At 53.4% G+C, this 67,660-nt stretch overlaps 4 protein-coding genes across 11 annotated transcripts; 2 read left to right on the forward strand and 2 right to left on the reverse strand.

Annotated features, from left to right (window-relative positions):
• Positions 1–3,389: 3,389 nt before the first annotated feature.
• On the forward strand, positions 3,390–22,967 carry TCOF1 (treacle ribosome biogenesis factor 1). Of its 6 annotated transcripts, none has more exons than XM_033073136.2 (18): positions 3,390–3,500; positions 4,026–4,081; positions 6,663–6,805; positions 7,512–7,618; positions 7,886–8,234; positions 9,060–9,145; positions 9,609–9,833; positions 10,417–10,677; positions 14,269–14,443; positions 14,590–14,732; positions 16,569–16,733; positions 17,174–17,402; positions 17,624–17,712; positions 18,423–18,651; positions 19,662–20,246; positions 21,299–21,432; positions 21,944–21,980; positions 22,432–22,967. In XM_033073136.2, the coding sequence occupies exons 1-17, from the start codon at positions 3,390–3,392 to the stop codon at positions 21,974–21,976; spliced, it is 3,120 nt and encodes a 1,039-aa protein (XP_032929027.1). In that variant the 3' UTR covers positions 21,977–21,980; positions 22,432–22,967. The 6 variants fall into 6 exon arrangements, with proteins under 6 accessions (XP_032929027.1, XP_032929031.1, XP_032929026.1 ...); XM_033073140.2 differs by having other exon boundaries at positions 21,947–21,980; XM_033073135.2 differs by having other exon boundaries at positions 21,944–22,967.
• Positions 22,968–23,243: 276 nt separating this feature from the next.
• Positions 23,244–27,303, reverse strand: CD74 (CD74 molecule). Of its 3 annotated transcripts, none has more exons than XM_033073143.1 (9): positions 27,201–27,303; positions 25,787–25,962; positions 25,573–25,673; positions 25,432–25,485; positions 25,145–25,240; positions 24,880–24,970; positions 24,350–24,538; positions 23,945–24,037; positions 23,244–23,830 (listed from the first exon to the last, which is right to left on the reverse strand). In XM_033073143.1, exons 1-9 carry the CDS (start codon positions 27,269–27,271, stop codon positions 23,826–23,828), a joined length of 876 nt encoding a protein of 291 aa, XP_032929034.1. In that variant the 5' UTR covers positions 27,272–27,303; the 3' UTR covers positions 23,244–23,825. The 3 variants fall into 3 exon arrangements, with proteins under 3 accessions (XP_032929034.1, XP_032929033.1, XP_032929035.1); XM_033073142.1 differs by having other exon boundaries at positions 23,244–23,833; XM_033073144.1 differs by lacking the exon at positions 24,350–24,538 and having other exon boundaries at positions 23,244–23,833.
• A 6,201-nt stretch (positions 27,304–33,504) lies between these two features.
• RPS14 (ribosomal protein S14) lies at positions 33,505–36,511 on the reverse strand. Its single transcript, XM_033073531.2, has 5 exons — positions 36,247–36,511; positions 34,957–35,107; positions 34,494–34,655; positions 34,244–34,320; positions 33,505–33,613 (listed from the first exon to the last, which is right to left on the reverse strand). Exons 2-5 carry the CDS (start codon positions 35,103–35,105, stop codon positions 33,546–33,548), a joined length of 456 nt encoding a protein of 151 aa, XP_032929422.1. The 5' UTR covers positions 35,106–35,107; positions 36,247–36,511; the 3' UTR covers positions 33,505–33,545.
• Positions 36,512–41,225: 4,714 nt separating this feature from the next.
• Positions 41,226–62,038, forward strand: NDST1 (N-deacetylase and N-sulfotransferase 1). Its single transcript, XM_033073208.1, has 15 exons — positions 41,226–41,280; positions 52,431–53,330; positions 53,853–54,335; positions 54,532–54,619; positions 54,842–54,996; positions 56,087–56,272; positions 56,650–56,778; positions 56,928–57,110; positions 57,435–57,531; positions 57,684–57,807; positions 57,977–58,151; positions 58,351–58,521; positions 59,365–59,474; positions 60,204–60,306; positions 60,403–62,038. The coding sequence occupies exons 2-15, from the start codon at positions 52,821–52,823 to the stop codon at positions 60,520–60,522; spliced, it is 2,634 nt and encodes an 877-aa protein (XP_032929099.1). The 5' UTR covers positions 41,226–41,280; positions 52,431–52,820; the 3' UTR covers positions 60,523–62,038.
• The last annotated feature ends 5,622 nt before the right edge of the window (positions 62,039–67,660 follow it).

Genomic DNA, 67,660 nt, shown 5'->3' on the forward strand with positions numbered 1-67,660 from the left:
TAAACATGACTTGCACTTTCAGCCAGCTTCAGCTCTGGCCCATGAGACACATCAGAGTTATCTCTTAGGGGTCACAAGGGTTCTGTCCCTGGCCACCCATCCCACCCTGCTCTGGAGCTGAGGCAGAAGGAGCATCATGCCTGCAGCTCACATTCTGGATGAAATCAGCAGCCATGAAACATGTCAGGCAAGGAGCTGTTGCTGTTGAGGAGCAACCAGAGCACCTTTCCTCTTGTCCCTGCTCCACCAGCAGCAGAAACTTCCTTGGGCAAACAGCCTGGGACCTTCCCACATCTAGACCCCACAGATGCTGTGTACCACCCTGCCCTGTGATCCCTATGGATCCTATGGATCTGCAAGCTCTCAACAGCAATCAGCAACCCCAGGTGCACCAAACAAAAGGCAACACTGGAGACGTGTCCTACACTGCCACAACACATGAATGCCAGGGTGGACAGACAGTGACCTGAAGCCTGGAGAGCAGCAGCGTGTCCCTGCGAGCCTAAGGGTCCTGCAGACGTGCCTGGGGGCTGTCGGCTCCCACCGGGAAAGGACTGTGCTCCCCAGCCTGCAGGCACAGTCCCTGACCCCAGGCTTGGCCGGGACACAAGCAGTCATTCAGAACGGAATAGGTGTGGACAAGTTTGACCCCAAGCAATAACCAGGGTGCCTGTGAAAGTGGTAGCAAGCAAAGACCTCAGCTTGACGCCTGAGGGCAGGGAAGGGCTGTGTGGTTATTAGCAGAGGGAGCTGAGCTGGCTCTTCAATTACAGCTGTTTTATCCCAGTCTGCACTTCCAACAGCTTCCTCCCATCTCTTCGTGACTCAGTGTCTTGGCATGGAGAACACATACCCGAGAGGTTGGCTTTTGAAATCCACCAGGGACATTTCACCTTCCTAAAATAAAGAGTGGGCAAAATATTTTCAACCTCCTTCCAAAAACTGTGCACGCAAAAGAAAATATCACTCCTTAATAAGTGCATGTTGTTGGGTCTCAGCTGGTTTTGGGCTGGGGTAGATTTTCCTGGTTATAATCATGCAGCTGTTTGCTGACTGAATAGCTGTATTTATTTTTTGACATGTTTACTAACCACCCCAAATACCTTCTCTACCTGTAATTGTGGTGCAGCACACATATTATTTTTTTCAGATTTCTTCATTCAAGTGGCTTGTGTTAATCCCAGGCCCCACACTGTGGTTTGTGGAGCGTATTCGTGGTTTGAGGGTATGAAGCTTTGGACTCAGGTGACCCTGAGCCATGGCAGGCCAATGAAGAGATACTAGGTGGGGACAGGGGGGAAATGGATCAATTTTTCAAGCCATTTGTGCATGGGTGCTCGGAGCTTTAACACCCTCTGTTTGGCTTTCTCAAGCAGTCTCTCCTGAAAGTGTTTCCTCCCATCTGTGCCCATCCATCTTCCTGTCTTCCATGCTTTATTGAAGTTGGTCAAAGCCAAACCGTTTATGCTTTCTAGTGCATGTGTGCCCTGAGCCATGGGAGAAGAGGGAGGCCTGAAAATGCAGCAGAGCAGGGGCTTGCTGCTTTTCCTGGCACCCAAATGCTGGGTTGCTTTCCCCAGGTACCCCATAAAGAATTGTTCCCTGGCATGGATATCACAGGGCTCTGGAAAAGCTGGGCTGGCAGAACAGCTCCAACCCCTCCCTGCAGGGCTGTGCTCCTCTCTCCTGCCCCTATCTGACCTGAGGGACTCCTTGCATTGTCCCACTCCTGAAGGTTAGCAGGATGTGCTCCCCTCCTTTATCTCTCTGCTGGCACCTTGATGACTTGCTGATCTGGTCACCTGCCATCCTCCCAGTGCTAAATACCCCATCCATCCTTCCCCCACAACCTCTCCAAACAGCACTTTTACAATTCTCTTCACCAATTGTTTCAAGATGTTTGGAGAGCTTTGCTGGCCAGGAGGGACCCTGAGCCTGGGAGAGCAGCTCCTCTAACCACCAGGCTGCTGGTGGGAGCTGGGTTAGTGTTCAGATTTTTCTTTAAATAAACAAAGCCATTCCAGACCATGTCGAAGAACGTCCAAAGCTGTTCATCCCCATCCCTGCAGCACACAGAGCTCTTTTTGGGCACCAGGGGCTCAGTCTGCACCCAACCTCAATTTGAGGCCATGAACAGCATCCTCAGGTTCCTCTATCTGCTCAGCCCCATCCACAGCCTCCCCAGGAGACACCCTTCTCTGCTCTCTGGGATGCTTCATCTGATTTTTCCTCTCCAGGTAGGAGAAACCAGGCCAGCAGCTGAGACTTCGTGCCCCAGGTCACCTCAAAGCAGCCCCAGTTGTGCTGGGACACCATTGCAGCCCAGCCACCCCATCGTGGTGTGTGCTGAGGCCACATTTACACCAGGCTGCAGTGACCACTTGAGCAGGGGGAGGTCAGTCCCAGAAAGGGCTGTCCAGGTCTGCAATTCATTTACAGGAGCTGTAAAACTGCCACCTGGACCGTGGCTTTACAGACTTGGACGATGCTGGTGTCAAAGACGTTTGGTGCAAGAGCCAGCTGGAGGCACGCCAGTTTTATATTTAATCCTGCCTATGAATACAAATAAAGGGTCTGTATTTTGAATGAGCGACAGGCGCACCATGGACATTATTAAACCTTCCAAAAATAAACCCCTGCCAAAATGATGGGAGCCAGATTTTTCCTGGAAAGCATCAGCACGGGGTGAGGGGTGGTAGTGGGGCAGCCCCTCTGTCACAGGCCCCTCTCCAACAGCTGCTCTGCATCAGGAGCAGCTTCTTCCCTCTGGCCCTTTGCTTATTTAAGCCACAAACGCCAGAGCGACACTTCCAAGTAGCTCAAAGTCCCACTAAATCAGCTCTGAGGATTTGGCTTTCGGAGCACTGTGGATGAATCTCATGGAAAACTGTTCTGAAATATATAGAGTTACATATGGTGTTGCTGCAGCAGCCCCCGCTGTGCCACCCCCGCTGGTGAGCAGCTCATCCTTCCCCCTGAGCTCTCTGCTCGCCCAGGGGGTGTGAGGGGCCCTGCTCCGGCCACGGGGTGATCCCCCTGCTTTCCCTTCTCCTCCATCCCCCGCCAGGGCGCTGGAGGGAGCCGCCATGGGGTGCGCACCCTTTCCCTGCTCACCCATCCCTGTCACTTCACCACCGTGAAGTGACCCCCACTTTTCTTTGTCCCCCATCCCCAGCCGAGGGGGTGTGAGAGAGCCTCATGGGGTGATCCCCTCCTTCTCCCTCCGCCTCTCCCCCCGGGGCGGTGTCACAGACCCACATGGGTGACAAACCCCTCCCCGCCGAGTCCCCTCACGTGCCGCCCCCACACCCCCCGGAACTACGCTTCCCATGGGGCCGCGCGGCGGAAGCGGAAGTGGCGTTTCTCCGGCGCGGCACGCGGGCCGCGCCATGGCCGCCGACGGCGGCGGCGGGCGGGAGCTGCTCGCCCTCATCCACCAGCACCTGCTCCGTGGTGGCTTCGCGCGGGCCGCCCGGGAGCTGCAGGCGCAGAGCGGGCAGGTAAAGGGCGGCCGGGACCGGGCCGCAGGGGAGGCAGCGGGGACGCGGAGGGGGGTGGGCGGTCCCGGAGCGCGGGCCTCGGCGGAGCCGCAGGGCCCGGTCCCGCTTTGCGTCCTCAGCGATCACCGGGAGCGCCATGTGGGTGCCGGGCGCGCCGCGGGGCGGTGGCTCCACGCTGGCCCGCAGGTCCGTGCTGCACCCACGTGGTGTCCCGGTACCCAGCGGGTGCTCCCGGTGCCCACGGGCCGAGCCGGCCGGGGAGAAGGCTGGCAGCCTGCCCGGTAGAGCCTCCCGTACCGGGGGGCTGGTGCTCCCCGAACACGTGCTGCTCCGGGAGAAGTCTCCAGGGGAACACGCGGCCCTGGGTGCAGCGGGGCGGGGAGTGGGAGGGATTCACCGGGAGGTGTGTGCAGGGAGACACGGCCCCGCTTTCCCGGGGAGGCTTGGATGGGTGGCTGTTTCTATCTGGTGGTCACATCCCGAAACGGGGCTGGTGCCTGACTGGTGTTCGCTCTGCTTTCACAGAAATTGCTGCCTTCGTTTTCAGCCTCTCTCGAGGACATCTTTACTCACTGGGAAAAGTAAGTCAAAGCAAGGAATGAATATCAAATAGATTCCAGACTGTGCCGACGTCTTAGCTCCATGGCATGTGTGATTTTTTTTGTTGGAATTCCATGTTGTCAAAGGATTTCCAATGATAATTGTGCTCAGCAGAGTTTTCTCCTAACCTCTGGTTTCACAGCAGTTCATTTCAGATGTTCAGGATTATGCTGGTTTAAAATCTCCTGAGCTTGGAGATAAGTTGTTACTTTAGTTTTGAACAACTTGATGCTGTTTGTGCTGGTTGCTGCTGGAGTGTTGTGGAGCTCAAAGTCATGCTTTACTGTAAGAAATCTGTTCCCCAGTTTTGTTTCACTTTCTTTTTAAAACCACGTGCTTTGCAGGATTATTGACCCAAGAACAGAGAAGTTGAGCAGATGCTGAAATGCCAAAGCTCTTACAGGGACTTAAACCTTAGCATAGATGATCTGACTCAGAGGAAATCTCTTGGTTTCAGCCTGTCCTTTCAAGTTCTTACATGTTCCAAATGCCTTCCTGCATCATTAGCCTGCAGGAGGGAGCCTTCCCATCTGTGATATTTGCACCCATCCTGTGTTTAATTTGGTTGGATGTTGGAATGCAGCACTGCAGAGAGGCCTGTGGCAGCCTCAGTGTTGGGTTATCTGAGAGTCTGTGGAGTTGAGAGCACTGGAGTGAAGATCTGCTTAGCATGGCCATGCCAGCAGCCTTGGGAACTGTTTTTTCAAAGGTGTTTTCTGCTCCATGCCTCATGCCTTGCTCTTGTCCTCCATACCTGAGTAGGAGAAAGGCTGGGTTTAGATGAAGATGTAGCAGCTTAGAAATAGGTTTGCAGTTCCTCCCTCTAACAGATTGTTCCTCTCATGGGTGCTGATGGTGACCTTCCCACCTGCTGGTTATCCTGCCTGCTGCAGCAAACTCTCCCAGACACTGCTGCTTTTAAACTTGGGGGGCAGCAGGGCATTTGCATCAGGTTTAATTCCTTTTTCTTCAGCATCACCCTTCTGTTCTGGTCCTGCCCTACCAAGACATCTGTTATTCCTGTTCTGAGTTCTGCCTGGTTGGGAGTCAAAATGAGGGATGTGTTGGCCAGTAATTATCTTTATCCTGGAGTGCTCCTGTGAGTGAGCTGTCTTTTTCACATCCTGTTGCTTCATAGGCTTTTGGCCCAAAAATGTCCTTCCTTAATGTGCCCTGTGGCTCTTACCCTTCTCACCAAGACCATCCTTGGTGCTGTTCTCCAGAAACTCTCTTAGAGTGAGCCTAAAGCTGAGACTTGCAGTTCCAGGAGTGACCTCCCTCCAGAGCTGCATTTACTCTTGGAGGATGCAGAGAGGGGGTGGAAGGGTGCCTGGAAGCTGGGGAAAGCTGGACTGCTCAGCCCTGGGAGCAGCCTGAGCCCTGCAGCCTCAGATGTTCTGGCATGCCACAAGGACACTGCTAGCAGAAGCATTTCTTCCCTTTGCAGGGTATCCCTGAGCTCCTGGTCACTCACAATGAATTGTCACATCTGTCTGTGTTGTGCTGTCAGCTTCCACTGGATCAGAGCTGCCTGTGTGGGCTGCCCTGTTGCTTTATTAAAAGGATTATTGGAGTAGTTACAGGACTTTCTAAGAGCAAATGTGCCTTTGGCTTAGCCTGTTTGCACAAAATTTGCTATTACAGCTGCACTGCCAGAACACTCCTCATCAAATTGCTAAAGTAATCTTGTTTTTAAAACAGATAAACAAATAAAATGAGGTAAACTGGCCCAGAAGTGAGGACATTCACTTCTGGTAACTGTGTGTCCCAGGGCTTAGAAGCACTGCATGTGTGAATCATACTGCATGTGCCCAGTATTATCCTTGTAATAAAACAAATGTGTTGTCTTTAATTCTCAAATGAAAACATGGGTAACTTTAGCCACATAATCTGTTCTGGTGCAGGTAGGATTTAGAGTCTGGAGAAATCTTTCTCCAGCTTAATGTTTTAGCCCAGTTGAGCAGCTCAAGTGTTTAATACTTGTGTGGCGTCTTCCTCCTCTTTTTCTAACACATCTTCTGTAGGTCCAGCTACTTCCCTTCTTAAACCTCTCTGCAACCTGACTTTCCTGTCTTTTTGACTTGGGAGCTCAAGCTAAATTGCTTTTGTAGCCTTTAGATTGGCTTCTCCTGACTCTGGAATGCCAGGACCTGGTATTTGGGGATATCTGCCCCCACCCTGAGGCTGTGCTTACTCTTAGGCTGTAGCTGCCTCCTGGAGACTTTGTTCTGTAGGATGCCTTCTATTGAGCCCCAGCCTGACTGTATGTTTTTATTTCTCTGCTAAAGTGAGAGAAAGTCTGCCTAGGACACAGAAAAATCGTTTAGGTTCAGTATTTCTCCTGAGTGTGGCAGGAATATGTTGCTCTTGGAAGTTTACTGAGGACTGGAGATGTCCCTTGGAGGTAAAGAAGTATTTCCCACCCCCTTAGGAATTCCTCTGCAGAGAAATGACACTGCCTATTCTTAGGCAGGATCCTGATCTGAGAGTGAAGGAATAATTATCTTCTCATTTGTTCAAGATATTTTTTTCCCCATTTTGACACCCATTGTCTTCCCTCAGAACTCCCTCAAATTCCAAGAGAAGAAACGTGAGTGATGAGGAGGCAGCCATCCCAGAAAAGATCAGAGTTCCTGATCCCGTGAGCAGCTCTGAGAGCTCAGAGAAAGAAGAGGATGAGAAAGAGAAGGCGAAAGCTGCATGTGGTAGGAGCCTTTATCTCCCTGGAGTTGACAGAGTAGGACTGGAGACTTGTGTAGGAGCAGCTCAGCTTGCTTGGCTGGAGAAAATGCTTGTAAAAGTGGTGGCTATTCATTTGTGCTAATAGAAAAATAGGACAACTAATTTAATACCCCCTTCTCATGTGGAGTTTCTGAGGAGCACAGATGTCTGCTGAGGCAAGAAAAAACCTGTTATGATTCATTGGGGAGGGATGGGTGGTGTTGCATAGATGAGACTTTGGGAGCCTCTTGCTGCCCACTGTGGAGCACCTTCTAGTTGGTCCCATGTGTGTGTTGGGCCAGCAAAGGCAGGCCTGTTTCGTGGGTCAGGGAGGGTCTTGTTAGTTGGTCTGGAAAGCAGTGCCCTCAGTCTGAGGAGGGGACAGATCTTTCGTGCAGCTGGTGTGGGAGGTGTTGGCTTGCAGAGTCTAACAAAAACACGTCTGATCTATTTTGGCTCAGTCTGATCTGCTGTAGATCAGCCTGTAGAAAGCTGCAGATCTTGACAGATTCCCTGTCTTGGTGGGTGAGAGAGTGATAGGATGGAGGAGCAAAGCACTTGCCTGTCACAGGGAGAGCAGTGGTGATGGTCTTGGGTCAGGTGTGGAGATGGGGCCCTCCTGCAAACCAGAGACTGTATTGGTGTGAGAAGCACACTCACACAGCTGCTCTGTGGCTCTCTCCTGTGCAGCTGCCAGCCTTTCTCTGGCCACAAACTCGGTAGTGAATGTAGAAAGCAGCGAGGAAGATGAGTCGTCGTCGGAAGAGGAGGCTCTGGCTGGGAAAGGTGCAGTGACGGTAGGTCAATGCTCCTGGCTTTGAAGGCTGGTGGTACTCTGAGGCCAGGACTGTCCCAGATTCCTCAGCATGAGGAGTAGAATTGTGTCTTGGGGTGGAAATTACCCTCCTTACGTTGCCATAAGCATTTTCTTAGATGCCTGTCCCCCAAATGCTGCCTTGAAGCTCTATGGCTTACCTTGCTGCCACATTGCTCTTGTGGGTACATTGTCTCCAGTTTAGCTCCTCATCTGTGTGTAGCCTTCTAATTTCCTTTATTTCCCATAGGTGACAGCAGCTGTGGTGGGTGGCAAAGCTGCCAACTCCCTGCATTCTCCTCCCAAGCCCACTGCCCCAGCAGGCAGAGCAGCAGGGCTCTCTGCTGCTGACAGAACTGTGCTCTCTAACAAGCAGCAGCCCAATGCCCCAGCTGCAGCTCCAGCCCCAGCCAACACCCAGAAACTGCCCAGTCCTGGGAAACCTGGACATGCCACAGCAGCTGTGGCCAAAGTAGGGCAAAACAAAGCACCAGTACCAACCAAAGCACCAGAAAGTTCCAGCAGCAGCAGCAGCTCCTCATCCGAGAGCGAGGAGGAAGAGGAGACACCAGCTGTGAAGGCCCCAGCCCCCAAAGCGGGTGAGTAGCCTGCAGGGTGGTGTAGATGTGTGTGAGCTCCAGCTCTGCTGCACACTGGATCTGAGACGTGCCTTCAGCATGTTCCTTTCAGCTCCCTTGCTGGAAAGCTCAGAGTGATGCTTGTTCCTTGGGGAGGCTGCTAGAACACTGCAGATCAGCCAGCTCCGGAGCTCCGTGGGATGAATGCAGCGTGCTTGCTCCCATTTCAAGCAGCAGATCCTGTGCTAAGATGTCTGGCAGCACCCAGCACATACCCAGGGGCTGGGGCTAACAGTGTAGTATGTTAGTCCGGAGGAGGTGCAGTACTAATGCTGATACTTTCAGCTTTATGGAAAGCACTGCAGTGTTTTCTCTTTAGTCCCAATTGCAAAGTGATTCGTTTTGGGGTTTGAAGTCTTCAGGGAAATCTTTAAGTGCTTTGAAGTGTGTCTGTGTGTGTTGGAGGAGGAGGGTGAGAAACAGATCATTGAAGTTCTGGAAATGATCCTCCTCTTGGCTCTTATCCAGGGGAACCCAGCCAGGATGGGTGCCCCTGCAGGGAGCTGTGTGTGGCTGGGCAGTATCCCATAGGGTCAGAGGGTGGCCAGGAAGCATTTCCCAACTGTTGCAGTCAACGAGATGTGTTTGTGGGCCAGCATTTGTCTGGAGAAGTTGTTCCTAGCAGGCCACTGATATTTTCAGCAAGGCTAGGTCCCATTCCCTGTAAATCCCCTTAGCCCTCTCTGTGGCTTGTTTTGCTTCCCTGACTTCAAAAGCAACATTAGCATCACGCTCTGGAGGCTCAGAGCAGGCAGCAGCTGTGACATCTCCTTGCTTGTGTTTCAGAACCAGCTGCTGGGGCTGAGAGCAGCAGTGAGGAATCAAGTGAGGACACATCCTCTGAGGAGGAGCTGGCAATTCCAGCCATCCAGGTAACCTCTCCAACATGGATTCTTTGTCTCTAGGAAATCACTTCCCTTCTTTTGAAGAAGAGAAGAAATGCTGCAGTCCTGTATTCTGACAGCACTCATTACCTTGGATGCATGAAATCCCCAAACCCAAGACCAGAGCACATGCTGTGTGGCTCAGAGCCCCACTAAACCCTGTTGACATCAACAATTCTATTCCAGTTTCTACTAGTGCCTGAAGCTGAGGGAGATGCTTGGATCTGTAGAAGGTGATTAGTATGCAATTCGATGGATATAGTCAGGCAGTCCATGGAAAAAGTGGCTTGCTTCAGATATTCCACAGCTTATGGGTCTGAAAAGCCTGTCCTGGTCAAAATTAGCAAGGTAGCTTGCTTTAAAACAGATTCCATGCAGTTAGAGCTTTCAGCCATTTTCTTCAGAGGTGTTACTTGATTCTCCTGTTCCCTTTTGTTCCCTCTCTTCCCAGGCCAAGCCAGCTGTGAAAACAGTGCGGTCTAACGCAGCACCTGTGAAAAGTGCACCTGCTGCTTCAGTGTCCCTTAAGAAGAATGCAGTGAAGCAAACAGCAGTGGCAGCAAGCCAGGCCAGACCTGCATCAATAGCAGCTCCTGGGGCTGCACAGCCTGATGACACCTCAGAGAGCAGTGGCTCATCGGACAGTGAAGATGAAGAGCATCCATTAGTAACCCAAGTGCGTGTCTCTGAGATCCTCCCTCTCCTTGCATGCCTCTCAGGGCTAGGAGCTGCCATTAAAAGAAAATTTTGTAAATGCATGTAGTGTGTAGCAAAGTCATGTTGGGGGTGGGAGGAAGGAGGCGTGAGGTGTTGTAAGGCACCTCCATGTCTTTGCTCTGAGCTTTAATCAACCCATTGTGCCTTTCTTAGAAAAATCCATCAGTACTTTTAAAAGAAAAAAACCCCCAGTGATTCTTTTCCCACCCGAAGAGTCAAATTATCATGGTGGAATTTACTTCTCAGGTATAAATTGCAATAAATAGTGTCTAATTTGTCAAACTGTAGTGCAGCTGGGCTTCCCTGCTGTGGAGAGTGCAAAGTGCTGCCTTGTAGCTCACTGGAGGGGACTGGTAGTAACAGCAGGCTGATGAAGAAAGCTAGATGAAAGAATTCCTTGTGTCCTGCCAGTCCCTAATCTTCCTTCAGGGTTTGCCTTTCCCAGGGGCCTCTGAAATGTCTTCCCTTGGTTACAGTCTGAGCAAATGAATTAATGCTGCTGTGGCATTTGCCTTATTTCATTCTGTTCGTATCTTGTCCAGACAAAGCCACCTCCAAAAGTCGTCCCATCCCCAGTGAAACCTACACCAGCAGCATCACTCTCTGTCAAAGCAGCTCCAGCAAAAACACTTCCACTGTCACAAGGGAAGACAGCACCAAAACCAACAGTGCCAAAGCAGGCTAAAACCACACTGGGAAGGACTGCTGCTGCTGTGAAATCTGCTGAAAGTATAAAGGTAGTGGAGAGCTCTGCCTCATCAGCCAGTGAAGAGGAGGATGTCCCTGTGCCCATAAGCCAGAAGGTAGGTGCTGCATTCAACCCAGTGCCAAGGGATGGGACATGCAAGAAAAGCATTTGTCCCTTAAATGTTGCCACTGATCTTGAAACAGCAAGAATACCTTGTTTCTCAGTCCCTCAGAGAGGAAGATCTTTCTCTTTGGAAGCAAGTACAGTCTCACTCTTCTCACACAGTTGTACTGGAGGAGGTGGGAGGCAAATAGTTTGATACCAGCTATTTACTCATGCCCTTCCCCTCTAGAGCTGAGGGTTTAGTCAGAGTTCTTCAATCAAATGAGGGCTGGGAGCTCACACTGGACTCAGGTGGCTAAAACTCCATGGGGTGGAAATCCCTTCCTGAGAGCATCCCTAGGCACGTTGTACTGAGACCTTCTGCCTCAAGTCTGAGCTGCAGGGCCCTTCAGAAAGAGCCCTGAAAGCAGTCTTGGAGATGCAGCCTTACTGTCTGCAAGGGAGGAAGGGAAGCTGGGGGTAGAGCCTCACGTGTCCTTGCAAGGAGGCTCTTTGTCAACGTGTCCTTTGACTATTGACAGGCAGGAGCCAGCAAGGCTCTGCATTTTTGTCTTCATAGCTTTGGTCTGCTAAGGTGGGTGGAGGGGGATGTTTCTCTCACAGTTGGTTCTGTGCTGCTGTCTTCCTGCATGATTGATGATATGTGAGGATTCAGCTCTAGGTGACAGGAACAGCTATTTGATACCTGTGCCATGAGGTCCCACTGTAAAACCGTTGGGATTTGTCTCTAAGCAGGATTTATGTGCTGGAGTGGGTTGTGTTCTCCAGTGTTGATTCTGTGAAGCTTTCAACAGCAAGTCTTACCTGCTGATTTAACCACTTCAGCATCTTCCCTCTTGCAAACTGACATTTACCCATCACCAGTCAGAGTCAGCAAGGAAGAGCTTATCAGGGGAGCTCTATTTTTGCCATACAGGCTATTCCTTCCCATGTTAGTAGCCTGCAGGCAAAGACCACAAGTGAAGCCTGAAGATAAACCACTGGGCTTAGCTGTGTCCACAGTCCTGTCCTCCCAGTCAAACTCTTCTTAGCTCATCCTTCACCATCTGCTACTTGGGCATATGCTAACCACTGACTTACTGTATCCTGCAACTTCCTCTGGCTTCTGTGCAAGATCCAAACAGATACAGAGCGTTGGAAGCTGCTTCATCTTTCCCTGTGGGGGTGGATTAGCACAATTAAAATGAACATCATGCCTAAATGGAACTGCTTAATTGGTATGTTTACCCCTGAAGACTCAGGAATATTTAGTTAAAGAAGTTAACAAGGTGTTTGCATATTTTGGGGGCAAAGGATGGTGATGGGGTACAGTCTGACCTTAAAGATGCTGTGAGCTGCTTCTCTTTTGTAACTGCTAATTTTGTTCTGCTGCTTTTTTCCTGAGTATTTTGAGCCAAAGGTGCCTTTTGAGCCCTCTATAGACAGGCTTTGGCTTTTGTTTACAAGGAGTGGGTGTGAAATACACGTGCATCCATGTGTTGGGAACCCGTGTCTTCCTTGAGCATCCTAGGAAAACCCGTGTGGGTTGTGCTGGCAGAAGTTGTGCCAGCAACTTTTAATCTTGGACTGCAAGCTGTATGAGAAGAGGCCAAATCTCCTTGGAGGGTCTCTTTTCCTCCTTGATCCCTGTTCCCCCTCCTGTGCAGGTGGCAGTTGCCCCTTGGCTGGGCCATGGCACAGCTGAGGTGCTGGTGCCAGTGCTGGTGCTCCCAACAGCACACGGGCAGTGCTGGAGTGTGATTTTACAACGTGCTCCCAGCACGTGGCTCAGTGTTGTTCCCCTCTTGTCGTGCAGAGCTGCAGGATGCAAATGGACCCAGCGAGTGGCAGATGGGTTGTGCAGGAGCTGAGTCATCACACTCACTGAGCCACAGGCAGCTCCTGCTTTGGGGGCTGGAGAGGGAGCAGGAAAAATTATTTCCTCTTGAGTTATTCTCCTCCTCTCTGAGTTACTTCAGTACCTGTGACTCTCAAGCTGTTGTTAGGAGCTCTGCCTGTGTTACCTGCTCCCTGGATGTGATTTGGCCATGCTGTTGGCTGGATCCCACCTGAGGCTGTCATCCATCTGATATGGATGGATGGACCTTGGCTGTCTCCCAGGAAGAGCTGAGGCTGTGTAAACCTTATGGTTCTTTCTGTGTTATGATGCCCCTGCATGGCAGCTCTGTTGCTAAGTTAGGAAAATCGAGCAGCCCTGTGCATCCACATAGAGGAAGAAGCCAGACCGTTGCTATGAAGGGCTTAAAACTGAGTGAGCTTAAAATGCAGCAGGCTCTGATCTTGGTAAGCTCTTCCCTTGCACAGCAGTGTTCAGAACAGCAGAGAGGAATTTAGCACGTTCAGAGCAGTCTGTGTGAATTCTTCTGACTGCTTCAAGTACTTGTCTCTTCAGCATTGCAAAGCTGGCCTCTCTCCTGGAGACTGTGACTCACTGGTATCAAAACAAAATACAGAAGTGAGGTTTGTGGTCCCCCTCCCCAAGCACTTGTGGAGGTTTCTGTTTCTCTAAGCAGAGTCAAAATGTGCTTGGCTTGTTCAGAGAGCTGTTCTGTAATGGGATAAACATGCAGATGCTGTTGTCTGTTTAGTGTTTGGCTTGGAGATGATAAACAGTGCCCCAATGGCAGCCCATGGCAGGGCTGTGCCAGAAGCGCAGTAGGATTGGTCTCTGCTGTGTGCTGTGGGGATATCACTGCATTAGCAGCATAGCAGGGATGGTGCAGCTGGGCAGGAATCTCTCATGGAGCACCAAAGCAGGCTGGCATCACATGCAGGGTGCACAGGGCCTGCCTGCCCTGGCAAACACAATGTACTCCTTGGCAGAGCAGCCCAGAGATGAGCCATGAGTGGAGTAAATGAGTGCAGAGCTTTGCCAGCCTGGGGAATATCTGCAGGGGAGGAAATTCCCAGATCATTCCACAGGCACTTCTCTCCTCTGCTACCACTAACCTTCAGTGTGCAGGAGAGGGATCTACAGCCATTGGGGAGGGGCCAGGAGGAGGGAGTCTCACCTGGTAGTTGTGTATCTGGGGCACAGGTGACTGTGGCTTCCTAGTGCTGACACAGCAGGGAAAGTGGCTTGTGGTCTGTTCTGGAACATCTGAGTGTTGACAAGTGCTGCAGAAAGACACAGCCCAAGTGAGTGTCAGAGTTGTTTTGTTGTCTGGAGATTTCTAAACTCTTTGACCTTTTGACAAATCAGCTTCCAGGTTGAGTCACACTCTGTCTCTGCCTGCCCTGTGTTCCCAACCCTTGTGTCAGCCCTGTGTCTACACTGAGCTCTCTAGCAGCTCTAGGCTGTAGCTGCTCTAATGCTGTCTCTGAACCTTGCAAGTGTGATGGCAGAAGGCTTCCCACCTCCCACTGATTGCCTGAACTGTTGTTAGAAGCACTAATAGCCTGTATGCTCATGTGAGACATACTTGGGCTTTCTGTCAGAAGGAAGTTGCTGAGTTCAGAGTGAGTGTTAGTAACATCTCTGCTAGGGTAAAACAAAACCCAACCTGAGCTGAAACTGCACTTAAACTCCGAAACAACTCCTGTACTAATAGTGCATTTCTGGCCTGTGTTTCTTTTTTGTTAGAGGTTGTCAGACCAGCCTAGGCCTATTCCTGACCAGAGCCAGGCTGATAAAGCTGTGCAGCCTGAAAAAGCAGTGGTAAGCACCTTGAAAAGCCAGGTTTCAGAAAGTGGGAGCAGTGACTCGTCTGACAGTGAGGAGGAGTCTCCTGCAGCACAGAGACAGCCTCCACAAGCTGGTAAGTTGCCTGGTAGTAGCCAGGATCCCTCACCTGCATCCTTATGGGTTTTTTACTCTTCCTTGCACATGGAGCAGCTCCTGCTCTGGACAACCACAGAGAGCAATTCTTTCTCACAGTGACAATCTCTTATGCTTTTCCTGCAGTAAAAACCAATTCTGTGCCCCAGCCAACAAACGTGAAAAAGGCACCACCTTCAGCACCAGCTACAGCCCCCCCAGCTGTGGACAGCAGCGATGATTCCAGTGAGGAGTCAGATTCAGAGGATGAAATAGTCCCCCCTTCCCAGGTGAGGAGCTGCTGACCTGCTGGCAGTTGAGGCTTTTGGTGCTGCACGCTCAGGAGGTGTCAGGAGTTGGATGATGGTGATTGTGCAGGTGATGATTAGTGCAGAGGAGCCTCCTGTTGGCTGGATCAGCTTATTTTGGCCATGTCCAAGGGTCCAGCTCTGGGTGCACACCTCAGCCACAGCAATCTTGCAGTGTGTGAGAGCAGTGGAGAGTGTGAGTGCTTTGACAGGAACATGAGTAGACACACAAGCCCAGACCTTCCCTGGGACTGTCCCCTCTGCTCTACTCCAGGAATTTAGGCCAGAAAAGCAGCCAAATCCTTACAGGAAGAATCTTTCCATGATCTATGTAGCTCCAAGGCAACCCATTGCTTAATTCCTCACATGCCTCTGAAGTTATTTGGTTTTCTTTTCCACAAGCCTTGGGAGGATGGCAGGATCTGCCCTGAAGAGTAGCATAGTGGTTCTGCTGCCTTTCAGCTGGAGGAGCCAGGCCCCTGCCTTGGAGAAGGGAGGTGACCCCATTATCTGTGCTGAGAGCACCCCTGAGTCTCATGGAGCTGATCCCAACTCTCCCACTGGAGTTTTTTGTGTCTCCATACCAGTCCTGTAAAGCTGTGGCTGAGCTCCCTAGGGCCAGAGCTGCCTCGGTGTGAAGCTGTCTTGGGGGAGCCTGCACCTGCAATTTGAGCCCTAAAACCACGTAGAAAAACCCACTGACTGAGGGACATGACTACTTTTCCACGTGGGGGTGGCCTGGCTGGTGCTCTGAGCCCAGGGCTTGGCAGCCAAGGATACTTTTTACCCCACACATGCCTTTGCTGGGAGAGGGACATTATGAGCACTCAGGAAACCTTTCCCCATGTTGGCCTGAGGCTGTGGCAGTGGAAAAGCTGTCTCCTTCCAGCTGATGGGCAGGCAGCCATCCTGAGCAGTCCTTGAGTAAAGCATGTTTATATTACTGAGATTGTATAAAATAATGCAGTTGCTGTAACTTGAGCTTTGTGTGAGAGAGTCAAGAGCTCACGTTGGGCTGGCAGCTCTGTGCGACGGAGTGGGGCCTTTTCCTTTCCCAAGGCCAGATGTTGTGTGAGGGAAATGTCAGCCCACAAAGGCTCAGCTTGTCAGAGTTCTGCAGGGGGAGAGCTGCTCACACAGCCTCGTTGGTAACACAAACCAGGAGGCTGAGTGCTCCTTCGTGGCTCTCTCCCTCCTCTGCTGGTGTTTGTGTCATGGACCTGTCCTCACCGCCTGCTTTCCATGCCCCTGGCCTTTCTATTTTTAACCCCTCTTAAGTTTGATGGGAGATTTCAAATGTGCAGCAACAAAATTGCTCTTGTTAATTTGATCCCCAATCTGTTTTTGGCTTGTGGACCTGGAGGCAGATTTTCCCTGTGGTTGGTGTCTTTGTTTATCTCTGTTGCCAATTAAGTCTTGGTGTGTGATTTTTAGAGTGTAAAAGACATCCAGGAGTCCAAGTGCCCGCTCTGCAAAGGTTTGCAACTGCAGTCTTGCTGGTGCTGCACTGGGTAGGGATTCACAGCCTGCAAGCACAGCACATTTCCCCTGGCTGCCCTCAGGGTAGGTGCCTTTGGGGCACTGAACTAATGCTTTTGGCACTCCTGAGGGTGCTGACCCTCGTTTCTGCACCTGGCTGTGCCAGAGGCCCTGCTCAGAGGCTCATGGGAGGCAGAGCTGGTCTGCAAAGGAGGGAAGTAAAAAACAAGTCTTGGTGCTGTGCTGAAGATGATGGAAAGGCTTAGTAGTTGGTGTATGTCTCTGTATCTTTTCCCCCCAAGTTTGCTCTGCCCTGATTTTCTTTCTCATCTCTATTAGAGTCTGTCCCAGCAGAACGTCAGAGTAACTGCAGTTCCGAGCATGGTGGCTGCAAAGGCAAATGCCAGCCTGCCTTCAGGGAAGAGGAAAAAAACTCCTGCTGTCCCTGCAGTGAGTGGAGTGTCTGAGAGCTTGAGCTCAGAGCACAACATGCTGGAAGGAAAGGTAATGATGGAGGAGACTAAGGTGGGGAGCTTTCCTGGGGAGAGGGAGAAGATTGGTCTGGGGCTGGTGCCATGTCCCCAGCTGAGGGATATATATTCATGAAGCTGGGAGAGAGGGGCTGCTCTATCCTAACCACAGTTATCAAGCCATTAGATGAGGCAGAGGAGCAGAGGGTAGCCCTGGTACTCTGCTGTTCCTGGCTCCCAGCTGGCTGGCTGCTTCTTTCCTTTTATGATGGGAGTTGTCTGCTTGGCCTCAGCTGCCCGCTTCACCTTGGGATGAGCTGGGCCCTCTGAGAGTTCTTGGGCTGACTGTGACACAAACTGGAGCGGTACAGCTGAAGAAGGGTGGTCCAAGCCCATCTACTCTGGGCTGCTGCTTATGGATGTGAGCAGTTAGATCTGGAAGGAGGAATAACTATTTCATCTCCCTCTCCCTAGGTCCCCACTGCTTCTAGCCAAAAGCAAACGGTTCCTGTGGGAAAAGCTCCTTCTGCCAGCACTGCCGCCCCAGGAAATTCCACTGCCAAGGCAAGGAAACCAGTCCTGCAGCCAGGACAGGACAGCCACCCAAGCCAGGCCGTGCCACCCACTCATGCAGTGAACACCTCAGACAGCAGCAGTTCCTCTGACAGTGATGAGGAGGCACCCAAGCAGCCTTCCAAACCTGGTTAGTTCTCTCCAGAAGATGCTCTTGGTGCTACTGGGATGGGGACAGCCTTTGGTTACCCCATGGCAGGTTTGCAGTGGTTGGAGAGGCATTCCTCCTCTCCAGCCTGCTAGAGCACTCCTATTTTTTTGGAGGCAGAAGGGTGGCAGTGCCTGTGCTGGGGAGGTGAGCTCAGCTCCAGGCAGCAGTGCTTTGACAGGGGGAACTCTGCTCTTTTCCAGCAGGTTCTCCACAGAAACCAGGAGGGACCCAGCCAGCCCACAGATCTTCCTCGGAGTCCAGTGAGGAGGAGGAGGATGCAGCATCACAGGTGTGGTACTTGGGCAGGCAGGCTGGATCCTCTCAGGTCTTGCAGCTGGTTCCTAAACAGGACTGAGAGACTCAATTTTCAGCCATAGCAGATGGGGTGCTGGGTGGGGTTTGCTGGCAGAGAAATGGGGGTTCCCCAGTGCAGTGGTGTGAGCAAGACCTTTTAGTGGAGGCAGAGGGAGAAAATTTTGAACCTGGAGTGCTTCCCCAGGCAGGCAGGGTTCATGATGCCTTCCCTGGGAGAAGAGAAAAGAGGATGTGGTATCTTGCAAGGGTTAAACCAGGAGAACTGGTGCACAGTGCCAATGGCAGCAGGGATTTTTTTCCCCCACTTTAGTTTGTAACTTAAGCCGTGTCCAAGACATTAAATTCCCTTTGTAAGTAACGTGCAGGGCGTGCAGCACATCTGCAGTGCATTAAGTGTGCGTGGGCGCACGCTGATGGCCCAGAGCCTCCCCCCAGCCTGCCTTGCTGGGCGAGAGCAAAGGAGAACCTCTGGCTGCCAGCCCTCAAAGCTGTCAGCTCAGCTGGTGTCTGTCAGTGCTGCCCCCTCTCCTGGTAGCCCTGGGCTCTCAGAGCTGGCTCCACAGGTGGTCAAAGGTGGGCCCTTCACTTGAAGTACAAGGACAATAGCAGCAGAGACTGAGCTGCATGTCTGGTGTGTGGGAGGCTGCCCTGCTGTGACTCTTCATTGTGTCTGTGCTGTTTCAGTCCCTCCTCACAGGCTACCCAGTCCTCTCCAAGACCCCAGTAACGCCCCAGGCACCAAAGACGGTTCCTCCCCAGCCTGGAGGTGAGGTGGGGCAAGGGAAGGCAGCTGGGAGTGCTGCAAACTCCCTCACCAAGGGCTCCCTGAAAGCAGCCCCAGCTGACAGCTCAAGCAGTGACAGCAGTGACTCTGAAACAGATGACAACCAGGTGGCTGCAAACCACAAAACAGGTGGGTCTCCTTTGGCAAGGTTGGGAATTTGCTTGGCCCGAGGGAAGGAGAGAAGCCATGCTGGCTCAGGAGGGTGACACTGGGGAGGGTGTCACTGGGACAGGCCCTGTTCCCAGTGTGTCTCTACCATGGAACCACAGCATGGAGTGCTGCTGCCGTCTGCTGGCTTCCCTGGCCATAGCAGTCTTCTCTCTCAACACCCTGCTTGTGCTGGCTGCCTCCAAGGCTCAGTGCCTTTGCCTCTTCCAAGATGTGATTTAACCACAGTAAATTAACATGAGCAGGTAGGGCTCTCCCTGGAGCCAGTGTACACTGCATTGCTGGCTTCTGTGGAATGTTCAAATGCTGCCTGAAGAACATCTGCTGCACAGTGCTGGTATTCAAGCCTCCCCTTGGGCTGTGTGGGCTCTGCTGCATTTCTGGAGAGCAGAGGAGGAGAAGCAAGTGAGGAGATCTGTGGAGAAGCAAAATGTCCCACCATTTCCCTGGTTTGTTGGCAAATTGTAACACTTGGAGCTGGAGCTGCTTCTGCTCTGGTGTGACCCTGGCACCTTCAGATGAACTCTGGCCCGCTCTAGAAGTTCAGATAGGTCTGTTGGTCCCTTGGGCTCATCATGAAATAGTGCAAAGGGATGATGAAGAAGTCAGAACTCTCTGTATAGGGGCTCAAGAGGGCCCAGGGGCTCTGGGCTTGGCCACTGGTGATTACACCAGTGGAGACCCTCACTGCCTTGGGAAGTCCCCAACTTCCTGGGGATGGTGTCCTAGGGAAGGACTGCTCCGTCTATGCTCACCCATGTTGTCAAACAGCCAGAGCTGTTGTGGCTGTTGTCACCCACTTCAGGTTGAGGCATCTTTCTCTGACTCTGCTACTGATGTCAGAAAGTTAGCTTGGTTTTTTTTGAGAGAAGAACTGGATGCTCCTCTTCAAATGCATATTTCCATCCTCCTGTGACTAGTCTGTGTAATGCATGCTCCCTGAGTAATCTTTCTTTTGTCTGTTTCTGCAGAAAACAACCCCCCATCAGGGCAGGAAGCTACAGAGGCCTCCAACAAAAAGAAGGTGGCAGGAAAAACAGAGCCAGGTCACACCAGCCTCAAAGCTTCCTCACTGAAGAAAACCCTGACAACAAAAGAGAACAATGTTGGGGCAACAGGGGTGCAAGTGACCTCAGCATCATCACATGCCCTGCTCTCCATCCCAGAGTCACAGCAGCCAAGCTCAGGGAGTGAAACTGAGGTCACCACTTCTGACAAAACCCCTGCAGTGCAGACAGCAGAGGGGTCGGAAGTGAAGAAGAAGAAGAAAAAGGACAAAAAGGAGAAAAAAGAGAAAAAAGAAAAGGAGAAAAAGAAACCGTCCTCCACAACAGACAGGGCTGTGAAAACACCCAAGAGCAAAGACAAAGAGAATAAGAAGCAGAAAACGTCTCAGAAGCGGAAGCTGACAGGAGAGGATGGGGCTGTGGGGCAGCCCAAGGAGAAGAAACGGAAAGGGCAAACTACTGAAGAAGTACCCAAAAAGAAAAAGAAGAAAGCAGATGGTGACCTGGAGAAGGTGACAGGCAGCAAGGAAAAGAAAAAAGCAGCTAAAAGTAAGCATCCTACACTCAGGGCCTGATTTGCAATAGGTTCTTGCAGCTGATGCACATTCAGCCTCTGGTGCAGAGCCTTGCAGATAGCACCCACTTTTCCCACTGGCTTCCTGCTTGGCTGCTTCCCCCAGGGAATCATAGTCATGGGGCTTGGAAAAGGGGCCTCCAAGATCATCAAGTCCAACCATTAACCCAGGCCCATCCCCAAACCATATCCCCATGTACCATATCTACACATCTTTTAAATGCCTGCAGGGCTGGTGACCTGGACAGCCTGTTCCAGTGTTTGACAACCTTTTCAGTGAAGAAGTTTTTCCTGATATTCAACCTACATTTCCCCTAAACTCGAGGCTATTTCCACTTGTCCTGTCACTTTTGACCTTTCTACAGCTTGTTTTTCTGCCCTAATCCAAAGGCCATTTTATTTCTTTGCAGTGCAGCCTATATTTGCAAATAAGAGCTGGTTATGTGCTGGATCTGGTAGGCTTTAAAGAAAAAGGGCAGGAGGATGTGGATTGGCTGGGCCAGATTTGATGTTTCTGTTCTGCTGAAATGCAGCCCTTAATTCTGGAGGAGACAGACTTGTCTATTGGCCCCTGTGTGAGCTGTTTAACAGGGATGAGTGGAGCCTCTTGAGCAGTTGTACTGAGCTGAACCTCGTGTCTACCCTGTGTTAGCAGCTCCCCTGGCTCTTGTTTCTGGCATGTGGCAAAGGTGGCACAGGTGCTGATCTGCTCCAGCCCAGAATCAGTTCCTTGGAGCAGGTGGGCAGCAGAAGGTGGAAAGAAGGGAATTCTGTGTAATTTCACCCATGTGTGTGCACAGATGGTGGGATCAAGCTGCTCTGGCTCAGGGATATTAGGGAAACATCCCTGGATGCAGCTGCCTGTGGGTAGAGCTCTGCCTTCACCCAGTTCCTGCTCTGGAAATCTTGCTCAGGTTTGGATATGATCAAAAACTTCCTGGAGATGCTCCTACCAGACTGTGTTCCCTCTCAGAGGCTGACAATACCAGAGTCCCTCTCTTAGCTGCCTTTTCTTTCCCCTTCCTAGAAAAGAAGACTGAAAAAGAAAAGAAGACTGAAAAAGAAAAGAAGACTGAAAAAGAAAAGAAGAGCAAAAAGGCATCCTTGGAAGGGGTGTCTGTAGCAGATGGCTCTGCTGAGGCTCACAAGAAGAAGAAGAAGGTATGTGTCACACTCTGGGCTGTGGTGCTCATCCCAGCAGAAGTGCCAGGCTGGAGAAAGAGCAGAGCCATGTCCTGGCCTTGCTGGCAGTACAGGGAAGCCTACAGTTCACTGTGGCCAGTCTTAAGACACCCTGACCTTTGGTTGGGACTAGAGTGACTCAAAGGGCTTGTTCCTGTACTGGTTGCCCTAGGAGATTCCTTTTCCTGAATGGTCAAACCCAGGGACCCTTTTGGTGGCAAAGGACTTAGTCCTGTCTAAGGAGTAGGTGCTGCTCTCCAGCTGTCTGTTCATCTCATTCTCAGCAGAAGCTGGAATTCCTGAGGGCTTGGTAGGCTTCTGCATCCCATCCCAAGGGCTTGAAGGAGTGACAGAGGGAGACTACAGAATGTTCCTTGTGGTGGCTGCCACCTCTGCAGGATACATCCAGGAAACCTCTGTGGCTTTGCTGGGTCCTTCATGTCTGTAGTGCAAATGATACTGATGTATTCTTTCCCCTTTCTATTTTTAGAAGAAGAAAGGAGCTGAGCCTGAAGGATTGTGAGAAGGTACATGGCCTGTGGGGACGGGCCACTGGTACTCTGAGCGGCGTAACCTCGGCCACATTCACAACTCCTGGCCAGTTTTGGGAAGACAGTGTGCTCTCTAAGAGCTCACTGAGCCAGCCTGGCCTTGGATCAGAGGGCCAGGGAGTGAAGCAGTGTGAGGAATGTTGTGCAGCTGTGTGCTGGCTTCTCTGGATGTGTCTGACCTCAACTCTAGCTGCTGAGAACGGGATGTGCAGCCTGAGTGTTGCTGACCTCTGTCACCAGCAGAGATGAGCGGCCTCTGGCAGTGTCTGTCTGTCCCTGCTGACCACAGGGAGCTTGGAAAAGTGATGGGGAGTGGATGGTGATGTTGTAGCCACCTAGAAGTGGACCAGATGCCTCTGCCCATGCTCTGCTCAGCTGTAAGACTGTTCTCCTCCCCATCCCTAACTTTTAACTCCTCTCCCCAAAGGTACCGCATTCCTGTGATTAAAGATTTATGGGTGAAGATCAAACAGAAGAGAGGAAAAGGAAGCTCACCTGGAGAATTCCAACTTTTTAAAAAATAGTAATTTATAATTTCTTTTAACTGTGACTTTTAGAGCAGAGTTGTGTAACTTTCTGCCTCCTCCTACCCTGCTGAGGCCTGAAGATGTGTTTATAGTCCCTCCAGATGGAATGGAACTGGAGGAGGCAGTTTGACCAGAGCAGAGCATAAACTGCTTTTCCCCACATTGACACCCAGCCATCCCTTTCTCTTACCAGAGCTATATTTTTGAGAAAAACTTTTACCTCTTTTCCCTCCTCCTGTGACTTGTGGTGTCAGTCCTTTTGCTACTACAAAGAAAGCTCTCGGGTTTCCTTTTTATTCTAACACTGACAGCGGTGATTATCATGTCCCTGGAGTTGCACTGAACAGTTGTGTCCAACAGCTGTTCTCAGCCATGGCAGAGTCCATTTTTGTTTTGGTTTTTTTTATGAAATACAAAATAAAAAACAACAAACAGATTTTACTTCAGCTGCTTTTAGGGGAGGCCAAGCTGGCTGGGAGGGAGAGGAGAGTGGGAGAACAGAGCCCAGTGTCTGCCAGTCTGGGGCAGGGGGACCCCAGGGTACAAGTGAAATCAAACAAGGGATGGGCCAGAAATGGGACAAGGAACACAGCCAATCCTGAGTGGAGATACAGCTGTCCAAGTGCCTGCAGAGATTTTTCTTTCTCTTTTTTATGTAAAGTTTCATTTATTTATAACCTCAGACAGCTGCAAACAGCACACGGAGCCCTGCTGGAATTGCTTACAAAGCTTTTTTATTCAAAAGTTTATTTGAGATTATTAGCTTGTGAGATCATTTATAAAGGAACAATCAGATATATTCAGGAAAATTAGAAGCCCCTCTGCCCATGGTTACCCACTGCTGAGGCTGTAGGCGAATCTCTATGTACAAATCTGAGCACTCCACAATAAAAACCCATTGCTCCACTAATCTAACAGGGCTCCAGCCTACAGGGGGTGAGTTAAAAAGCTGGTGGGGGTTATTTTGCTGCTTTTAATGTTCATTCAGTGTGAGGAAGCTTAAGTTCTTCAGCAGGGGTGAGCTGCACTGCTGCCTGCGTGATGTTGGAGGTCGAGCCAAAGAGAACAGGATTTATGGATTTGATGTGGTTGAAATAATTTTCCATTCTGCTCTATCCACCTTCTGAGGGGACTCTGATGGTGGTGGCAGCTCAGCCCTGCCTGATGCTCTGCTGCAGGGGAAGGGTACCCAGGGATGCCCACTGTTATCCGCCTTGGAAAAGCAATATAAGAGCAGAAAAGATAAAAGAGTTGAAGGGGCAGGGATGCTGTAAATAATTGCTGGCATCCTCTTCTACTCTGCTGTGGGAGAACAAGAGGAGGTACTCAGTGAAACTGCTCGAACACTTCCCAAAACCCCTCTCCCTCACAACCTCCCCAGCAGTCCCCAGGACTGGACATTTGGTCACTCACTTTTGCCTGCATTCAGCTTAAGCATGTCCACCCCGGAGAAGATCATCTCCTCTGTGTCTGTGGTGGCAGTGACAGCGCTGGGAGCAGCAGTGCCTGCAACGGGAGAGCAGGGTGTGGGTGCTGTACCCTGGGGCTGCCCCATCACCTATCCCCCATTCCTCTGAGGGCACCCACTGCTGAGCCCCTGGCAAGGAGGGCTCATGGAAAACCCTGACTGCACATGTTGGCTCCAGCAGCCTGTAGGGGGCTGTTGTTAGGGTCCCTTAAAGCCTCCACATACTGGCACAGGATGGGTGGGGGGTGCTCCCTGAAGCCTCGATGCCCTCCTCTCCTAGCTCTCCTCCCTGCTCCCAAGCAGTCTGTGGACACTGCTCCTTTCTCTCCATCCCCTCCCTGGCAACCTACCGGGGCAGTCCAGCTTCCCCCGAGTCTCAGTGCCCTCAATCTTGGTGCCGTTTTTGTAGCAGCACCAGCAGAAGCCGGTGGAGAAATGGCACTGCTTGGGCAGGTAGTCGCCGTTCTCATCACACTGGGGGCGGAAGCGGCCCAGCTGATCTTTCCCAAAAGTGGCCTCTGCTTGGCACTTAGTTTGCACTAGGGCAATAGAAACAGAGGGGACACTCCATCAGGCCCTTCCCCTCAGCAGGGGGTTTATCCAGGAACAGTTAAAGGTGAACAAGCCCCTGCTTGGTGACCTTTCTGAAGCTCAGGCTAACTAGGGATGGAGGATTTGGGGTGGGGCTCCAGCTCTTCAGCCTTTGTTCACCCCAAATGCCCTACAGGCAGCGATGCCCTGTGATATCCTAACAGCAACAGAACAGGCTCCCCACTGAACAAATAGGTCAGTGACTGGAGGGAGGGCTTGGTTCCCTGTGAGTTGCCCCATGCCAACACCTCCGTGACCCTCCCCAGCTCAGCAGTCCCATCCCCAGTACCTTTCTCTGCTGGGATTGCCTTGCGGTCCTCTGACTTGGGGTTCTTGGCCATCTGAAACAGCAGCCACTTGTGCATCCAGGACTCGAAGGACTGCAATAAGAGGGTCCAGCACGTTAATGGGCATAGGGGGAGTTCACCCCAGCGGAGCCATGTATTGAGCTCTGGCTTGGACAGGCAAGGTGGTGAACACCATCTTCTGCTTTGGGCTGGGAGCAGCCCAAGCCTGGCTAAAGCCGGATTTGAATGACAGTGACAAGCACTGACCTGCCAATCCGTGTAAGTCATGGTGCTCTTCAGGCGCTTCAGGTTGTCCATCAGGTTGTCCTCCAGCTCTGGGAACATCCTGCTGGGGTCTGCTTGCTGCAGAGCAACCACCACAGTGAGTGGAAAGAAAAATGAGGTTGAGGGGTGAGGGCTGGAGCTCTGCTGGTATCAGCCAGACAGATAATGCAGGAGGTCAGGAGCTCCCACCAGTTCTGAGCACCCCAAGAGACCCTAAACCAGTGCAGGAGGCAGCTGTGGGGTGGGGGGTGGGGGGCAGGGGACTTTACCAGCAGCAGGTGCTTCACTTGGTCCTCAGTTTTGTTGCTAGCAGGGGCCTTGACCTCAAGAGAAAAGGGAAAGGGGCAGTGTGAGCACAGCACCGAGGCCTGAGGGCAGCAGGCAGTGCCAAGCAGCGGTGGATCTCTTACCGGAAAGTCTTCAAAGGGTGCAGGATGCAGGACATTCATGGACCTCATGACCAGAGGGGTGTTTGCCTTGGCCATCTTCATCTTGTTCACTGGTTTGGCATCTGCAGAGGAAGGAGAACTGTGAGGGGCACCAAGCGGGTTGGGGGGTCCAGGAGGGATTCATCCCTTCTCCCCCTCCACCTCCCACCACTCTGGTGCCCATGGGGCTACTGACTGGCAGGCATCTTCATCTGCAGAGCGTCCAGCTGCAGTTTCTGGGAGGTCTTGGTGAGCTTGCTGATCTGCCCGCTCTGCTGGTACACGAAGTAGATGGTGACAGCCTGGCCGGCGATGAGCAGGGCCACCAGGATGGAGAGTGTGGAGAAGGCGGCTTTGCGCCTCAGCGCAGACCTGCGGGACACGGACAGGGAGCTCAGCCACACACCGACAGCAGGAGGTGACATCCTGCTGTCACCCCCTCGCGGCCCCAGACACTCCTGTCCCGGGGGTTTGCAGACAGACAAATGCAAATTCCCCCATCGCGGAGAGCAGAAGTGAAACCTCAGCAGGAGCGTCACCGCCCCACACCGGGAACCGAAACCCACTGTGGGGGCGGGGGGAAGTGGGGACACGGGCTGGGGTGGGGGGCGCTGCCAGGGGATTTTTGGGAATAACATCAATCTGGCCATCGCCTTTTGTGGGATGATGAAGCCTCTTGGAATCTCGCTGGTCCATGGGGCAGAGGATAGGACTCATGGGACGTTGGACTGCACTTAATTTTAAAATGTTGTGCCGAATCCTGTCCCGCTGGGTGAATGAGGCTCTGTCGAGGTGCAGCGGTGTCGCAGAGGTCACCCCCTGCCTCCGCTGCCCGGCGAGGAGCGGACTCCGCCCGGCGAGGAGCGGACTCTGCCCGGCCCAGGGACAAGTCCCGAGCGGGACGCGCAGCGCGGGGCGTCTGCCTGGTGACTGCTGACGTCAGCGCCCCGCGGCTTCTGATTGGCCGCAAGTTTGGGGGGTGTCCCCCCTGCGGGGGTTGGGACACAGGGACGAGCTGGGACATGGGGGGGCAGCCCCACAAAGCCACTCGGGTCCAGGGTCCGCTCCTGCCCCATGGCCGCGTCACCAGCCTGCCTGTCCCACAGCCTCTTTCCCACAAAGCTGCTTCCCCCAAAGCTTCACGCCATGGCTCTCTGCCCCGCCCTGCGAGCCTGGCCGCCCCAGCGCCATGCCGTGTCCCCGGTGGCCCAGAGATGCAGTGTCCCCTTTAATTCCGCTACGGCCCCGTGCCCTCCCAAACCCATACCCACCCAATTCCCCCGTCCCACAGCTGCCCCATGCCTCCCATCCCACAGCCACCCAATTATCCCATCCCACAGCCACGCAATTATCCCATCCCACAGCCACCCCGTGCCCTTGCTTTGCCTTACAGACACGTTCTGGCCCGTTCCACGGCCCTCTTAGCTCCACGGTGCCCCATTCCCACAGCCTGTGCCCCATCCTCTGTCCCATAGTCACTCTGTACCCCCTCGACCCGACTGTACCCCCATCCACCCCCCAACCAACGCAATACCCCCCTGTACCACGCACCCACCGTGCCCACTTCGCCCTCCCCGTGCGCCCCATCCCCGTGTCCCCAGCAGCAGCACCTCTGGGTGTCCCCAACACTGAGCACACCGCTGCCGCGGTCAGAGATGAGGTCCCGCTGCTCGTCAGCCATGGCTCCGCTGGACTCCCCGAAGGAAATGAGCACCCCGAGTGAAGCTTCTGGAAATACCCTCGGGTCCCCACCCTGCCCTGACACCCGGGGGGGGGAACCAAAAAAAAAGTCCTATTGGCTGCTGGCACTTGCATCACTTGTTGTCAGGCAGACCTCTGCTCCAGAGGTCCCCAGTTCAGAAATGATGCAGGACAGAGCCCTGAGCTCCACGGGGGCTCAGGGGGACTTCACTGCCCACCCCACGCCATGCCAGGCCACGGTGCCCAGCCTGGTGACACCGGTGCCATGGCTCAGAGGCTCCGGTACCCCTGGGGGACAGGTGGTGAGAACAGGGAGGTGGCAGTGGGATTGGGGAGGTGAAAGGAAAAGTGTGAGGAAAGAAGTGGGGTGCAGAGCTGGGACATGGGGGTGGGACGCCATGGGGAAGACCCCCCACACCAAAAGCTGAGCAGGGGCACAGTGCCAGGGTAACCCCTCCTCTCTGGCCTCCCTTGTGCTGAGGAAAAGCTGCACTTGGGCTCAAGGCCCTCCTTGAGGGTCACTTTGGGCTCTCCCTGTGTGGGGGTTCTTGAGGCTGAGGAGGTGATGACTAAAGGATCAAGGGCTTTCAAACCCTCCATTCTTGTGGCACTCCCCTCTTTCCTTGGCCTCCAGCAGCTTCCTGGGGCTGAACCCACAAAGCCAAGAGAGGAGGGGCAGCCCCTTATGGGGAGTGACCCCAAAGCACCAGTGGGAGTGGGGAAATGAGCCCCCCCACAGCCCCACAAATGCTACATGGCCAGGAGCAGCCATCCAGCCCATAATGCTGGTTTTTGATAGTTTTAAACAATGTCCCAGAGCAGCCCAGGGGTAACACACCCCAGTGCCCATGCTGGGCCGAGGGTCACACAGAGCCCAGCACTACGCTGGCTCCAGCATCAGGACTCAACACGACCACGGGCAGAGTTTAGCCAAAAGTGAAACTGCAAGTGTGGAATTAAAAGTCCTACCTAACCCTACCTGGCAAACCCACTGGGCAAGCAGGGACATGTTGTTTCAGCGACTCCATTTCTTTTCCTGATTGAGTCCTGAGCCTCTCAGCTGGCAGGACAGCCCTGGGAAGGCAGGCAAAGGGCTCATTTCAGAGCACTTACAGGGAGTTGGGCATGGTCTCCTGGCAGATGCTGTTCCTGGAGGAAACACGGTGGGGCAATGCTCCTTCTTTCCAGGCAGGAAACTGCAGACCCACACAGGGAAGGGTTTTGGTGCCTGGAGCATGGTCCAAACCCTGAAACCCTGCTGAGAAGGGCCTGAGTACCCAGGGGTTCACACAGCACCAGTCCAGGGGTGTCCGTCAGCCTCACCCCACACCTCTAACAAAGCTGCATTTAGAAACCATCAGACGGGTTTGAAAAGAAAATAAAAAGTGAGAGGACATGAAGAGAAAAGGGAAAGAAAGACAAGTTTTAAAAAGGGGAAGAAAAATATTTAGGGGGAAAGAAAAGAACACAAAAGCCTTCCATACATTTTTTTGTCTCTCCCCTTATGGGCACTGGGACTTTTGGGGGACACACAGGTTTTCCTCACAGCTCCAGCCCCCAGTCAACTCCTCATTTTGGGAAGATCCCAAAAATCCCTGCCTCTAGGCCATGCTCCTGGTGCATTCTGTGACTGCCCTCAGCCATAAGGGGAACCAGAGAAAGTCTGAACAGGAACTTCACAAACGAAACCCCAGCGATTCCATGGAGCTGGGCTGGCTCTGCAAACCACAAACGTGGGTGATAATCTGGGGGTGGGGAACAGCCCCCTTCCAGGCAGGCTGAGCCCCTCGAGCCCCATGGAGGAGCACTGCCAGCCCTAAGTCAGCCCCTGCTCCACACAGACATTCCCAGTCAGCTCTTCAGTGCTTCACACACAACTTTCTGCCCAGGGCTGTGACACTCAGTGTGTTCTCAGCCTCTGAACTGATTTTACAGGGAAGACACAGACGCTTTCAGAGAGCAGTTTCCAGCCTGTCTGACCCTCCTCACTCTCCCATCACCTGAGGCTGGCAATGAATTGTCACCACCCTGTTACCCCAAGGCTTTGTATTTGGCGCTGCCTATCAAAAACTTCACAAGTCTTTTTTTGAGGGGAAAAAAGCCATCTGGAGCAAGGAGTGATTTCAGGACTCTGATGAGGACCAAGCCAGCAGAGCAATTATTTCAGGCAGTGAGGTAGAGTAACCCAGCAGGCATTCACAGGAAGCCATTCATCACCAGCTGGGCCTTGTCTCACACCTCTCAGCTCCCAGACCCTCCACAAAGATTTGGGAAACAGAACCACATTTCCCACCCACCCTGAGGTGACACTCTCAACAGCACAAGATCAGCCCTGGGGAAACTTGAGGGGAAAGGGTGAGGCACAGGCCTCACCAGTGACCACTGACTGGGGGATGGAGCACAGCCCCGAACAGCCCCATGCCCTCCACCCTGCCAGGGTGACACAGGGTGGGCAGGCACAGTGTCCCCACCCATGCAGCCCAGAAGCCATCACCCAGCTTCAGGGGGGTGCAGGTGATTCAGTTCCTCACTGAATCGTTCTAAACAAGCCAGTTGGGTCAGGCCAGGGACTGTCAGGAGCCAGGAGATCCAAGCACCTCTGACAGGAGGGCCTTTCCCTCCAAAAAGTCCCAGGACATGGGCCAGGAAGCTGCCCTGAGCTGAGGCTTTGGTTTCTTTTCCTCATTTATCATTTCCTCTTTGGGGTTATGCATAAACACAGGAAGCTGCTTCAAAGACATCAGGTCAGCTGAGAAACAAAGCAATTTTTACCTTTAATTGTGCCGTGAGCCCAGGCACCAGCTTGCCCAGGGCACAGCACTGCCAGGGCAGCACGTGGCACACGCTGGGTGTACAGTGACTCGGCTCAGCCAGCCCTGTGTGCACCTGCATGGCTCCAGCTTCCAAGGATTAAGGGTTAACAGAGTAAATCCACCTTCCTATAGAGCAGAGACCTTCCCCTTTCTACATCTGCTCTATAAACCAGCAGGGCAGAACCTGCCTGGACCAGGGTGGGCAGCAGAGGAAGGAAGTGGAAACATCTTCCCCTGCACTGGGAGACAAGCAGAGTCTGCTGAGTTTTTGCCACAGCAAAGGTCCTGTGTTGGATTTTTGCTGTAGAGCTCTCCCCAGATGTGCCCCATGAAGCAGCCAAGGTGATGTCCCCTGGGACAGAGTAACTTACACAGAACATACACAATCACACAATCACTGGGTTGGACGAAATCTTTAAGATTGTCGAGTCCAACCCATGCCCTAACACCTCAACTAAGCCATGGCACCAAGTGCCGTATCCAATCTTTTTTGAAACACATCCAGGGATGGTGACTCCACCACCTCCCCAGGTAGACAATTCCAGTACTAGATCACTCTTTCCATGAAAAATGTTTTCCTGATATCCAACCTGTATCTCCCCTGGCACATCTTAAGGCTGTGTCCTCTGCTTCTGTCAGTGCTGCCTGGAGAAAGAGACCAAGCCCCACCTGACTACAACCAGCTTTCAGGAATTGCAGAGAGTGATGGGGTCACCTCTGAGTCACCTCCAGGCCGTTCCTCACAGGGCTTGTGTTCCAAACCCCTCTGGATGTGCTCAAGTGTCTCAACGTCCTTCCTAAACTGAGGGCCCAGAACTGGACACAGCACTCGAGGTGTGGCCTCACCAGTGCTGAGTACAGGGGAAGAATGACCTCCCTCCTCCTCCTGCTGGCCACACTGTTCCTGATCCAGGCCAGGAGCCATTGGCCTTCTTGGCCACCAGGGCACACTGCTGGCTCATGTCCATCCTGCTGCTGACCAGCACCCCAGGTCCCTTCCTGCCTGGGCACTGTCCAGCCACATCGTCCCCAGCCTACAACATTGTAGGGGGTTGTTGTGGCCAAAATGCAGGCTCAGCACTTGGACATGTTAAACCTCATCCCACTGGACTCTGCCCATCCATTCAACCATTCCAGGTCTCTCTGCAGAGCCCTCCTGCCTTCCAACAGATTGACACATGCTCCCAGCTTAGTGTCATCTGCAAATTTACTAATGAAGGACTCAATACCCTCATCCATGTCATCAATAAAAATATTGAACAGGACTAGCCCCAGCACAGACCCCTGAGGGACACCACTGGTGCCTCATCCCCAGCTGGATGCTGTGTGATGGCACCCAGTATAAACTGTTCCATTACCTTACCAGGCACTGAGGTCAGGCTAACTGGCCTATAGTTACCAGGATCGTCCTCCCCACCCTTTTTGTGAATGGGTGTCACACTGGCCAGCTTCATCTGGAACCTCATCAGAGAGCCAGGACTGTTGGTAAATGATGGAGAGAGGCTTTGCAAGCTCATCTGCAAACTCCCTCATCACCCTGGGGTGGATCCCATCTGGGCCCACAGATTTATGAATACCCAAGTGGCTCAGCAGTTCCTCCTCCTGGATAATGGGGGACCATTCTGCTTCCTGACACTATATGACACTCCAAGAGGACAGTTGTCTTGAGGACAAACTGTCTTCCCCCTAAAAAAACAGGCAAAGAAGGCGTTAAGCACCCCCTCCTTCTCCACAGCTGCAGTTGCTAAGTTCTCTCCCACATCCAATAGAGAACAAAGGTTGGTCTTACCCGTCCTTTTGCTGTTAATCTATTTATAAAAACATTTTTTATTGTCCTTCACAAAAGTTGCCAAATTAAGTTCTGAGTTTCAGCCTCTCTAATTTTTTTCCTACATGCCTATCAACCCCCTCAATACTCCCTAAAAAACCTGACCCCAGGCAGCAAATCTCCCTGTGGCATGGGTCCAGTCAACATACAGGGCCCTCACCCACTACTACTACCCTTCTTTTCTTCTCAATGTTAGAGGTGGTGATCCATGTGACACATGAAGTGTAATTGGGAAGCTTTCCAGACACATTTTCTCCTATGTCATCTGGCTGACCCTCTAGATCCAGGGCCTCACACCTATTCTGAAGTAGCACCTGGGTAGGTGATGGGGATTACGAGGAACTTTTATTACCTTTCCAAGCAGGAACCCATTTCCACTCTCCTTCATCCACCAGGTGTCCTCCTATTACCTGACAGTAGGAGGCATGGGACTCCTCTGACTCCTGGTGGGCCTCCACCAATCTATGTCCCTTTCACTTTCCCGAATACTCCTTAGTCCTTCACCTTCCTCCCTAAGCTCGGCCACCAGTGAAAGGAGATCATCCACCTGTTCACACCGCAGTCAGGCTTCTTCTGCAATGCCCCCTGGTACCACTGATAAGCTCAAACACTCCACACAGGAAGGGGTCTGGACAGACACATCCTTTTTGGAGAGTTTTATTTGGCTACATACACCTTTACTAACAGCAGTTTTCGATCATATAAAAACCATTACTAACAAAACAACCCAAAACCAACCAACCAAGTCGCAACGAACTAAAAACCCCACTAGCAGGAGGAAACGTGAAACCCTGTCTGCTTACTCTGCCCCCACAAAATGCCATGCCATGCCCTCAGAGACCTGCCACACTGCTGCCCCCCACACTGCTTAGAACTCTCTTTGAACCTCCCCGCTGCTGGCAGGAGGAAAACCCCACCCTGCACCTGGGCGGCTAAGGAGAACAGCAACAGCTTTCACTGTACCCAGTGTGTATAAAAAGCCAGAGTGGAGCTGCTGGTAACAGCGTAACTCCCTCCTCTCCTGTGTCCTGTCCCCTCCTCCTTCAGCTCCATGTTGGCTCAGCTGCTTCTGGTTTCATGTTTTCAACACCTCCACACAGAGCAACGAACACTTCAAGTACAGGAAAACAGTGATCCAAACGGCAAATGGTGCACGTTTAAGACAGTAAGGGAAGTTTATTCTAACTTTTTCCATGGCCACATATAAAATAACAAGCAAAACACTCCGGCTGTGCCAAGGGAAATGCTGGCTTAGGAACAGAGATGTCCAGGCAGAGAGAGCACTTTTTCCACAGAAAGGGGAAGTGATGCATTAAGCAACATTTTGCAGAAAACCCAGCAGCAGTTGCTTGTTCCCAGCCCACCTTTCTTTTCCAGGAGATGCAAGAGATCATGACTAATTCTGAAACCAGCTTTTGCTACATGAAGCCCAAGGCCTCTATGGCTTTGGCCAGCCTAGTTCCCCTCCACGCCAGAGGCCCCGCTCCAGAGCACAAGCCATCTGTGGCTGGAATTAAACTGAAACCCCCTGGCTTCTGAGCACACCCCAGTAAGAAAACACAGAGTTGAAGAGAGGTTTAAGAAAGTTTTAATAACAGAAGGTGCTGCGCTGGTTACAGACGACGTCCACGGCGACCACCCTTCCTGCGAGTGCTGTCGGAGGGGATGGGGGTGACATCCTCTGCAGGGAGAAAATCCACAACAGTTACCTTCCAGAGGTGCCCCCACCTGGGCACAGCCATCACCAAACACATCAGCACTTGGAGACCACAGGAGACACGCAGAAGGAACTCCCCATGGAGTGAAGGTATTTGGGAACTTGCCACAGGCTGGGTACCCAGGGCTTTAACACTTAGCAAGCAAAAATTCCCATCTCCCATCCCACTTAAACCAAGCAGCCACAGCATTTCAAAAGAAATGCAGGATGCTTGAAGAATTTTCAGCACAATCACTGCCACTGCATCTTGTGGCTTCCCCACAAAGTTCAGGACTCTCCCTACAACAGCTGGAGAACGTCACTATTACTGAATCACTGAGACCAGCAAGGTATTTTTAAGTGACTGAACAGCCATGTGACATCAGAGGGGCAGCAGCAGCATTCTGCTCCAAGCTGGGGTTTGCCCTGCACACAGAAACCTGGGTTCTGAGTACTGCTCTCACCACCTACTGGTCAATTTGTCAATTTAAGGATTTGTTTACATGAAATCCTTTCATTGGTGCCATCTAAGCAGCCAGGAAGAAGATCCTAAAGTTAAGATCAAGATGCCTACAAAGCTCATTTCCCTACATAATCCATTTTTTCCTCACTCACCAATGCGGCCAATCTTCATTCCAGAGCGGGCCAGAGCTCTCAGGGCTGACTGGGCACCAGGTCCAGGAGTCTTGGTCCTGGGAAGAGAGTCAGAACCAACAACCCCTTTAATGACTCAGAAGCTGAGTTTACAAACAGCAATATGAAAATCACACTCTCCATGCCAAACCACTCTCCTCATGTTCCACGCCTATTCACCATCAGCCCTCACAGCCATGTCCCCATCAGTGTCCCAGCCCTCCTGCTGTACCTGTTGCCCCCAGTTGCACGCAGCTTGATGTGCAGGGCGGTGATGCCCAACTCCTTGCACCTCTGGGCAACGTCCTGGGCCGCCAGCATGGCCGCGTAGGGAGAGGACTCATCTCTGTCTGCCTTCACCTTCATCCCACCGGTCACACGGCAGATGGTTTCCCTACAGAAGGAAAAGGTGATGCTCAGAGGAAAGCCATTCCTTGTTCTTCCCCCACACCAGAGTCTGGGTACAGTCAGGACCCATTGTTTCCAATGTTACCAGATCAATAAGCCGTACAGCACCCTGAACACTATCTTGATCAGAAGAGCTCACCAAGCCACCCAGTTCATGTCTATGCACCACGCATGAAGCCCAGCAGAAACTCAAGGATTTTAGTGGAACCTCTTTCCAAACCCAGTTTCTACTCTCACACCTGAATGAGCTGGGTACTGTAGCAAGGTGATGCCTGCCCCACACTTACTTGCCGGACAGATCGGTCACATGGACGAAAGTGTCATTGAAGGAGGCAAAGATGTGGCAGACACCAAACACATTCTCTCCTTCAGCAACCTGTGGTCCCAAGCTGATGACCTGCTCTTCCTTCTTTTCCTTGCCTTTACGAGGTGCCATTTCTGAACAACAACAAAAGAAATTTATGAGTGTGGGTAGTTTCTCAGCATTGTTACAGGATTTTATTAAATTCCTGCTATTTCAACCTTTTACGAAGCAAGAAAGATGAGTTACCACTGGCAAAACACAGGTAAGTTTTTTATAAACCACAGGATTCCCAGCATTGCTGTATGCTGGCACCTACAGCTGTTTAGTGGAGTCTCTATCCTGCTCCACTTCATGGCAGCTGATGTCCCCAGGTCCCACTACAGCAGTACACAAGGGAAATAATTTCCTTGATAACCAGCAATACTAAGCATTTCCCCTTGTTTATGGGGGTTTATGGAAAGAAAACACCAAACCAAACAATTACTACAGACCCAGCAGTCAGTAAGCCCCGAGTCTGCAGACTTTTCAAGTATCTGCTTGGGTTCTTCTGTTATTGGTCTCCCAACCACATCCTCGGGACTAGCCCAGCTAAGTCTCCTGCCCCTGAAGCCCACACCTAGCAATGAGAGACAGTTGGGCTGTGCTCGGTTTGATGGCCGGGGATTCTGTGCATGCGTTCCCAAGCATAGAAAAATGGTTCCCTATTGCCCCCTCCTGCCAAACTCCTGCTACAGCCGGCGCCCTACACTAGGGAGATGTCCGGCCGGCCACTGCACCGAGGCAAACAACCCCAACACAACCCACGTTCACTCTCGGCGGTGCCCTCTCCACCAACAGCCCTGAGCACGGTAACATCAATTAACAGCAGTGTCTGCGCAGCCACTCCGATAGCACCACAACTCTTTCTCGACACATCCATGGCGCACGGGCTCCACGGACAGCGCCGTCCCCAGGCCAGCGAGGCCCACACGGCACACGCTGCACGGCCGGCATCGAGCTCTGGGCGACCAACGCGCCGCGTTTCATCGCGGCCCCGACCGCTCCGGCTCCGGGGGAGGGCCGGCCCGGGGCCCAGCACCCCAGCCGGGCGCTCCGCTACTCCAGCCCGCGGCTCTCCCGCGGCCCATGGCCCCGCTCCGCCGAGCGCGCCTCCCCCGCGCCGAGCGCGCTGCCCCGCGCAGCCCCGGTCCCCCGAGGGCGGACGGCGGGCGCGGAGGCCGCGGCGAGGCGCGGGCGGGCGGATGGCGGCGGATCCGGCGCGGCCCGGACTCACCTGCCCGTCTGCTCCGGCGGCGGCCGCGGAAAGGAAGCGGCGGGGTCAGGGGGCGTGGGTCACCGCCTCACCCGGAAGGGGTAGCGGGAGGCGGCGTGTCCGCTGCCGCAGTCGCAGGGCCGTGTACCGATCCCTCCGGGCCGGGCCAAACCGTGCCCGTCTCTCCCGAGGCCAAGCCGGGCCGATCTCCCCAGGATAGCGCGGCCGCCTCGCCCCTCACACAATTCTCCCGCCGGCCCGACCTTCCCAAGATGGCGACGCCCTTCCCCCGGGTCCCTCCCCAAGATGGCGGCGGGCGCGTGTGGGTGTACGCGCTTCAGACGGAGCCGGCCCGGGAGAGCTTTGCAAACGAACCGGTTTAAAAAACAACTGTAGGGAAATGGTGTAATTCCAGCAAGCATCCTGCTTCCCCCTGCTGCAGTCGGCTCTGTTCCGGCTCAGCTAGAGCCAGGTTGGGGTGTAGCCTTTTCCCCTCGCTCTGCTGTCGGGACTGAGCGCGGTGAGGGGCCCTGCGGGTCTCCAGGCAGCTGCTTGCCCCTGCCCCGAGCTCAGGATTGCGAGAGGTGTTTGGGAATCCACCCACAAGACAATGTATGTGGTGGTTTGATATGTGCAAGTGGCATGTTTTTGTCAAGGAGCTGATGGGAGAGGTTTCAGTCCCGCTGGAATCTCTCAGGAGCTCTGGCAGCTGATGGGAGAAGCAGAGAAGCAACTGTGAACTGTGAGTGATGGCACAGGAACACCTCCCTGAGCTGTGATCGGGGAGGTTTGTTCCACCTCTACAAAGAGAATGTCAATTTGTAAATTTTTACATAAAAGTGGTCCAGAAAGGCAATATTTTCTGTTTCCAAGTGATTTTAGAAGTGCTCAGGAGAGTTAGATGGGGAACACCAAAATCCTTCGGAACAGAGACACAATGAAATTGAGTTTATAGTGCTGATGAGATGCTTCCTGGGCATGATCCTGCCCTCCTTCCAGCTGCTTCACCTGGTGTTGAGCTGTGTCTGGGAAACAGAGAGCTCTGAGCCACATGGAGCTGAGGTGTGAGGGACAGAGCAGGAGCACCCGTGGGTCCCGATATGGGGACACCTGACAGAAGTTCAGATCTGCACCCAGAACTGTGCTCAGAGCTGGGCTGATGGAGGAGCATCATCTGTACAAGGGAGGCTCCTTATAACAGCACTGCTGATGAGGCTGTGCCATTCAAAGGCCTGGAAACATCTGCAGGGAGGGTCCAGCATTTCTGCTTGACTGATAGTATTTGGTGCTGTCAGAAACTTCTGCCTCCTATCTCATGTCCATCACCTCTGCAGCTGTGGGGTGCTGTGTGTTTTTAGGGTAGCATCCACTTGTCCATATTGCCCATCCAGATTTCCCATACCTTTTCCTTTCTCTGGGCAAGCACTCCAGGATGCAAACCTCTGGGCTGTCACCGGAGAAAAGAGGTTTTGTCCTTAAGGCTCCCTCTGCACTGCCCCCACCCGTGCTGGGAGTTTTCTCTGGGGAAGCTCTTTGTGCTCAGGGATGTCACTGTAACCCCCATCTTGACCCATGGAACACCTTCACTTGCTCCTGTGTTTGATACAGTTTTTCCACTGCATCAGGGATCTTCCTGATTGAATATTGAAGGGAGGCTTTTAAAATACACACGCAGAGCTGCTGTAATTCCAGCCGGGAGCTCTAGTGACAGCGGCTGTGGCCTGATTTGGAGGAAAGAGGAAGGAAAGAGTCAGCAGCAGGGAGTGCTGCAGAGGTCAGCCTGTGTCAGGACACGTGTGCTGCGGGTGCCTTGTCTGAGGAGGAGCCTGGGGGCAGTGAGGGGTGCACAGGCAGCCTGGCAGGGTGGGTTTGTCCTCATGGAGCCACCCATGCAGCGCTGCCTGTGACAATCCTCCAAGAGGACTGTACAAGTCTATGGATATTCCCTTGGAACAAATGCAAGCCAGAGGCAAGGATACCTCCACTTATGGGCAACAGGCTGAAAAAAATATGAGCTGCTAAAAGAATTAACCCACTCTTTCAAAATCCTGTGCTACCTCAAAGTTGTTGGGAGACAGACTGCTCCCAGTCCCTCCAGCCTCTGAGCAGGATGAAGCTTTCTCCACTCCCTGGGACATATTCTTCCCTTTCACTATGCCTTGCACTAGTTCTGGTGTGTCCACAAGGGAGCTGCCTGCCCTGCAAAATGTTCCTGAGGCTCGAATGGCAGCTCCAGCCAGGCTGTCCTGCTGGGGACGGTGCTGAGAGCCTTCCCTGGCTGGAATGAAAAGGGAGGCACCCAGCAGGGGCCACAAGGATTGCGTCCTCCAGCCTGGCTGGGAAGGATGCTCAGGCCTCTGCGGGGTCAGTGCCAGAGATGATGTGTATTTGCTTTGAGAAATCCCCCAGATTTAGTTCCTTAATGGGTAATTAACATTCCAGCTGCTCCTTGGTAATAGCCTCTCCAGCCCATGGGAAACCCACAGACACGGTGACGCTGCAGGCGGATTTCATAACTCAGCCAGTGACTAAACGAAAAAGCCAGGCAAATGGGAATTCTGCTTCTAAGGTCTTCTCTTGCCGGGTTTTGGCCTTGGAGTAAACTGGTTCAGGCTGAGAGGGGTCAGTGGGAAGTGACTGGCCTGACCTGCGAAGGCCCCAGCTCCGGGATTCCCACAAGAAGGAATTTGTGGTGCTCAGATATCACTGTTTCCATGGCTGTGACTTGTTCCCACAAGCCGTGGACCAGTGGCCTTACCGGTGGCCTTGAAACAGAGACTGGAACTGGAAGAGGCCAAAATTCCCCCTGCAGCAGGTTGAACCCCAGCTGTCTGCCTGATATGGAGCAGAGTCTGCAGTTGGGGCTGTCTAACAGACCCCTCAAGATGGCATTTCTAACAGCCATGGCAAATGCACCATTCACAGGTTTAAAAAATCCCCACACTTTTCCATTTGCCTTTAAGGGCATTTTTAGTTTCAAGAAGGGCAGTTGGTGCATGCACACATGTAAAACGATGTGTCAGGAACAGGCGTAAGAAGATTAAAACAGAAATCTCCAATGCTGAAGTTAAAGCACTTAAGGAATTGGCAGAGACTTCAAGAGCGAGTTTCTGGTCCTAATGAAGTTGGTGGAAGTGCTGCCATGGACTTCAAGGGGACCATAATGTGGCTGTAACTCAGTAGGGAGCTGGAAGTGTTGATTAATAAATTGGAAACAATGTGGAGGAAAGCCGCTGAACTGCTTTCTGACAGATGTGCTGGAGAAGAGCCTGTAGCTTAAAGCACACAGGAAAGGAATTGGTTTCCTTTGTGTTTGCAAACAGAAGACAGGCAAGAAAAAAGCTACCTGATACTCATGTAAAATGGCAGAGCTGGTATTAATAAATCCCAGTGCCTTTCTGAGCAGCTTTCTGTTTCCAGTAAGTCGTTTCTTCTTAAAAAAAAAAAAAAAGTATTCACAAATGCCAGACCTAGAATTCAAAAAATTCCTTTTTCTCAGAAGAAATTATTCAGTGGAAAACTTTACCGCTTGAGATTGTGGATTCTGCAGATTGTTCTTGGAGTTTGGTGCATGCCTTTGATTACTCATTGCTGGCTTTTTGCTCAATGATTTGTGCATGAATCTCCTCTGGCGGAGGTTAGTATGGCCTCAGAATGCTGTTCCCAAGGGAGATACTTTTTTCAGGCTGAGTTTGCAAATCGTTTAAGGCTGAAAAAAAAATAATCCCTTTAATACCCTTTACAGCAGTTCGCAGTTGAATAAAACTTGTTGTTTGTCCTTTTTTGTTTTCTGAGCTTTTAAGTAACTTTGGCATTTGTAAAATATTCAGGCGTCTTCAGAGAAAAAGCTTGTGAGGGAAGTGAAATGTTTAAGGATAAGAAGTCTTTGACTTCAATGAGCACTTAGAAAATTTGCAGCCATAATAGTCTGCCATTTTTTGTGTCTCTTTCCCTACAATTTCCTTTCTTGTTTTCCTTTTGTTTGTTTCTCTGCTTGTTGATTGAAATTGCTTCCTCGAGTCTTGTTCGGTCAGAAGCTCTCCCAGAGTATGGTGCCTAAACCAAAGCCAGCAGACCTTCTGCCACATCTCATCCCCACAGAGTGGACATGAAACTTGTCCCCATGGGCTGGACACGAAACCTGACAGGATTGTCTTAATGCAGCGCATCCCTTCTAACATGGGCAGTGACACAGACCTGGGCGGCTTGTCTGGGTGATTAACTCTGGACTGGAGCGTGTCTCCACATGCCGGCACAGTCCCCAGCAGCCTCCGAGGGCAGGGCAGGAGTGGAGCAGCTCATTTTCCCCCTCTCTGAGGAATGAAGGGAATTTTGTGTGTGTGCTTGCAGGTTGGGGGCAGCCAGCCAGTAACTTGGATGTGGCCCTTGTGCTTATCTTGAAGTCGGGGAGGAAAAGCTGAAACCAGCACCCTGAAATGATGCTTGGATTCTGCAGATTGGGAGGAGGCTGGGGATGACCTCAGGTTTGACTGGCTTTAAAAATCTGACACAAAAGGGTGTGTGCACACTGGGGGAAGGATGAAAAGGCTCTGTGTAGGAGCACAACACCCCAGTTACACCAAGCACACAGCCTGGGCCGTACCCTTTGCACACCCCATCGTGCTCATCCCGGGAAACAGTGGGAAGGAATGTGGGGGCCTGGTGGGAGCATCGCCGAGCACGAGGATCATCACAGGCACCCCGGGCGCGGGGATCTGAGCCCTCCCGCCGGGGGATTATCACGGTCACCCCGCGGGCCGGACCGGGCGAGGAGCGGGGGCTGCACCGGGCAGGGCTCGTGTGGCGGGGGCAGCCCCGAGCCCCGCGCTGCCCCAGCGCTGCGGTCAGCCCGGTCCCGACCCAGCCCCGGCTCCGGCCGAGCCGCGGAGCCCCGCGCGGCCCCCGGGGCGGTGCTGGCGGGGGGCGGCGGGGGCGGTGCCTGCCCGGGCGGCGGGCGGGACGCGCCGAGCGGGGCCGGGCCGGCGGAGCGGGCGGCGGCGGCGGCGGCCTGGCAGAGGGGAGCGGAGAGCAGCGGAGCGGGCCCGGCGGCGGCAGGTACGGCCCGAGCGGGGCGGCGGCGCAGACAAAGGGCGAGCGGGGGAGCGGGCGGGCGGCAGCGCGGGCCGGGGCCGCCGGGCCTCGCACCGCCCCGGCCGGGCTGCGCCGGGGATCGGGCCCGGCGGCTCCTCCCGACCCCGGGAACGGCGGCACCCCTCGCCCGTCCCCACGGCGGAACGGCCCGGTGCCCTCGGGAGGAGCCGGCCCGGATGGGGCGGGGGTCCGGCGGGGAGCCCCCCGCCCAGAGCCGTCCCGCGGCCCCGCCGGGCCGAGGGGGTCTCGCCGCACGGGGCTCGGAGGAGGCGGCGAGGCCGCGCCGTGCCCGGGGTGCCCTGGCCCCGCCGCTCCGAGCAGTCCAGGCCAAGCTGCAGCGCGGGGTGCGGGGCCTGGGGCGTCCCCGCTCCCGAGGAGTGCGAGTGGTGGAAACTAAACCCGTGCTTGACCAGGGCAGCGCGGCCAGGGCACCTGGAGCTGCACACCTTGCGCATGGCACGGCTAGCCCAGCCTGGCTGGCGTTCCTGTGGAGCACCTCACCACCCTTTCTGGAAGAGATCCTGGCATTTTCTCTGCCACTGGTGAGCTCCTGAGCCTCTCGTGCATAGCTGTGTGTATTATCTCCCCAAGTCTTTTGGGTTTGCCTCCAGAGCACAGGCAGGCTATCTCCCGCAGATGGGGGCAGCCCCTGATGCCCGGCGACACAGAAGCCACACCAGCTCGTGCGACCTTTGGCATCATCTGGAAGACTTTGCTTCCCATCGAGGCTGGTGCTCCCTCCCAGCACTGCAGTCATATCCCGACACCCGGACTGTCCTATCTCATGATCCCAGCTAGCTGCTGCCACAACACACCATGGGGATAGTTGTCTTCCACTAACGGTGCTTGCAGGGTTGAGAAACCGGCACCTTGCAGTGCCCCTTTGTCACCGGCAGCCTTGGAACAGCAGCTCTTCCTACAGCAAAGCAGCATCTTTGTTACTTACAAACCACTTACAGAGTGGTTTTTACTGGGGCTGGGCTGGTGAAGATGGGGAGGTGAGGAGCCCTGTGCCTGCTCCTGTTGGCTGCACATGAGGACCACAGCTGAGGAAGCTCTCCTTTTCCAAATAAAACAACCAGAACAAATTCAATAGGAAATAAGTTCCTCTCTTCTGAGTGAACTTGCCGTGGGTGGAGAAGAAGGAAATTAAACAATAGAGAAAAACGTGCAGGGCTTGATATGGCAAGAAAATAAACCCCAGTGCTGTTGGCCTCTGGCAGAACGGCCGAGCATCTTCCCTTTGCTTCTGTCAGTGCTCATTTTGGGCAAGGACAGTGAAGGCGAAGCTCATGTTTGCCAGTGTCCCTCCATGGCTGGGGCATCCATGTGTGGGTATGGGGAAGCTGGGACCTCCTCATGCCACCCATCAGAGTCACCTTGCCCAGCCCTGGTACATGCTGTGACACTCCACCAGCTGCAGCCCCTACATTTGCCCCTTCCAGCATGGAGCTGCTGGCATGGGACATGGATGCTGGTGGGGAAACTCACACACACAAAGCCCTTCCCACTGCCTGTGCCTTTGGGGAGCTGATGGGTCTGGTATGATTTTGTTTGGATGGGGTGGAAAATCCATCCCACCAACATACAGACTTTTCCTGACAGGTTGTCTTGGGTTTTCCCCCGCTTCCTGTGTGTCTCTGTCAGTACTGTAGAACAGGACATATTTAATGCGCTGTTGGTGGTAATTTAAACTGAAGAAAGAAGACACCTCATAAGTCAAAACCCAGGCTAGAATGAAGAGGGAATGATTAATATTTTCTTCAGTAGCGTGTCATGGTGAAGTATGGCACAGCCGAGTGTGTTCCTGCTGCAGAGTGTCACCATCAGCATCTCCCATCTTCTTCCACAGGCTTGTATAAGCAGTTTAATTGTGGGGTCTCTCTGGGTGCTGGGCTGGAAGGCTGTGGTCCCACCAAGTATCCCATCTTGGCCAACTTCTGACTGCATGCTGGATATGGAGCTGCTCTCTTGGCTCTTTGCACTCTAGGGCAGAGTCATGGAGGATTTTATTTTAAAGGGTATTTTTTCTGTAATTTTGCCTTTTAGGTGTACCTTAATGAGTTGTGTTTGTATTTTTGGCTGTTGAGGTAGAGCTTGCCAGAATAAGGTTAGGACTCAAGAGAGGCAAGATACTAAGTTCCATGTTTTGTGTTTGCTTCATGGCCTCAGAGGATAGGGGCTTCCAGTCTGTCTCACTGATGTTTCCAGCTCTTCCAGCTTCAGGACCTTATGACAACCCTTGACTTCCCTGTGTGTTTTTGGCTGAAGTGGTAGCATTGCTTTGTGCCATTGTCATGTGTATGTTGGTGTTATTGGAACTTGACACAGGGGCAGGAGGACCTGAGTGGAGGGAAAGTGGGATGCTGCTTTCTTGGAGGCCATCCTACAAACCTTGGAGGCTGTGATCAGTCTGCAGGTGCCCGTGGGAGATGGTGCCCCCTGTGCCCACTCTGTGCCCAGGTGTGGAGGAGTAGGACAGCCCTGCTGCCGGACCCCTGGAAGGGCTGGATGAATCACACCCTGCGGACACGGAGAGTTGCTGGCCCATAGCTTATAATTCATGTTGTTTTCCTGCAAAAGCCACCAACTGTGATGGCAGAGCTTGCAGAAAACTAATCAATATTGAGCTGTAAATCCTATGTGTGACTGCAGCCAGCAGCCAGGGGGCTGGGATTGGGAGCACCTCGGTTCCCATGTCCTCCCCAAAACCAGCAGGATCTTGTTACAGCCTTTTACCCTGGGAATGGTACAGGATCCTTTGCACTACCTTTGGGTGGCACAAGCCTTCCTAAAGGGGCTTAGGAAGGTAAAGAGATCCCTAAACGAGAGGTATCCCAAGAGGAACTGCCCTGGTATTTGTGGTGGGCATGTCTTGAATTCAGCCCTGCTACTGATCTGATCAAAGTTGTGGAAATGCAGATTGTCTTGGAGAGATCAAGGCTCTCTTCTAGGACCTCTGCCCTGTTGTCCTGCTTCTGCCAGGGAACCCAAAATATCTTGGAATTTACATTCACTGATGTAAAGGGGAAGAAGCGTTTCTTGTCTCTGGGTTTGGGCATGTTGAGGGTTGGATGTACAGTGAGGGATGTCCAGCTCAGCTCCCTCTGCCACATGGGGAGATGTGGATGTGTGTCTCACCCCAAAGCTCTGGCTATGCTTAGGAAGGATGACAGCCCCTAGGATGTTGCTGCTCCTCGGGGTAACCTGCTGCTCTCCTGGCTCTGCTTCCCATGTCTTGGCAAAACCCAGATCCCTTCTAGCTTCTTGTCAGCATCCCACCAAGTATTTCCCTTCCTTCCCAACACCATCTGCATCTTCACAGCCTTGTACAGCTCTGCAGCCCCAGGGCTTGGAGCTTTTAAAGAAAGGGGATGCATTAAAAAATGTTAACCACACAGTCCAGAAATACGGCTGCGAGTACTATCGATGCCTGGACACGTAGCTCAGGCCATTTTCAGTCTCCTCCATTGGCCTTGATCCATCCCTTGCTGTGCTGGTACACTGCTGGTCTCATGGATTTACGTCGGAGAGTGGGATTGAGGCCAGGAGGGAAGGAATTGGTGCAGGTGGAGCATGACAGGTTGGTTCCTCAAGCATTTGCTTGCCTTGGAGCCCCTGCAGAGGAGAAGAGGACAGGACTGATGCTGGAGCAGGTAAACCAAAACAACATACTTCCCCTAGACATGCCATTAGATTCCTGCAGCCTCAGACCTGGATCTGGAAATAGAGGAGGCAAGAGGCAGCTCAGATGCCAGCAGCTGTGTTTGTTGGGGGCAAGTGTGGCCTTTACCAGCACTGTTTTAGGGGGTGAAAACAGAGCAAATCTTGCAAGTGTGCTCCGTGCCTGTTCCTGCTCCCTGTGTTTTCCTTGGGCTGCTGAACCTTGCAGCCTCTGCTACGTTTTAAGGGTGACAAAGTTTACATGCAGAGGTAATGTCTTTTATTAGCTTAACTAATGCCTTTAGGAAAAAACAGATGTGCTCTTGGGCCTGAGAAATGCCTGCGCGGCCAAAATGTGTCGCTTTTTCCAAGTGTGTCCATTGGTCTAATAAAAGATCTGACCTCCAGCCTGTCCCGGCCATGACCTTGGAGCATGCTGGCCCTGGAAGCATCCTGCCTGTGTGTCAGTGTGTGCTGCCCAGCCCTTCCCAAAGGACCTGCCACCCCGGGAGCCATCACAGGAACACACCCACGGCACGGCAGGGACTGCTCTGACTTCTAATTCAAAACTGGCTGCCAGCACCTGGCCCTGCGGGTGCTTCGGGCTCCTGGCAGCATCTGTCCTGGCAGACTGCAGGGAAGTGGAGGTCAGAGGCAGCTCAGCAAAGCACTGGGGCATCAGGCAGGACGGATGTGGTCTGACAGGAGCATCCCAGGGAGCTCCTGGGAGGAGGGAGCAGCTCCATCCTTGCAGGGATTTCTCTGGAATGTGGGCACTGGTGGGGGGTCGGTTGCTCTGTGTGAGCAGGTTCATGCTGTGGTTTTGTGGATTCTGCTTTGCGAAAGTGGTGGTTTGGGGCCAGGTTAGCACTCACAGGGCAGCCTGTGCTCCCCAGAACAGCTGGCAGTTCTGTGGCAGGATGGCTCTGCTCTCCTCCCGACTTGGGAAGCTGTCAAGAGAAGGAAGCAGCTGGCCCATCCTATGGGGCTCACAATACTGCCATGGCAGAGCACAGGGAATGGCTGCTGCCTCAAAGTTCTCTGAGATTGTATCACCCTCACACTCCTGGCAGAACCAGCATCTCTGCAGGGAAAGTCTGGCCAAGCCAAGTGTCAGAGGCAGCAAAAGGTGGCATCAAGGGGTTTTCAGTCTGTTTTTTTTGGGTAGGAGTCCTCGTGCCACCTGCTTGTGAAAGGGCAGGCTGCCACTCCAGTGAAATATAAAAATGCATGAGAGATTATTTTCCCCACATCCTTTTTCTTTTCAAAATACTTGGAATTCAGACCCTGATTATCCAGAAAGGCTCTTGGGTGCTTGGAAAGCCACAGGAACCGACACGGCACATTTCGAAGCAGGAAAACCCAATTCATTGAGTGGATTTCTTCCCCCTGTGAACCCACTTAAAATTCATGGAGAGTTTTGTCGGTAAGAACCTGTTTCAATTAACAGACAAAAGAAACTCTCCTCGTTAAGCGCCTCTTTCAATTAAGGTTTGGGAGAATTCCCCAAGCTCTGCTCTGAGACTGTTCCCAAGGATTCAAGGACAGAAAATGCCCCTGAGGAGGAGTCACCTGTGAAGGGCTTCAGCTTTTTTGGGGGGCTGCAGTGGTATAACCCAATCCATAATCTGGCTGTGGGCTGTTGGGGTGTTTTATTGGGATGGTGTTGGGGTTTATTGGTGCTGAGGGATCAGCTGCCCAACCCCAGTGTCCCTGGGGCATAGGCAAACTAATGACTGCTGCTAATTGCTGCCCTAGTTTGTGGAGGAGACTGATTTCATGTGGGTATTGGGAGATGGTGATCTCTTCCAGATCAGGTTGCTGAAGATAAGGAGGGTAGGAGCCACTGGTGCCCCAGGATCAGAAATGGGGTGACATCTGCAGAGGGTTCCTCTGTACAGCCTCACTGATGGGGCTGGGGAACAGGGTGGGAGATGGGGATTAGCAGGGACAGGACCTTGGGATGTGGGGTTTGTTAGAGCTCGTCTTGGAAACCCACCAGTTGGGCTTGCCAGCTGTTCTGCCACAAAAAAGTTTTAATCATGGGCTTCCAGAAACCTCACCCCGTTTTTAGGGGTTTAGATTGTTGGGTTTTTTTAGATTTATTCAGGTTTTTTCTCCCTTAAAACTTCAGCATATACATGCCACACACTGAACCTTGCTTTTTCATCCCTCTGCAGGCTGAAGGAGCTGTTCTCATGATTGTTTTTTTGAAGAAAAAACATTACTTTTATCTTTTGCAGGGAAACTGAAGTGCTAACGGGGGTTTCTGTGTGAAAAAAATACCTCTTCCAAAGCTGGACACTTTGACTAAAAATAACTTTTTTAAAGTGAAGATTCTTAACCGCTTTTACTGGGCTCATTGCTCATATTGGTTTCTTTCCCCTAGGAGCAGGAAGGTGGTGGGCAGGCAGAGCCAGAGGTTTATTTCCAGAGGGGAGTGAGGTGTCAAGGGGAAGCTTGGTTCAGCAATCCAGGTGAATGCTCCAACTGCTCATTTCTGGCCAAGCTCTATAAATCAGATCTTAACAAAAAAGACCTGAGTGAAAGGGAGGATTTTCCTGCTGAAGTCCTCCTGGGGTGGAAATTCTCCAGACCTTATAAATCATGGATGAGATTTCCTGATACTTCTTTGTGTTTGGTCGTATCCAGCCTGTGCATGAAGGGGAGAAGCCGAGCCAGGTGGGTTTGCAGTGGGAGCAGCACCAGTGGCTGTCTGTCACTGCCTGTCTCAAGGTCAGCTGCTGGGGCTGCCGTTGTCCATTTTTAACTTGGCACCTCTTGGGCACTGCTGGAAGGCTGGTGTCCTCAGGAAAGGAGCACAGGGATTGTCCCTCTCCCAGAGCAAGGTATTTTTCTCCCTGGTAGGTCGTAACTGCTGTTTGCAAAGCACTTAAGCAGCCTGTGTAATCTAAAACTAAGATGCTTCTTATCTGGCATTACAAAACCTCTGGCAAGTGGGTGACTGGGACAAGCTCATTTTGCTCCTCTGTGTCCTCTGTTTTCCCCTCTCTGTCTGCTCCACATCCCTCTCCCCTGCCCAGGCATGCAGGCTTTGCAGCTTGGCAGGAGGCAAATGGATGTCCCTACAGCTCATCCCTCTGTCCAAGAGTCTTGGAGCCATCCTAAAGGCTCACCCAGGCTGTCAGGACATGGGGATCACCAGGAGAAATTTTTGGTTTTGCAGTGACTGAAGTTTTTGTGCTGGGTTTCTCTTCCTGGGCTGCTCTGGCTTCTTCTCCTGTGGCACAGGGCTTGTGCTCCAGCTCCAGGAGCGTCCTGATGGGATCATCACCCCACCACACTCCACAGTAAAGGAGATCATCTCCTGATTGGGCCTTCTTTTGGTCAGTGGGTCCAGCTGTGGCTGGGGAGGGAGGAGATGGGGACAGGGGCAGGCAGTGGTCCTTCACAGCCCTTTTCCCTTGCTAGTGCTCCCAGCTGTCTGCAGGTATTTCCATCGTAGCTGTGATCACTGTTGTTTAGAGCTGATAAAGGCAGCGGTGCAGAGGTGAGTGTTTAAAGGCCATTTTTTCATGCCAGTTACTTTTTCATTTTCAAAGCAACCTCCCCTGTCTTGAGCTTGCAGTTGTCTCTTGAATAATGTGATGGCATTAATCTCTTCTCTAAGGACGTGCTTAGCTCAGTGGTTTTAGATCTGTAGCCCTCTAAATATTACCAGTGAGTGAAGGGGATTCCCTCTAGAGGGAACTTAAACCCATTAATAATAATTTAGCTGCCTTTTGTGCATCTTTTACACGTAGTGATTCCCAGGGCTGCAGGGGCACCTCTTGGTGATCGCTGGGGATGCTGGTGAGGGTGCCTGGGGTGTGGGAGAGACAGAAGGTGGAGTTGGATCAGCACTGCGTGCCTGCTGGGGGCCTGAGTCCCAGCCTGGCCAAATTTAGACCTTCCAGTAGCCTTTTGCTTTCAAGTGGGAGATACAGCAGATGTGTAGGTGGGGCTGATCCATCCACATTCCCTGCAGTGGTCGGAGAGGGGAAGTGTTGGAGCGAGCAGGAGTGATTGCAAATCGCTGAGCTGTGCAATGCAATTTAGCATCCTGCCTCTAAATCCTCCTCCATCCATGCTTAACCCTCAGGGCTGGCTTACATGGAGAAGTGGAGCTGGCATGCTGGGTGATTACCCAGCAGTGGTGGGTCTCTCCCTGCAGTGATGAGGAGTGAGAAGCAGGGGTGCCCACCCAAAGGGCACCAGCAGGAGAGGAGCAGAGTGACCCATCTGGCTGTGATGTTTAGGATGTGGCTTCATCTCTGTGGGTTGAATGTTGAAGGTTTGGGAGCTACTAGAATTGGGGACTGAAGTTCTTGCACAAAATCTTGGATTGTCTTCTGTATGACAGTGGATGTCTGCTCCTCCCCTTCCACCCTTTCCAAAGTGGTGCAAGGGAAATGTGTGAGCAATTTCTTGCTGTCATACCCGTGGTTTTGAGCTCACCTCTCATCTCTGGGCCATGGGCTTGGGACAGTTGATTTATCCAACAGATGTGACTTGTGTCTGCCTGATCTTCACTGCTTGCACCTGCAGCCAGACCTATTCCACCCCGCCAATAAATCAAACCCTGCTGTGGTTGTCTTCTGGGATCACTGACCCCTCTCCTCTGGATCTGTTTGCACTTCCTTGCTTATATTTTATCCTTCCATTGCATCCCTGCAAAATCTCACTGGTATTTAAAGGAAGAGTGCTGTAAGCCACTAACGGAGGTGGTTTCATTCCCTCTCATCCCATCTGGTGCCTCCCTGACTTTTTGGGGTGCAGTGGTTCCCCAGGCAGTATTTGTGTAAAATAATTCTGGGCTGAGGGAAACCACCATCCTCAAACTGCACCAAGGGGTGGGTTTTGAAAAGCTTTTCAAACATTTTTCCCTTCCTGCTGCAGCTCTCTTAGATTTGAAGCGCTGATAGTAAAGGGCTTCCCTGTCCCCTGGTTGCACTCCCTGCGTATCCTGGGGTCGGATCTGGCTCCACAGGGTGCTCTGGGCTCCCAGCCACGCTGGGAAGCTGCTTGGATGGTGATTGTGTTTGTCAGGGCAGGCAGATTAAGAGCACAGTGGCTAAGCCTCCTCACTGAGCCTCCTCTCCATTGGAGTCTGTGCCAGGGCATTGCTCAGAAACCCACGAGAAAAGAGCATTTTCCAGGGCTCTTTCTCCCAGGGTCCTTGATGTGCAGCTGTGGCTGAGCACCCACCTGATGATGAGAGCCTGCCAGCACTGATTTTGGGGGCCTGAGGTTTGTGTGTGGGACTCAGGCTGACATTTCCATCTGGTGCCTTTTAAATAACCACTGTGGTTTTAAAAGGCACCTGAGCAGCATCTAAAATCAGGTTAAAAGGAAGTTTGACCCCGGCTGTCACCTTGCCAGGTCTTGTGGTTTTTTAAATTTTACCATCTTGTTTCTGTTTTTGTTTTAGAAAAGCTGTTGGTCACAAGGACTTGTTTTGTGCTTTTGGGCATGAACCTGCTTCCTTCTCTGGCAGTGAGCTGTCAGCTCTCCCACCACTGCAGGAGCTGTGCAGGGGTTTGCTGGGCAGGATGCAGCCAGCACCCACTTGCACGGGAAAGCCTTGGGTAGGAGCATCCCCACCCTGCAGCATCGCCCCAGAGCCCTTGGCATCCTCCCATGGAGGGTGAACCGGCAGAGCAGGATTCCTGCCTCCTTCCTGCCACACTGGCAGGTGCTTGGGGCAGGATGCTGCCCATGCTCCCAGCTCACACCTGGCTTCTCCACGGGGGTCCAGTGCTGCCCCCCTGCCTGGGCAGGGTTTGATGTGGCAGCCCGGGGGGACTCAGCTGGCATCTGTCGGAGATGCTGTCTCCACAGCCTGCTCATTAAGTACCAGTAATTAAAGGCTCTTAGGAGAGAAGGGGCTAATGAAGCACCCTTGGAAATGGCCGGTTGATGTAGGTGCAGAGCTCTCTTCCCTGTTTCATGGAGGGTGGTGCAAGGATGGACACACGGTCCTGTCCATCAGCTGCTGGCTCCAGCAATTAACACTGCTGCCATTTGCCTGCTTGTCACTGTGGGAGTGCAGCTGCCAGCACCCACTGCTCCTGGCAGATGAAAGAAATGGAGAGGGAATGGGATGGCACAGCCAGGGTTCTGATAATGCATTCCCATCTCCCTGCATCCCTAGGCAGGGAGATGCAGGGAAGCCTCCCTCTGTACAAGCACTTCCCTAAAAATCAACTGACCTGGAGAAGTGCCCTGTCCCAAAACCCCAGCAGGGCTGTTGTCTCAGGGGTGCTGGAGAGGCAGAAGGAGTGAGATGGAACAGACAGGACACACCTCAGCGGGGCTAAAGAGAGAAGGTGCTTCTCTCTTGGTCATCCCTGGAGACCATTTGTGTGTGCAAAGATGAATTACAAATCAATAAACCCAGATGTTCCCCCATGCTCAGCACAGCCAGCAAGGTGAGGTTGCTGGTTTGTCATGGAGATGGTGAAGGAGAAGGCAGTGATGGAGGCTGGAAGGAGACCGGCTACCAGCAGCCCCTACGGGGGCCTGGCTGCAGCAATGCCATGTCGACAGGGTTGGGAAGCGCTGCCTGGAGCAGGAGTTGCTGCTGGGAAGGACAGGGATGACAGGATTACCCTGCCAAGCCCCAGCCTGTAATCCACAGTGCCGCTCAGCCAGCCACGTTTAATCCTGTTAGGAGCATGGCTGGTGTCAGCAGGGAGGGTGCTCAGCCACGGTGCTGGCAGGGCACAGGGAGCTCTCCATGGGAGGAGCAGGGACTCCTGTCCTTGTCCCCAGCACTGGTAGTGAGTTTGAGGACAGTGCTGTGCGTCACTTTTGTTCCTTAAACACATTGGCCACATCAGTCTGTCCCCCAGTTGGCTTCACCTTCTGGCAAGCAGTGCTCATTGTTTTCCTTTTCTATTTTCAAATGAGCCTTTCACAGGGAAGACAAAAATATTCCCAAGGTCTCTTTGGCTCCACATGGACACTCCTTTATGCCCATCTCGATGACCTTGGCTGGTGCCTCCTGGCTCGGCCTTGAGCCCCCAGCTGGCGGGCTGGGCTCCCCATGTCCTTCCTGTGTTCCTCCCTGCCAGCCAAGCTGGGCCATGGGGGCTCAGACCACCCCTCACTCTCCTGGGCGGAGTACAGCTCTTTCTGGGCACAGGGAGGAACGGGGCTGCTTCTCCAGCTGCCTGAGGTACCAGAGATTCACAGGGGGCTGGGGGCTCCCGTCCATAGCACCTGGCGATGCACCTGCACTCCAGGTGCACCCACAGCCAGGATCCCATGGCACAGCTGCGTGCTGCGCTCCTGCTGCATCCTTGGCACCATCAGGAGCTCATGGCATTCTTGTGGCAAGCCCTGGCACGCCAGTGAGCTCATGAGGACTCTGCTGGGGCTGTCACGCTGGCAGAAGTAACAGCAGCAGCGCTGGCATTGCCCTCTCATCCCACGTCTCTCTCTCTCAGGGTGCCGTGTGGAGCTGGGGAAGCAGGGATCCGCCATGCCCACGTTCCCACCACGAACCGTGCCAAGGCCGCCCGCCGCCCCCTCGCCCCGCTGAGGCCATGGAGCTGCTGTGGCTGCTGCTGCCATCCCCACAGGAATTTTGGCTCGGCAAGGGGACTCTTGGTGCCTCTGCCATGGTGACATGAAGCAGACAGCGAGGGACGCCCGACTGCTGGAGGGGAGAGAGCCTGCACAGGCAGCCTGCTAGTATTTTAATTTATTTGTAGTTTTCAATTTGATTTTACCTGATTTTTTGTTGGTTGGTTGCTTGCTTCTTCCCCTCCCCGGGGCTCGTGAGGGGAGGGGGCGGGCAGGGGAGAGGGACCCCACCTCACCCAGCGGATGCAAGGATGACTGTGCTGGCCAGGGCCCGGCGGGGTATCTGGCAGCTCTCTCCGCAGGTGGTGTTGCTCCTGCTCTTTGCCTTCTGCCTGCTCAGTGTTTTCGTCTCTGCTTATTATTTATATGGGTGGAAAAGGGGCTTGGAGCCCTCTGGGGACGTGGTGGGGCCGGACTGCGACGAGCCCAAGGTCGCCCCTTCCCGCTTGCTGCCACTGAAGACCCTCAAGGTGGCCGACTCCTCCCGCACAGACCCCTTGGTGCTGGTTTTCGTGGAGAGCCTCTACTCCCAGCTGGGCCAGGAGATTGTGGCCATTTTGGAGTCGAGTCGCTTCAAATACAGGACAGAGATTGCCCCGGGGAAGGGGGACATGCCCACACTGACCGACAAGGACCGGGGACGCTTTGCACTCATCATCTATGAGAACATCCTCAAGTATGTCAACCTGGACGCTTGGAACCGGGAGCTGCTGGACAAGTACTGCGTGGAGTATGGCGTGGGCATCATCGGCTTCTTCAAGGTAAGGGGATGCATGGGGCAAAACAAGATGCCATGGCCAGGCCAGATGTGAGCCCTGGTGTCCTGCTGCCTCACAGGGACTTTGCCCTCCCTGTGCTTTCTGCAAGCAGCATGAGTTGGTGTGGGGCACAAGCTTCTAGCAGAGGGCACCATCTTAGCTCTCTCCCTTCGGAAGGGCTGTGTGGCCTTTGGAGATTTTGAGGGAAAAACATACTTCTGGGATCAGTCTAGTTACCTTTAGCTCTTGTTTTCCAGCAGTGACCCTTGCTGGAGTTTGCTAAAAGCATGAGCAGGTATTTTGCTCAGCAGCACTTCTCCTGCCCAGGACTCCTAGCCTTGGGGCACTTTGTACATGGGACTTGAGCAGGACTGAGTGTGTGAGGGGGATGAGGACACCCCATGCTCCAGAGAGGAAGGGGGGAACCCAGAACCTTGATCTCTAGGCATGGTGAGCTGCTGCCTCTGTTGCTGTGGCTGTTGGTGTTCCTTGTGAGCCCCTGCAGCTCCCATTTTCCACATGCAGGCCAACGAGAACAGCCTTCTGAGTGCCCAGCTGAAGGGCTTCCCACTCTTCCTCCACTCCAACCTGGCACTGAAGGACTGCAGTATCAACCCCAAGTCACCCCTGCTGTACATCACACGCCCCAGTGAGGTGGAGAAGGGTGTGCTCCCCGGGGAGGACTGGACTGTCTTCCAGTCCAACCACTCCACCTACGAGCCCGTGCTCCTGGCCAAGACCAAGTCAGCTGAGTCCATCCCGCACATGAGCGTGGATGCTGCCCTGCACACCACTGTGATGCAGGACCTGGGCCTCCACGATGGCATTCAGAGGGTGCTTTTCGGCAACAACCTCAACTTCTGGCTGCACAAGTTGGTCTTTGTGGACTCTGTCTCCTTCCTGACGGGCAAGAGGTTGTCTCTGCCCCTTGACCGCTACATCCTGGTGGACATTGATGACATCTTTGTGGGCAAGGAGGGCACACGCATGAAGGTGGAAGATGTCAAGGTGTGTCTGTGCTCTCCTGGCGGGGTGGCAGGGCTGGATATTTGTGCTTATTCAGGGATGCTCCAGAGATAAACTTTCCTGCCCCTCTGAGAGCCCCTGTGCGAAGCGCTCGGGGACATTGGTGCTTGCCCTGATGTGGCAGCTATCCCTGAGGCCACATGCTGAGGACACCTTGCTTTCTCTCCCCTTCTCCCAGGCACTGTTTGACACACAGAATGAGCTGCGCACCCACATCCCGAACTTCACCTTCAACCTGGGATACTCAGGGAAATTCTTTCACACAGGTGAGGAGGGCAAGGGCACCATTTCTTCTGTGGGTGCTGTACAGCTGGTGCTGGGACACCAATTGGTGCCCAAAGAGGGTGCTGATGGGCTGTAGGAGAGTCCTCAGGCATCCCACCCTATTCTTCCATCACCAAGCCACCAAGAGGGGCTGCCCCTCCCTCTGCCCCTGCTGCTCACACAGCTCTCCATGCTCAGTGGTGACAGCAAGTGTCATGCCATAGGTACTGATGCTGAGGACGAAGGCGATGACCTGCTGCTGTCCTATGTGAAGGAGTTCTGGTGGTTCCCCCACATGTGGAGCCACATGCAGCCTCACCTCTTCCACAACCAGTCGGTTCTCGCCGAGCAGATGACCTTAAACAAGAAATTTGCTATCGTGAGTAAGATGCTACTGGTGGGGTTGCTTGTGGTGAGGGAAGGATGGTAGAAAAAGAACAAAGAAGATTCCCAGGGAATGGCCTCTGCTTGCCTGAGCAGAGGGACCTGGTGACATTGAGTCCTGTCCCCCATGTTGCAGCTGTGTGGGTAAATCCATTTATACTCAAGTAGCTGGAGCTAAAGAATTTATCTGCAGCAGCCAACTTGTTGCTGTGGCAATGAGCTGCCCCAGTGGCTGTTCATTCAAGGGGAGACCCTGTCTGTGCCCTTCAGCCCAACCTTCCTGGTCTGGCACTGTGGAGATGCAGAGGTGCAGCCCAGGGGGATGCTGAGCCTGGCACCATGTGAATCTGTGCTGGGTGATGATGTGGGATCCTGGAGTGGTGGCTGTGCCTGGAGGCTCCAGCTGATGGAAACTCCCTCTACAGGCTGAACTGTCAGAGACATGTTTGGCTGTAAAGGCAGGCTCTGACCTTCAGCTTAGTCATGGGTTTTCTGTCCTCTTGGGCTGTCCTTTGTGTGGCACTGACACCAGTTCATGCTGTGATTGGTTGACAGCTGTCTTGAATCCAAACTGGTAAAGCTAGACTTATTAATAATTGGATCCTATGGCCTAAGAGGGCGATCTTCAACCTAACTTATATTTTTTATCTGATAATTGCAAGTGCTTAATTAGAGAGAGACCAGACCTTTCCTACTTAGGATGGGCAGTATTGCAGCTCAAAATTTCTAGGCTGTTTTGTATCTACTGATGTAAACCAATCTACAATCCTATATAGCTGTATCTCCTCATTCTTCACACAACAGCTTGGCTGTGGCTGTTCTGTGGGTGACAGCAGAAGACAGGGATGAGGATGATGTGAATGAAGCAGAGGAGTTGATGTCCACCCAGTATAGCTGCTCCTGGGCTCTCTTTTGTTCAGACAGCCAGGCTTAGGAGAGGATACAGAGGCACAGCCTAGCCCTGGTTGCTCTCCAGAGGCACAACTAGACAGTTCGTAGCTGGGAATGGAGAGGGATTTGTTTGTGATTTTGAGGTCTCCACAGTCCCATTCCTCCACACCTATTCCACACTCTCTTCTCTGCAGGAGCATGGCATCCCCACTGACATGGGGTACGCTGTGGCCCCCCACCACTCGGGCGTGTACCCTGTCCACGTGCAGCTGTACGAGGCTTGGAAGCAGGTTTGGTCCATCAGGGTGACGAGCACGGAGGAATATCCACACCTGAAACCCGCTCGCTACCGCCGCGGCTTCATCCACAATGGCATCATGGTGGGTGCTGGGCTTTGTCTCTGTGCTTCTCTTCTCCTGCCTCCCCACCAAAACCAGAACCTTGGGAGGTGGTTTCTGTGCAGCTCCAGTTTGAGGGGCTTGTTCCCCCTTGCTCATCCTGCGTGGGTGAAGCTTGTCTGAGCACAGTTTTTGGCTTTTCCATCTACCCACATCCTTCCCTTCTGTGTATGGATTCAAGTCAAGGGTGGTGAGGGACAGTGGAAGTGCTCCTTGCCTCTGAGGGGCTGAGGTCAGGTTCCCCCTTTTTGTTGGGAAGGGAAGGACACCCAGGTCTCAAAACCTGGAGGAGGCCATGTGGCCATTTCACTGCCCTGGGTCTTCCACCTGTTCCATCCATATCTTTTTTCCTGCCCCAGGTACTCCCCCGACAAACCTGTGGCCTGTTCACACACACCATTTTCTACAATGAATACCCTGGTGGCTCCAGTGAGCTGGACAAAATCATCAATGGGGGTGAACTGTTCCTGACTGTCCTCCTGAACCCTGTAAGTACTGCCCAGGGACACACAGACAGGTGTCTTGCAGAGCTGTCCTGGCACTGCTGAGGGAGATGTCCCCAGTGTCCTCAGGGCCATTAGTGGGATGGCTGCTGAGTGAGGCTCTGCTAACCTCTGCTCTGTTCTCTTGGCTTCAGATCAGCATCTTCATGACCCATCTGTCCAACTACGGCAACGACCGCCTGGGCTTGTACACCTTCAAGCACCTGGTCCGCTTCCTCAACTCCTGGACCAACTTGAAGCTGCAGACATTGCCCCCCGTGCAGCTGGCACAGAAATACTTCCAGATCTTTTCCGAGGAGAAGGACCCGCTGTGGCAGGTACTCCTGTGCCCATAATAGGGGGAGTGACCCTGTTTATTGTGCTGAGAGAGGGTGGTAGGGTAGAGCTGACCCTGCTTTGAGCCTCAGGTAGCTTCCAACCTGCATTTCCTTCTGATTCCCTGAGTGGTCTTTCACCTCTCTCTGGTTCTGCAGGCAGTGCCAGAAAGAGTTTTGTCCTTAGACCTGGAGATAAGCCCAATCTCTGTCCTGCCTACTGAGCAGGGTGGTCTCCCTGTGTGTCTGCTCAGGCTGGAGGGGCTGAGCAGTGGTGTGAGTCCCATCCAGGCTGATCTGTCTCTGATCCTCCACACTGTGTTTCAGGATCCCTGTGAAGACAAGCGACACAAGGACATTTGGTCCAAAGAAAAGACCTGTGACAGATTCCCAAAGCTTCTCATCATTGGGCCTCAAAAAACAGGTGCTTCCCTTCATCTTCAGTGCTGTGAGCACACTGGGAGGCTTTACAGGACCCCCACACTCCCAAAGAGCCTCTGTCAGCCCTCCTGCCCTGAAGCAGAGCTTGGAGGGAGGTTTGGCCTGGGCCAACTCCCCTTTTCTGTTTGTCCAAAGGAACGACTGCCCTTTATCTCTTTCTGGGGATGCACCCGGACCTGAGCAGCAACTACCCCAGCTCAGAGACCTTTGAGGAGATACAGTTCTTCAATGGACACAACTATCACAAGGGCATCGACTGGTGAGTCTCTGCATTGTGGGGATGTGCTGGGAGTGCCCCATAACTTTGGGAAGGGGAACAGTGGTGCTGTGGGGTTTCCCTTCTGAGTGTCTGAGATGTCACCTGTGAGGGCAGTGCTGGGGCCATCTTGTGGTGCCTGTCTGTCAGTCTCACACTGTGCCTCCCCCAGGTACATGGAATTCTTCCCCATCCCATCCAACACCACCTCTGACTTCTACTTTGAGAAAAGTGCCAACTACTTTGACTCTGAAGTGGCTCCCCGGCGAGCTGCAGCCCTGCTGTCCAAGGCCAAAATCATCACCATCCTCATCAACCCTGCAGATCGAGCCTACTCCTGGTATCAGGTGAGCCTCTGCCTCTCCCTGGATTGAGCAGTCCTGTGGGACGTTGGGCAAGAGCCTTGGTTTGGGATGTGGGGTGGCTGCAGATGCCATGCTAGTTGGCTGAACTTGATGCACAAGGACACATCATGGTGGCCTGGGAGCTGTTGCACCAGGATTTGGGTTACACTGGGGTCAAACCTGCCTTGCTCCTGCCTGACAGCACCAGCGAGCTCACGATGACCTGGTTGCCCTGAAGTACACCTTCCATGAGGTGATCACCGCGGGGCCCGAGGCCGCCCCGAAGCTGCGGACCCTGCAGAACCGCTGCCTGGTGCCAGGCTGGTACGCCACCCACATCGAGCGCTGGCTCAACAGCTTCCACGCCAACCAGGTAGGGATGGCAGCACCCCAGTCCTGCAGTGGCAACACCCAGGGAGAGCTCTCACCCAAGCAAGGATGAAAGAGATCTTGGATCCAATGTCTGCTGTGGAGTTGTTCCCATGGGAGCTGTTTTTCTTACACCCTACAAACCACAGGGAGTAAAAGTACTTGGAGAAGGAGCAGAGGGAAAGTGCTGTGCAAGAAGGAAACAGGGTGATAGATAGTACACGAAGATGTCCTTGTGTGGGTTGTCACAGCAGGGTTGAAAGCGAGTGGGGACACAGGGCTGTGGGTGGCTCTGTGGGGTCACCCCGCACTCACCCTCACTCTTGGCCACAGACCCTTGGGGCTGCCCTGTCTGGTGTCACCACAGCATCGAACAGGACAAAAATAGCAGGTGAAGCTGCCCATAATTCAAACTGTCTGAAGGGGAAATGGGAAATGGATGCCAGCCCTGCTGTGACCCACACAGTGCAGCACTGCTGGAGAGTATGGGATCAATCCCTGAATGATTTTTCCACTGTTGATTAACCTTATAAAGTCTTATGAGTTGCCTGCTGCTAATGTAATTGCTGTGTTGCAATCCCAGCTGCCTGTGGGTTGGGTAGCCCTGCACAGAAGCTCTGATGCTGTCCTGGGTGGGTCCTGGCCCTGGCTTTAGTTGCATTTCATTTTCCAGCATCCAGTATAAGGGAGCACCAGGGTACACTGGTATTTAGCAGGTGTCCTTTGTGCAGGCTGGTGGCAGATTTGGCTCCAAGATGATCAAAGGTGTGGTAAAGGTATCCTCTTGCCTCAGGAGAGCAGGGCTGGGAGCCAATGATACCTCACCACTCTGCCTTGCTCCCTGCAGATCCTGGTGCTGGATGGCAAGCTGCTCCGAACAGAACCCGCCAAAGTGATGGAGACGGTCCAGAAATTCCTCGGCGTGACCAACTTCATCGATTATCACAAGACCCTGGCGTGAGTCCTTCCCCCAACTTCTTCCTCCACCCTGCCATTGCTCCATGTGTTGCCTGGGGACAGCCAGCACTGTCCCAGAGCAGCCCCCAGCCCTGGGCCTCTCCACAGAGCTGCTATTGATTTTTGATGAGGCTGAGCTTTTGCCGGAGACTTACCCAGACAGTACAGTGAGGTCACTCCAGGCAACCCAAGGGCAGCCCTGGGCTCCTGGAACAGAATTCAGGAGTGCATTTGTGACACAGATGATGGTATGAAGCCCTGGCTCTCCATCTCCTCTTGAGAGTAGCTGCTGGCTGTGTGGCACCTCTGCAGGTGTCACATTGCTCTGAGCCTTCCATTAAACTCCACTGTGGGAAGCTTCCAGAGCTCCTAGAGAAATAATAATTTACATCTACCAGGGCTTGCCTATATATGTGTCCACCCAGGTGCTGTGGGGCACTTGAGGGCATCCAGGGAAAAAAATGCCTCAGAAAATGGTAATTAAACCCAGGTAGACTCTGTGCTCCCTCAACAGGGCAATGAATAAGCTTTGGTGGACTGCTTATTGCACAGCTGCAGGGGAAACCTGTTGTACCAGGGGGTTGATGACAAGATGTTAGCTAGGTTGTGGATTTCAGAAGTGGAGAAGTGCCCTGTGCAAGCCTGGGCAGCAGTGGGACCTGCTGGACAGGATGTCCATGGAAGGTGTGAGGGAGATAAGAGGGCTGAAGCAGAACTCTGACTTCACAGGTTTGATCCAAAGAAAGGATTCTGGTGTCAGCTTCTGGATGGAGGGAAGACAAAATGCTTGGGAAAGAGCAAAGGAAGGAAGTACCCTGAGATGGATTCAGATGTGAGTATGCAGAAAGCCTCCTGGTCTGGTCCTGGACAGGGCTGTGGTGGAGTCCAGGCTGGTCCCCTGATACTCCTCTTTGCTCTCCCGTTGCAGTCACGCTCCTTCCTGCGGGACTATTACAGGGACCATAACATAGAGCTCTCCAAGCTCCTGTACAAAATGGGGCAGACATTGCCGACCTGGCTGCGGGAGGAGCTGCAGAGCACCAGGTAGCTGCTGCTGCCACCCCCCAGCAATACCTGAGCGGGGCTGACCCTGTGCCAGCAGGACCTTCTCAGCAATACCTGGCCTTGGAGGGGACCCCAGGAACGCACAGCATCACTGGAGGCTTGGAGGGGACCCCCAGGAGTGTATGGCTGCACCAGAGGCTTGGAGAGGACCCCCAGGAGCACAGGGCTCCACTGGAGGCTGTCTGAGCAGGGATCCAACTCTGCAATCCCTGTGCTCCCACCTCTCTACCTGCCCCACACCTGTATCTCTTTATTTTTCCTTTTTAATTCCTCATCCCTTCCCACCCTACTCTGGCATAGGGAAGTGGCACAAATCCCCCCTTTCTCTGCTCAAAATGGGTTCCATCTGCCTTGGGCCCAACGGCAGCACCAGGGCTGTCCCTCACTTCCTGGTCTGAGGGTGGAGGAGCTGTTCTGGATGCACTAGTGGTGGCTTTGCTGAGCTGGAGTGGAGGGATGGAGCTGGTGGAGACCCAAAGCACAGAGGAACCCAGATCCACTCCTACTGTCAGCTCCATGGCAGGAGACAGGAGAGTTTGCTGGATTCCTCCAGCACCTACCTGGAAAAGCTGAGAACAAGGTGAATTTTTCTTTCAATGACTGGGGCACAATTTCTTTTGTCATCTCTGTCATTGTTTTCAAGCTCCTCAGCCTCTGGCTCCCCCTCCATGGACAGTGTGGTGGGAATGTGACCTAGCAGGAGAAGGGGCTGGTGTGCTGGTCTGGGAATACTGGTCCCAGTATGCTCATGACCCCCAAGCCCATCCTGCAATCTTGTACACATGTGGTGTTTCCTGTGGTAAAGCCAAGTGGTGCCCAGCACACCCTGGCATGGAGGAGAGCTCGGGGACAGAACGGACATTGGGATAATGGCAATCAGAAGAATGCTGAGAACTTCTAACCTCTTGAATATTAAAATGAAAGTATTTTAATAGTGTTGGGTTTTACGGGGGTGGGGAGGGGGGGTGTTCATTTGGTTCCCATTTTGCAGGGAGGTGTTTTTTCTTCAGTGCCAGAATTTGTACCTAAACCCCGAGGGTTTTACGTGGTCTCTTTGGTTGTTAGATGTGACATGGACAAAGGTCAGTGAGGAAGAAGGACGGTTTCCCAGTAGGAGACACATCTTTGTACTGATGGTGCTGTACAGAGCTGCAGCTTCTCTCACACCCTGGGGTTTGTTGGCCGACCAGACTGAGCCATCACGGGTTTAACAGGATAAGGGCCCACATTTCCCCTTGGAGCTGCTCCGCAGGATGTGGGATGGCAGCGGTTCTGTGGGAGGGATGCAATGCCCAGGATGCTGGGGCCAGGGCAGTGGGGTGAATGTGTTTCACTCCCCATGTGATGGGCCCTGCTGGCAGCAGCATTCCCACCTGGTTGTTTCACAGGAGTCCCTGTAGCCACACGAGGGCTGTGGGGGCTGTGCTGGGAGAGGCTCCCAAGCACTGGTGTAAGGTCCTGTTGAACCAACTGCTAATAAATGGGGGGGTCTGGTTTTACTTGCTGGTTGTTGCCTGTGTCTCTCCTCACTGGCATGATCCCATCCTGCCCCTGAGGGTCCTGGCTGCCTTTGGGCCCATCTTTGGGGGCATTTAGGAAGAGGGTGTGTGGGAGCAGCTCTCTGTGCACGAGGTGGCAGCAGCTCCCTGGTCCTGGATCCATCCACACTGCACAGCGCCCACAGCCTTTTCTTCCCGGGATAGCATCCAGCACCGACTGCACCGGGGAGGGATTTGAGGGGCCAGGAGGTCCCTGCTTGCCTTCTCCCCCCTGCCCCATTATCCAGTCCCTGCCTGCCCCAGCCTGCCCGCCTGTCTGCTGCCTCCCCACCGCCTTCCGCTGCCCGGCCCCTGCGAAGCGCTGCAGGAAACGAAGACGGAGCCTAATTAATCCCAGACGGGTTTGTTTGAACCTGTCGGAGTGACAAACGATGTGTGGTGCTGAAGGAGCCTCCGGATGGAGGAGAGGGGGCTGCAGGGGGAGATCTGGGGGGAACGATGGAGCTGCTTGGCCAGAAGAGGAGGCTGCTAATTCCCAGCCATGCTGAAGCATGTCCAGGCCATGCACCCACCAGGGTTCCCCTCTTTGTGTCCCCAAGCCCAGGAAGAAGCAGTGTCTGGAGCTGGCCTCCAGCCCCAGATGATGTGCTAGGAAAACTCTATCTTGGCCCTGGGCTGCTCCAGGTGGGCCCAGCTGGTGCTCAGCTTAGTTCTGAATTAATTGCTTGTTAATTAACAGGGTCATAAGCACAGCTCATCCCCATGCCATGGCAGTGGGGTGCCCAGGAGGATGAGAAGGTCTCTGCCCTCCCACATCCACAGGAGAGCCTTGTGTGAGGGAGGATGTGTTCTCCTTGCCTGTCATCCACCTTGGCACCAGTGATGTTTTCTAGCTTCTGCCAAAAATGTGCAAAGTTGGCAAAATCCTTTCTGGGCTGAGCAAGGGCCAGAGGCTGGGCAGCTGCAGCCAGCAGGGTCCCAGGAGCAGCGGGACCCCAAAGCATCCCCGCTTGGGGCTCAAACCCTCAGTGCCCCTGGACTGCAGGGGTTGTCAGGGCTGTCCCTGCTGCAGCCTTGTCCTGCAGCCTCCTGACAGAGACCCCAAGGCAGCCCCTGCCCACTCTGAGCTTCCATGAGCTGCATGGGGCAGTGGGTGGGAGTCAGCAGCTTCCTGGGGTTCCCAGAGGGGCAGAAGAGGATGCTCCAAGCCCTTGGAAGCCCCAGCCTGCAGGCAGGTCCACGGTGGCCATGGTGAGGATTGGCTTTCTAGCCCACAAACCACTGTGGGGTTGGGTCCATCCCTGATGGCTGCTTTCTGCACCTTGATTCATCCTGCAGCATGCCCTGACATGTCCTGTATCCTCGTCCTGACACATCCCACCTCTATGCCCCAACGTGTCCTGTATCCTCCTGGCTGTGCCTGTGAATCCCTGCTGGAAATATCTGCAGGAGGGGTATGGAGGTCAGCCATGCCCGGGCTGCTCTTCACATGGGGTCAGGCAATGCTGGTCGTGGCACAGCCCACCCAGCCAGGAAGAATGTAGGGAAGGAATGATGCTGGCAGGGGGATGCAGGGCTCACCTGGCTGGGCACAGGGCTGGAGGCTGCTGGCTGCAGGCAGTGGAGTAACTCGTGGGGATGTGCCACTGAATGCAGGCACTGAATGGAGGGGCCTGTGTAACTCTTCCCTTGTCCCCAGCACAGCTGTACAGACCAGGTCTGGATCCTACCCCGAGGTGCCTCACTTGATTTAAGAACCCCAGCCCTGGGAAGGAGGAGGTTTTGCCAGGGAATGAGGTGGCAGTGCCAGCTCCTCCTGCCCTGCTGCCAGCAGTGCCCTGGCTCCATGTGATTGTTGGGATGCAAACCCCTGCAGAGGGATTTTGTGCCTTCCATCATCTGGTGAGCAGAGTGGGTGGGGGGACAAGAGAGAAAACTCTTGGATGACTTGGAAGCCATCTTCTGTGTTGGTTCCCCAAAGCAGATGGAGGTGGGGGTGCTCAGCAGTTTATGGGTGGGATGGGTTCCTCCTCCAAGCGCTCTGTGCTGTCCCCAGCCTTCACAGCCTGCTGAGCCTCGACATTTAAATCAAGCTTTACAATGAGACTCAACAGATATCAGAACTATTTCAATCAAAGAATTTCTATGCCAGGAGTTTAGGTTGAAGGAATCTCTTTCACTCCCCCGTCTTGGTAACCACCTCCCATCCTGCTCTTCCAAAGATGCACATGAAAGGGCCAGAGCCCAGCAAGCACTGACCTGTCCAAGACCTTGGCTCTGAAATCCATGGAGGAGTCAGGATGCCCCATGGGAACTGCTCTCTCACAGAGAGAAGCAGGCTGTGTTTGCACCCTACAGATAACAGAGATGACCATGGAGGAGCCCCCTGCCCCCGTGAGAAAGGTGTCCCCAGCCCAGGTGAGGGTAAAAGCGGATTTTGCAAATATTTCATTCTGTGGCAGGACTGTGAACACAGCAATGTCTTCACATTCTTTCACCAGCCTTTTGCTCCAAGGGGAGGCCTCCCAGGGGATCTTGTCATGGACAGGGAGGTGACAGAGGTGCTGCTGCTGAGGCTCCTGCTGGGATGATGGGACCCTCATGGAAGGTCAGATTTGGGGCAGTTGAAATCCTCCTGAGGCCCCAGTGGTGTCACACAGTGCTGTGTGCTGGGAGGGGACTGCCAGGCCCCGCTGGAGAGCTGTGTCCCTTTGCATCCCCCCCACAGCTGCTGGGATGTGACCTTGGCTCTGCAGCCCTGACACTGCTGCATCCTTGCCATGGGACCTGTGACTGGAGGGGTATGATACCTAGGAGGAGGGGACAGTGCAAGTCAGCTAGTCCTTGAATAAATGCCATGCAAAATATTTCTTCTAATGCCTCTCATGATTTTGAAGTGACATATTTGCACTTTGTGATAAAATAATGCTAAATCCCAGTGTCTGAAAAAGTCAATGTATTTCTGTTACATGTTCATCAACCCTGTGACTGCAAAGCTGATATAAATGTCTTTGTAGATCTACATTTTTTCTGTAAAGTTTTATAGCCCTTTTTCAAAGATATAAATGTATAGAATGTCTCCTATACATGCAAAGACATTTATATATAAGATATTTACAATGCCTAAGACTGTAAACACAAATTGCCCATTTAAATGTCACAGCCCAAATCAGAAAATGCTGGGGATGCAAAATAGACTTGAAATGTCAAAGGACAGATGACGAAAAGATGTTTCTTCCATCTGGGAAAATTCTTATAACCGATTTCCATTAATCCCAGCTTTCCGGTGCCTGCAGTTAACCCCATTCTGTGAGTGCTGTTTTTTCAGAGATGTGGTGATGGGCAGCTGGGCCCCTCCAGCCCTGCAGAGCTCCTGGGGTGGTGCCCCCCTCAGCATGCCCCTCATCCCAGCCCTGCAGCCCCCCTCCTTCCCCACCTGCCAGCCCCTCATCCTGCATCCCGCTGCCCTCCTGCAAGGCGCCTTTGTCCCTTCCCGCGCTGGTTATTATTGAAACCAGGTGTGGGAGCAGCTCTGAGCCCGGGGGGAGCTGGGGCTGCTTCCCGGGGCTCTGGAGGCAGGGAAGCTGTGGGTTGTCCCCCACAGAGGCACAAGGGGATGAACTGAAGGGCAGCACCAAGGGGGTACCCATGGCTGGAAAAGCTAGAACCAGGCAGGTTTGCATGAGTGGAAAAAGATAAAGGCTGATAAGGAGGATCTGGTTTAATAATGCAGGGGCCAGCTGGGAAGCACGCTGGGAAGCAGGCTGGGTTGTCCTCTTACGTCGGGAGGCTGAGGATGAGGAAGGGCTGTGAGGGGATACTGAGCCCTGAAGGAAAGTGAGGGCAGACACAAAAGAAGGCTTCAGACTTTGAGGGGGGCAAAGGGTGACAACGTGTGTGTGATTGTGGCTGTCCTGGAAACTTTTCCTTGAGCAAATCCTGCTTCTGGCCACGTCAATGCAGATGAAACTTGTCTGAGCTCATGGAGAGGCAAATCCCATGCTGGTACCAGGAAATTCCCACTGGCAAGGGGCTGGCACTGCTGTGGGTGTGGAACTCAACCCACACAATCTGTAGTTTTCAACCATTTTAATACTTCCCCTTGTCATTTTAAGCCCCATGGGACTCGGTGCTGTTTGTCGCTGGTGCTTTCAGGTTGCTGCTTTCCCCAGTGATCCTGGCACTGCTGGAGCATCCCCCGCGGGTCTCTGCCCTTGTTCCTCCCTGGGACAACATCTGCATCTCCTTTCCAGGGCACACTTGGGGAGTGAGAGAGGAGAAACTCGGGAGCCAAGGCTGTTGGAGGGGCTTTCCAGCTTCAGACACAGAGCAGGGAAATGTTAAAGGGTTCCCACTGTTGCACATCTGGGTTGAGTTTCATCGCTGGAGCCTCCCCGCGCACCGTGGGGCTCTCCGCTGCCGGAGCTCCCGGGGCTTGGAGAGCCGTGCCGTGGATCCCAGCGCCGGGGCAGGCAGGGACGGGTGCTCCGGGGTGTCCTCTCCCCTCGAACGGGGAGTTCAGCGCGGCACAGAGCCCATCTCAGCTCCCATCATCTTCCCAGCCCATCCCTGCCGCCCACCCAGGCGTGCTGGGATCGCCACTGCCACCCCCGCGACCCTTCTCCTCCTCCCCCTCGTCCCTCCCTGCACCTCCATCCACCTGCCCTCGCTGGGGTTTGCCGGGGTGCTTTCCCCCTACATTCCTTCCATGCCGGACATCACCTCCACCCTCCCCTGCCCATGTCCCGCAGGGCTGGGATTGCAGGGATTGCAGTCAGGAGTGAGGAGGAGCCACACGCCGAGCTGGACCCCCAGTCCTGACTGCCACCAGGGTCTCTTCTCTGGGCCACACACATCCATATGGATATTTATACAGGATGGGAGCGAGCATCCAGCCCTGCACGGCCGCGTGGCTCCCCATGCACACCCCCCCAAGCCGTTTGGACCCAACACGAATCAAACGCCTTGGAATGAGCCAGAATAAATATTTTACGGTAAATTACCAAGGCTAATAATTATAAAAATCTGTTCATATAACCCGGAGCCGGGGAAATGTTTCCAAGCAGCTGGTGACCACATGGGTGACGGTCCCCCAGCTCACCAGCTGGGCTGATGGACCCCCCCGACTCGTGGGGAGCAGCCTGGGGGTAGGGATGGGGTGGCTCTGGGGTGGGTGTTCTCCCTGGCTCTGATGCTAGGTTTGCTGGGGGGCCTGTGAAGCCCCACAGAAGGGCTGGAGGCAGGATTTCCTGCACCAGTGATTGCTGCTGGGGTTTGAGGAGTGTACAGTGTGGGGAGGGGAGGCTCAGCTGCCCGTGGGATGGGCTTGTTTTACCCATTTAACCACTCAGAGATGACTTTTGATGTGCAGCCATCCTCCCCAGCCAGCACGATCCAGATCTGTCCTTGGCCCCCAGCTCTGTTGGGATGGGACTGTCCCTGGGGGATGTCTCAGATTTGGCCGCGTGCTCGGGGCTGGACCAGGCACATGCCGGGAGAGCATCCCCATTCCCGCCCAGCGGGAACTGCAGCTCGGGGAGGGGACCTGGCAGAGGGGGTGGAAAGCTCTTTCTCTTTCTTTCCCTCCTTCCTCTTCCTGCAAGGATTGGTTGGGATGAGCCC

This window comes from Catharus ustulatus, chromosome 15, assembly GCF_009819885.2.
Source record: "Catharus ustulatus isolate bCatUst1 chromosome 15, bCatUst1.pri.v2, whole genome shotgun sequence".
Lineage (NCBI taxonomy): Eukaryota > Metazoa > Chordata > Aves > Passeriformes > Turdidae > Catharus > Catharus ustulatus.

Coding starts and splice junctions, on each gene's coding strand:
- TCOF1 (XM_033073135.2), top strand. CDS start 3,390: ATGGCCGCCGACGGCGGCGGCGGGCGGGAGCTGCTCGCCCTCATCCAC. Junction 17,713..18,422: donor AGGAGGATGCAGCATCACAG/GTGTGGTACTTG, acceptor GTGCTGTTTCAG/TCCCTCCTCACAGGCTACCC. Junction 20,247..21,298: donor AAAGAAAAAAGCAGCTAAAA/GTAAGCATCCTA, acceptor TCCCCTTCCTAG/AAAAGAAGACTGAAAAAGAA.
- CD74 (XM_033073142.1), bottom strand. CDS start 27,271: ATGGCTGACGAGCAGCGGGACCTCATCTCTGACCGCGGCAGCGGTGTG. Junction 25,963..27,200: donor AGTGTTGGGGACACCCAGAG/GTGCTGCTGCTG, acceptor CGTGTCCCGCAG/GTCTGCGCTGAGGCGCAAAG. Junction 24,971..25,144: donor TGACTTACACGGATTGGCAG/GTCAGTGCTTGT, acceptor CTCTTATTGCAG/TCCTTCGAGTCCTGGATGCA.
- RPS14 (XM_033073531.2), bottom strand. CDS start 35,105: ATGGCACCTCGTAAAGGCAAGGAAAAGAAGGAAGAGCAGGTCATCAGC. Junction 34,656..34,956: donor GTGACCGATCTGTCCGGCAA/GTAAGTGTGGGG, acceptor TTCCTTCTGTAG/GGAAACCATCTGCCGTGTGA. Junction 34,321..34,493: donor CGTGCAACTGGGGGCAACAG/GTACAGCAGGAG, acceptor CTCTCTTCCCAG/GACCAAGACTCCTGGACCTG.
- NDST1 (XM_033073208.1), top strand. CDS start 52,821: ATGACTGTGCTGGCCAGGGCCCGGCGGGGTATCTGGCAGCTCTCTCCG. Junction 54,336..54,531: donor TGAAGGTGGAAGATGTCAAG/GTGTGTCTGTGC, acceptor CCCTTCTCCCAG/GCACTGTTTGACACACAGAA. Junction 57,532..57,683: donor CATTGGGCCTCAAAAAACAG/GTGCTTCCCTTC, acceptor GTTTGTCCAAAG/GAACGACTGCCCTTTATCTC.